Below are 56,575 nucleotides of genomic sequence, written 5' to 3'. Positions count from 1 at the left end.
GACAAAGTAATGATACTATCATAATTCATTTCATATGACTCAAGTTCTATATTTGAAATTACTTTATTAACCTTTGAAGCAGTAAAATATACAGTCATGTATGCATTTTAAAGCTAGGTATCTAACATACATTCACACATTCATACTTTTTCTCCATGAAAAAAATGTTCATCTTTCCATGTGCAGTAAAATGTTTTGCTTTGAATTTCATATGGATTTCTTACATTGCTGATTTCACTGTGGAAATTGTTTGGCTGGGGTTTGTTGTGGAATAGTAGGATTACAGAGAAAGGAGAACTGTTTTTGCTGGCTCAGAGGAGTAATTAAGTGGAGGAGGGTAATTACATGCATCTCCTGAAAGCGACAAATGAAACTGAAATGTTATAATTTCTCTTTTCAGTGGAAATGAACTGGGTCAATAAATATGCACGTTTGTGTCCTGTATACAAAGTGTTCAGAATTTCATAGAAATCATACGGCAACAGAAGTTAAAATATACACATGCTTAAATCTTTATTGTAATTAAACAAATGTGATAGCTTAAAACTGAATTTTGATATTTTGTAATCTTTACTTATAATCAATGGTAAATACTGGCAAGGTCAAATATCTACTACTTAATGAATTTTTATTTTAAAAATATTTTATTTTTGATTATTTTGATTATTTTTGCACATCCTGTTGTCCATCCTGCTACACTGTGTTTACTGTGACTTTATTAAAATACTTCCACTGAAAGACAACATGAACTGTTCATTGACAAAACTACTGTGCACTGAATTTTAAGCTTTATGTGTTCTCTGTACCAGATAGTAAAACATGTCCACCCCGTAATGTGATCATTCATTATATCTTATTGTAACTTCATAAAAGCTCTTTCTAAAACAGGGAATTCTTATTCATGTTCATAACAGTGTGGATATATTTAATGATCAAATATTCAGAGGTGTGTGCATACAGACATGTGATAAATTGAAGGAAACCTGGAAGCTCTGTTATACTGTTGTGGTATTTTATTGCCCTGGTTTTGTTCCATTTTTCCCCTTAGAGGGAAGAGTCACTAGAAATTAATACACAGGTCTTCTGACTGATCATCTTTATCCTGTGAAGAAACATTTCTATCCTGATGGGAGTGCTCTCTTCCAGGATGACTCTGCCTCCATCCACAGGCCACGAGGGCTCACCAATGACTGTTTGTATAAGTGGAAAACATTTACATGGTGCTATTTACTCCCTTTGTGCTGTTTTAAAGCCTTTTTGGTCAAATTGAAAGTCACCATCTTGTGAAAATTGGAGCCAGAGTCTGCACAGTACAGACCTTGGAGTCAGAGCAAGCGCAGTACAGACCTTGGAGTCAGAGCATGCTCAGTAGATACGGCTTGGTACAGTGGGTCAACCTTTTGCCCGCCTACATTGGTCATGAACACGCCCCTTCTTCATGCAGGTAGTGCGGACACTGAGAGCTATTAAATGAAGTGCATCTAAAAATGTTCCATAGAACGCTATCTCAAAGTGGTAAGTACAGCTTTATTAATTAATTCATATGTAAAATGCTAAATATAGTTTGTGAAAGTACAACAGCCAACCACTAGAGGGGCTCATAGACATTTTGGCTTCACTTACAAATCCCTGATACAACTTCCACCCACGTATACAATCACTGGAGCTCACTGAATGATTTGATGACAATGAAAAAGATATAAATCATATGACATGACCTTCACAGTCACCAGATCTCAACTCAATTAAAGCTCTATTGGAGAATTTGGAGCTCTGAGACAGCTACAATACCCATGTCACCACCATGCCGTCGAATAACATTAACTGTGTGTAAATTTCCTACTAGTTTACATGTGAGAATCATTAGGAATATGCAGTAGTGAGGCACAATACCAATCACTGATTATTTATCAGAGAGCAAGATAACAGACAGTGCTTTTAATATCCTCTCAAAAGTTTCACAGGGGTGTTTTTCTTACTGCTGAATCCAGTGTTTCAGTGCTGTGTCTGTATGTGCTGATTTTATTATAATTTAGTATGTTTATATATATACATACATACAATATATATATTTTTTAAAATCTTGCATGTTTCTTCAAAAGACATCCAGCAATATACAGAAGTAACTCCCATGAAGTAAACAGTAGACATATCATATGTACACTTTTTACAACATTTTAAATATTTTAAGCAAGCTGTCTCTGCACTCTTCTTCCACTTCTGTTCAGTAATGACACGCTGCATGCTTTACTCTGACCTCCTGTAAAAGAGAAACATTAAAACTTAGTTTTGTCTATCATGGGTTTTCATGAATACAAATTTTAGATAATATAACATTATTAGAATATAACAATAATCAATAAAATGTACCCACCTTTTTTCTAAGGCTGATATGATGTATTTCTTTGTAAATTCAGATTTTGGATTCAAGCATTTTTTTCCTGCACCGTTCTACAGAGTGACACTACAGAGATAAATAACAAGTTAGATAACTCAATAGAACTAAATTATCTTGTATTATACATTGTTATGGATATTAGTAGTTACTGAACCTACATGATTTCCACATTTTCACAAGATGCACTAACAGGATAAACTTCAATCTTGTCAATACGTTGTAGACGAACTGCATTAACCACAGGTCCCTGGCACAAACACCTCCTTACGCTGGTCCTGGCCTGTCCTGCAAACAGAAGAAAATTGCATATACAGATCTGTTTAATCCTGCACATCATTAAAAGAGGTGCAGATGAGGATTCAGAATCTTACCTTGTACATGAAGAATAAGTAGACAGGCAAACACAACAAAAACTGCAGCAGACTTCATTTTCCTCTTGCTCTTGAACGCACTCAATGCTCTGAAGACTCTAACAATGATTTTCCTCTTGATGCTTGTTGATGATGTGAATGAATGAGTGTTTTTACTGATCTTTTATATGCTCAGATCGGTGTTTCCCGTATCTCTGCCTTTAGTTGAATCGCTTTCACTTTCAGTCGTACTTCCTCTGGATTTAACTTTTTCATTTCTTAGAACTGGTCTCTCTGCTATTCAGCAGTTACTGAGGCTAAATTTAGTAACTTTGTTTGGGTTTTCATATAATGGAGTTGTCATGAAAGATAGGCTGAAATGGATGCAACTGCAGTTAGAATTTTTTTTTTGTTGAAACTGGCAGACAAAGCCAAAAATCAGGTGATGAGCAAACCACACAAAGAGGGCAAATCCAAAATGCAAAACCAGGTAGGGAGCTAGATCAGAAAACCTCAATAACAATACACAAAAGAATCTTCACAGCTGGCTAAATGTTCAAGGTCTGTTTATATAATTGCAGGTGTAATTGTGAACAGGTGTACATGGTTAAAAATCCAGTGACTGTGAATGTGACAAAGTGTGTGTGTTTCAGGAAGTGTAGTCTGGCCATGTTTGTAGACTATGGTGTGTTCTGGGAAACACAGTTTTTCCCACACTTGTTCCGTGATTTTGAACCACTCATCCACAGCTGGGGAGTTGGTGGGGTTTAGCATTCCAAGGAAACAAAGGGGGCTGGTAACCAAGCACACATTGGAAAGGTGTTAACTGCGTTGCTGAGTGCCTGAGAGAGTTCTGGGCATATTCAGCGCAGGGCAGGAAGTGAGGGCAAACCTCCTGGTTTTCAGCACAGAAAGTCCTGAGAAAACAGCCTTTCCTGGTTGGCCCTCTCCACATGCCCGTTGTTCTGTAGATGATACCCCAAGGTTAGGCTCCATAAAACTTGACCTCGGTCGCTGATAATGTCTTCTGAAATAAGGAAACGTGGTTAAAGAGCAGTTCTGCTGTAGCAAAGGATGTGGGTAGGCTGGGCAGAGGGATGAGGTGCAGGGATTTTGAGAAACGATCTGTGATGACAAGGATGACAGTGTTATTGCGTGATTCTGGGAGGTCCATGATGAAATCCACCACCAGCCGAGAGCAGGGCCTCTGTGGTGTGGGCACAGGCATAAGTTTACTGACTGGCAGGGTTCAAGGGACCTTGACTTGTGCAAATGGTGCATGATGAGACACGACGCTGCACATCAGCTAGCATGTTGGGCAACCAGTATTTGTTATGTAAAAGATGATATGTCTGTTGGTTACCTGGATGGCCAGTGGCTACTGCGGTATGTGCCCAAGTAATGAGTTTATGTCATAGGGCAAGGGGCACAAATCACTTGTAGGGGGACACGACCAGAGAACCTGCCAAGGTGTATTGCGCGCAATCTCTTTGTTGATGTCCCAAGTGACTGCTCTTAGGAAGCACAAAGGGGAAAGGGTGTGCTCCTCGCTGTCATTCTTTTGGGCTAGCTGCATGCAGGTAGGAAAGAGAATCTGCTTTAGCGTTTTTGGAACCGGGCCTGTATGACAGGGTGAAATGAAAACTGGCAAAGCGCAGCGTTTGGCAAGTGTTTAGATGTTTGGCTGACTTGAGGTACTTGAGGTTTTTGTGGTCAGTGATAATGTTGAAAGGATGAGTAGCCCCCTCCAGCCAGTGATGCCATTCCTCCGGTGCCAGTTTAATGGCCAGTATCTCTCTGTTTCCAGTGTCATAGTTCTGTTCAGCAGGGGATAGCATCTTGGAAAAGAAGACTACTGGGTGGAGTTTGAGCTTATCACTGAACCTCTCAGAGAGGACTGCACCTATGCACTTCTAGGTGGCATCCACCTCCACTATGAAATGCTGAGATGGGTTGGGATGCTTGAAGATCAGGGCCATGGTGAAAGCAATCTAGAGCTTGTCAAGGGCCTTCTCGGCTGCGTTGTTCTATGCCAGCCATTTAGCCCCCTTCTTGAGGAGCGACGTCAAAGGATGGGCTATCAAGCTGAAGCCTCGGATGAAATGTCTGTAAAAGTTTGCAAACCCAAGAAATCTTTGCAGATCCTTAATGGTTTTGGGTGTGGGCCATTCAGTGATGGTGGACACCTTAGCTTGGTCCATAGTTACCCCTTCCAGAATGATGACAAAGGAAATCTTGTGCCTGTGGAATTCACACTTCTCTCCTTTAATGAACAGTTGGTTTTGCAATAGGCACTCTAGAACTTGGTAAACATGAGTTTCGAGGGAGGGAGTGTAGATCAAGATGTCATCAGTGTAAGCTATGACAAATTTTGATAGCATGTCTCATAGGACATGAGACATTGGAGCACCAAGGGGGCACAAGAGAGCCCACACAACATTACTTGTGGTGGCCAGAGGTGGTGCTAAAAACCACTCATCTACCTCCCAGATCTGAACCAGATTATGTGCACTTCTGAGATCAGGTTTAGTGAATATTTGAGCTGAATGCCATTGTTTGAGATCTGCTGAGACCAGTGGCAGTGGGTACCAGTACTTGACAGTTACTTGGTAGAGACCTTGATAGTTGATGCAGGGTCTGAGACCTCCCCCTTTCTTCTCCATGGAAAAAAAGCCAGCTAAGGCGGGAGACATGGATGGATGTATCTCTGTTGCAAAGCTTCCTGAGAGAGAGTAGGTAAATCTGGTTGTCTAGTGGGTTGGCCCCCGGCAGAAGCTCAGTGGTGCAGTCATCAGGGCAGTGCGGTGGCAGACCGCTGGCTTTAGGCTTACTGAACACTTCCAGAAGATCATGGTGTTCTGAAGGGATATTGAGTGGTGAGTGATTCTCTGGACTTTCTACAGTGGTCAATGCCACTGTCAGCTGAGGCTCTAGGAGACAGTGGTTGGGGCAGCGAGAGGACCAGTGAGTGATCTCCTTATCGGTCTAGGATATCTGAGCAGACAAGTGTTGCCAAGACAGAGGCACCATTTGAGTGTTGTGTTTTCACTTAGCATGAATGACTGGTGAGACAAGGAATGAAAATGACTCACTGTTTGGGGGGGGGTGTTCCTGCTCTGCTTTGGGGTTAGCTTGGCTGAGGGCATGGAGGGGACACTGTCCCACGAAGCTGTCAGGCTGGCCACAGTAGGAACACTGTTGTTCTCTGAGGTGCTTCTCTCAGTCGCCTTCACTAAGCCTGGCACAGCCTAGTTGCATGGGTTCAGAAGGGTCGCTTAGCCCCAGTGAAATCTCCTCTTTTCGTGGAGGTGTTTAGTTGTAAAGCAGGTGGTCCAGGTGGATGGCAAGATCAATCAGGGAGTCCAGAGTCAGCTTGTCAACTCGGCATGCCATCTGCTGCAAGAGTGAGGAACTCGAGTGCATACTCGGCTACTCTTCTGGTACCTTGACATGGTGAGCAGTTGTTCTCCGATCTGGCCTCCCTCTGGTGAATGATTGAAGACGTGTTGAAACAGGTCTATGAACCAGTCATAGGAAGTCAGCTTTTCTCTTCCCTGATACCATACTGCTGTGGCCCAGTCTAGCGCCTAGCCCGTGAGAAGGCCGAAAAAAGCTGTGATCTTCTGCTGCTCAGATATTCCCTCTTTGCTAGCAAAAGACAGTGAACATTGCAGCAGAAAACCTTTACAAAGGGAGGTTTCACCTGCATACTTGTCTGGCTGAGGAATTAGCAAGCTAGCTGCCAGCGTTAGCAGATGCGGCGTAGCAGTTGTGGCGAGTGACTGTGAGATCAGGTTCACCTTATCGTTCAGGTCCACCAGTTGTCCCTGTGCTGCTACTGCAGGCCACCAGTCATGCTCTCCTGCTGCATCCATGGTAGCAGCGAAGTAATCTGTCATGAAAGGTAGGCTGAGACAGATGGAATTGCAGTTAGAGTTTATTGTAGAAACTGGCAGACAAATCCAAATTGTAAAGCAAAGGAGTAATAAAAAAAAACAGGCAATAATCAGGCGAAGAGCAAACCACACAAACAGGGCAAATCCAAAATGCAAAAACCAGGTAGAGAGCAAGCTCAAGAAACCAGAATAACAAAACACAAAAGAATTGCTTGGTGAGGTCAGGTAATCACACACTGAGCATTACTTCGTAACTGGCTGAATGTTCAAGGTCTGTCTATATAGGTGCAGGTATAATTGTGAACAGCTGTGCATAGTTAAAAGTCCCGTTACTGTGAAGTGTAGTCCAGGGCAGCCATGTTTGTAGGCCGTGGTGTGTTCTGGGAAATGTAGCTCTTGGCAGATGCAGGCGTTGACCTGATAGGAATCTGCAACTTTATTACCAAAGCTAACACATGGAAAAACTTCAAATTTGGAGTCTATGCAAAATTTGTCAGAATTTGAAAGAGCGATGGCCTTTGAAGATTTCATCAGAGGTGGTAAAAGTGCCCAAATTCACTATTTAATGTACTCATTATGTACTCATAGAAAAAATACTCTGGTAAAGGTTTCATATTTTTCTCTCACTTGAAAGTAGAAAAGTATAAACTCTGATTCTTATTTAAAGTATGGAAGTAAAACTGTAAAAAATATTCCTAAAAAAAAAAGTCTGCCTCAAGTCACACAGGGATTTTAGTTTCTGAAAGTAAATTAGTGCCTTCACCAAGGAATCAGTGTGTTAGCACATTAGCTAGGGCTAACTAACAACAGCTTTTTTTTTTTTTTTTTGCTTATCACTCAAATGTTAGTTAGCATGATAATAACTGTGATGGTCTTAAATTATCTCTCATTCATGCTGTCATATTTGTAAAAGTTTAGATTTATTAGGAATTTCAATTAACTCCTTGTAGCTGCCTGATGCTAAAACGTTATAACTTTACAAATATAACATAGTGATCTGGCGTCCCATCTCGGGTGTATTCCCACCTTGCACCCAGTGTTCCCAGGATGGGTTCTGGATCCACCGCAACCCTGATCAGGATAAAGCAGTTACTGAAGATTAAATTAATGAATGAATTAGTCATGCAAATTTTGTGACCTTAAGACCATGTCGAAATTGAAAGTGCTATATATGAAATTATTAATCTTTGAAGTAGTAAAATATACAGCCATGTATGCATTTTAAAGCTAGGTATCTAACATATATTCAGACATTCATACTTTTTCTCCATGAAAAAACTTTTCATCTTTCCATGTGCAGTAAAATGTTCTGCTTTGAATTTCATATGGATTTGTCACATTGCTGATTTCACTGTGGAAATTGTTTGGCTGGGGTTTGTTGTGGAATAGTAGGATTACAGAGAAAGGAGAACTGTTTTTGCTGGCTCAGAGGAGTAACTAAAGTGGAGGAGGGTAATTACATGCATCTCCTGAAAGCGACAAATGAAACTGAAACGTTATTATTTCTCTTTTCAGTGGAAATGAACTGGGTCAATAAATATGCACGTTTCTGTCCTGTATACAAAGTGTTAAGAATTTCATAGAAAACATATGGCAACAGAACTTCAAATATACACATGCTTAAACCTTTATTGTAATTAAACAAATGTGATACTTTTTTATCTTTAGTTATTGTCAATGTAAATATGAGTAAGGCCAAATATCTACTACATAGATAACAGTTTGCTGAATATCTCTGCTGTAGGTGTGTGTGTGGATTTGGTAAGTACCTCTCCTTCTCCTATCCTCTCATTATCTCATTAGTAATAGCATCTAACATTTCTGTGATAACATGAATGAAGAGTCTGTTTTCATCTCAGTCCACACCTACAAAAATGCTGATCAGAAATCTGATATTGGGCAAACATTATAAAAAGGTATTTGATATTCCGCTAATAAGAAACAGACTGTGTTGCTTTCTGAAGTTTTTAAGCACTGTTATGTGCTGACTTTATTATGATTTAGCATGTTAACATAAAAAAATATATTTTTAAAAACTCTTGCATGTTTCTTCAAAAACTACATACATCCAGCAATATACAGAAGTAACTCTCATAAATTAAACAGTAGACATATCATATGTACACTTTGTACAACATTTTAAATAATTTAAGCAAGCTGTCTCTGTGCACTCTTCTTCCACTTCTGTTCAGTAATGACACGGTGCACGCTTTACTCTGACCTCCTGTAAAACAGAAACACATATTAAAACTTAGTTTTGTCTATCGTGGGATTTCATTAATACAAATTTTAGATAATATAACATTATTAGGATATAATCAGTAATGAATAAAATATACCCACTTTTTTTCTAAAGCTGCCATGATGTATTTCTTTGTAAATTCAGATTTTGGATTCAAGCATTTTTTTCCTGCACCGTTCTTCAGAGTGACACTACAGAGATAAATAAAGTTAGATAACTCAATAGAACTAAATTATCTCGTATTATACATTGTTATGGATATTAGTAGTTACTGAACTTACATGATTTCCACATTTTCACAAGATGCACTAACAGGATAAACTTCAATCTTGTCAATAAGTTGTAGACGAACTGCATTAGCCGCAGATCCCTGACACAAACACCTCGTTACGCTGGTCCTGGCCTGTCCTGCAAACAGAAGAAAATTGCATATTTGGAGTTATTACAGATCTGTTTAATCCTGTACATCATTAAAAGAGGTGCAGATGAGGATTCAGAATCTTACCTTGTACATGAAGAATAAGTAGACAGGCAAACACAACAAAAACTGCAGCAGACTTCATTTTCCTCTTGCTTTTTAACACACTCGATGCTCTGAAAAGTCTGGTAATGATTTCTTGTCACTGATCAAGAAGCTTGTGTGAATGAATGAGTGTGTTTACTCCTCTTTTATATGCTCAAATCGGTGTTTCCCCATCTCCTGAATTTTACTTTCAGTCGTACTTCCTCTGGATGTAACTTTCTCATTTCTTGGAACTGGTCGCTGTGATAGTCAGCAGTGACTGAAGCTAAATTTAGTCACTTTGTTTTGGGTTTTCATTTAATGAAGTCTTCAATTTTATTACCAAAGCTGATGCAAGGCAAATCTTCAAATCTAGATTCTATGCAAAATTTGTCAGAATTTGAAGGCGCGATGGACTTTGAAGACTGTTTTGTTGGATTTCATCAGTGGTGGTAAAAGAAATGTAGAAAAGTATAAATTTACTTACAAGTACAGAAAAAAGCATCATAAAAAAGATGTCTGCCTCAAATCACACACTAATTTTGACTTGACTTGCTAATGGAAGTTCACCAGTGAACCAAGAAACATGGGAAATTATTAGCTATGGCTAACTAACACCTTTATTCCTAATCTCTCAAATGTTAGCTTGATGATAATAACTTGAATTATACAAACTTAGAAATAGCTGCCTTGATAAATGCAATGTAAACACAGCAACGGACAGATTACAGTGATAGGTATAACATGTCATTCTTATAAAGGTTTAGATTTATTAGGAATTCTGATCAAATCCCTGAAGCTGTTTGATGCCCAGAAAGTCACCTTATGACTTAAGAAATATCATGTAGTGAAGTAGTGTTTGAAAATGTAGTGAGTAGAAGGTAAGATAGATTTTCTTTAGAAATGTAAGAAAAATCCAAAATTATTAAGTGAAAGAAAACTCAAGTAAAGTACAGATACTGAAACAGAGTAACAGTAATTTAAACTAATTGTGTCATGCAGATTTGCAAGCTTGAGACCATGTTGAAATGGCTGAAGCAGTAAAACGTACAGGATTGCATTGTTGAAATTATTCAGATGTTCTGTAATAACGGGATTACAGAAAAAAGAAGAACTGTTTTTGCTGGCTCAGTGGTATGTTAAAAGAGGAGAAGGGTAATTACATGTGTCTCCTCAAAGGAACAATTGAAACTGAAACTTCCTGATTTCTCTTTTAAGTGGAAATGCACGTTTCTCTCCTCTATGGTTCAGAATTTCATTTCGGATCACATACCAACATAAATTAGAATTTACACATAGTTAAATCTTAATTAACCAAAATGTCATTGCTTAAAACAAACTAAGCATACTTTTCTAATCTTCAGTTATAATCAATAGTAAATAATAATTGAAATCATAGAATTCTAAAAAACTTTTTATGATGTCACCAGTCTGTACATAATTACTTACATTAAAAAAAAGTGCTTGACCATGGAAGTGAATGATTTCTTCTTGTATTTGCTGTCAAATATAAATGGAGGTATATTCTATGAACAAAATGTGCCATTATAAAATGTATGCTTATTAAATATGTATTCATTCAATCAGGACCAGACAAAACAGCTTAATGTAGGGACTGAACTATAGAAATGAGATGACTGACATTTCTTCTAACATTAATAATACTTTGATTAGCATAAGAATAACATACAGTACATAGCCACAACTAATCAGAAATCCACTTTCAGTTTCACGATACTGCTTCCTCCTGTGAAGGCCTTTATCTCTGAAATAATTCTGTTAATATGAAATTACTTTTAAAAAATAATAAAATAATAAATAATAAAAAAAACATCAGTTATTTATTTCAAAATATTAATAATAGCAAAATTACAAAAAAAAGAAACAGATTGATTTCATGGTAACAGTTGGGGTGAAAATAAGCAAACATTAAAGTACGTAAAAATTTATTTTTTTATTTTTTGTATTACACAAATATTTGTTTAGCAAATTTTATTAAATCTTGTTAATAAATAACAAATAAACAACTATGATTTAATGTAGAGATCACAAAAAAGTGTTTAGCACTCACACTTGCAAATTTGTACAACTCAGTTCATATTACAGATTACATTAATGTTAGGGTTGGGGTTAGCTTTTGTACCGTGTTTTTACAGCTTTATTAATTTGAAATAAAATTTTAAAAAAAATTCTGTGTCTCTCTTATTTTTCATGAAATCAGATTTATATATATATATATATATGTGTGTGTGTATATACACACACACACACACACACATATATATATATATATATATATATATATACATACACACACACACTGATCAGCCATAAAATTAAAACTACCTGCCTAGTATTGTGTAGATCCCCTTGTGCCGCCAAAACAGCTCTGAACCATCGAGGCATAGACTTCACAAGACCTCTGAAGGTGTGCTGTGGTATCTGGCACCAAGAGGTAGGCAGCAGATCCTTTAAGTCCTGTAAGTTGCAAGGGGGGCCTCCATGGATCAGACTTGATGTCCAGCACATCCCACAGATGCTTGATCGGATTCAGATCTGGAGAATTTGGAGGCCAAGACCTTGAACTCTTTGTCATGTTCCTCAAACCATTCCTGAACAATTTTTGCACTACCATTAGGAAATACTGTTGCCATGAAGGGGTGTACTTGGTCTGCAAAAATGTTTAGGTAGGTGGTATGTATCAAAGTAACATCCACATGAATGCCAGGACCCAAGGTTTCTCAGCAGAACATTGCCCAGAGCATCACACTGCCTCCACCTGCTTGCCTTCTTCCCATAGTGCATCCTGGTGCCATCTCTTCCCCAGGTAAACAATGCACACACACCCAGGTGTCCACATGATGTAAAAGAAAATATGATTCATCAGACCAGGCCACCTTTTTCTATTGCTCCATGGTCCAGTTCTGATGCTCACATGCCCATTGTAGGTGCTTTCGGCGGTGGACAGGGGTCAGCATGCGCAATCTGACTGGTCAGATGATGTGAATTGTTGCCAATTCACATCTTGTCCTTCCTTGGACCACATTTGGTAGGTACTAACCACTGCATAACAGGAACACACCACAAGACATGCTGTTTTGGAGATGCTCTGACCCAGTCATCTAGCTATCACAATTCCTTGTCAAAGTTGCTCAGATCCTTATGCCTGGCCATTTTTCCTGCGTCCAACACATCAACTTTGAGAACTGACTGTTCACTTGCTGCTAATATATCCCACCCCTTGACAGATGCCATTGCAATGAGATAATCAATGTTATTCACTTTACTGGTCAGTGGTTTTAATGTTATGGCTGATCGGTGTGTGTATATACATACATATATATATATATATATATATATATATATATATATATATATATATGTATGTATATACACACACCGATATATATATACATACATACATATTAAAAACAACATAACATAGACAAGCTAATGTAATAAAACCAGGCTAATAATACAATACTATTATATCATAAGTCTTGAATGTCATAAAGTGCTAACAGAATGCAGATAATCTTAATTAATCAGAATGGCAAGAATCTATATTAATTACAGGGAGCATGAAAAATGATATGAAGTATTTGCATGCCATCTAGTGGAGAAGTCTGCATCAGTCACCATTTACATTTTCAGTCTTGGTTTAAGCAATTAGTTCTGGACAAAACACTGCAAATTTGTTCTAAATAGTGCAAATAAACCTGATTAGCCCATATAAAAAATCCAATATAACCCATATAACCAAATCAGATTACTTGCTGTTAACAAATGTCTTAAGGTGCATTATTTTGGAGTTTTTATTTTGGAACCAAGCTCAACAGCACCTGGGGCTGATTTCTTTCTAGCCCATACTGTAGATTCATGCAGCCTATCAGTGACCGTTGTGTCAGGTGATAACAGAGTGAAATGTTCCCTAGATCTCCATTTGGGCTGATGTGTTTCATCCTGCTTTGCTGACACATCTGTAACATGTCATCAGTAGTGACTGAGAAGCCGTATGTGAAACACATTCATGGGCCTAATGCATGGATTATTTACTCTATCATCCTTTTTTCCCCAAAAAAATAGGTTTGAAGGAGAAAAAAAAAAGTTATATTAAGCATATATTCTCCAAACACATTAAAAAAAATTATAGGGCAGATGACAGAACCATAAGTTTATTTTATTTATTTTTTTTGAACGAAAGGGTTACAACTTTTCTCTGTGCTTGGCATTTGGAGGAAACATGGCAGGAACACCATAGGACAATACAGAATTTTGAAACACTTGAATATTAGAAATGACAAATGTAGCAGCCATTAGAGTTTTTTATGTTTTATTGAGTTATTGATAGACAGGTCTCTCTCTCACACACACACACACACATACTTAAAGGCAGACAGACTGCTGTCTGTCCTTTTGTGTTATTTGTACTTTGATTGTGTGCTTGATCTACTAAATCTACTTGTAAGGCATTTTTGGGGAAAAAAGATGATAGACTAAATAATCCATGTTGTTTGCCCACCACTCTATTTCACACGCTGATCATGTGTTATGGATGAGTCACTGAAGAATCTAGGGGCGTTTCATTCAGTGTAATCACTTGACATGGCTGCCACTGACAGGCTGCATGAATCTTCAGTTGCCAGGGTCAAGGATTATAACCAATATACGGGTCTAGTTTTGGAACAAGCTAGTTTAACCATAGTATGCGACCACCAAGAATTTGTTTTAAAGCAAATAATGAGAAAAAACCCTGCTGAAAAAAAAAACAATAGAAACAATCACAGAAATTCTAATGGTATCCACTACAAATACCATGATAAATCATCAGCTGTTATCCATTAAAACCATTACCAATTGGTTTCCATTATGTAGTAGGACGTATGAAAGACATAGGTCCTTAATGGTATCCTCTAGACATAATATGCCACCAATAGAAGGCAACAAATTACCAGTAGAGACCCACAGGGACCATTACAGTTTCCATTAAAACCAATATAATTCCCATTATAACCATTAAAACCATTGCAACTTCTGTGAGGGTTTTTTTTTCAGCAGGGAAATCTAATGTGTCGGAAAACAAAACGTATCTGGGCAATGTATCTTTTCTGTTGTAAGATATATTGCAAAGTTTGGAAGAGGGAAAGAGGGACGGTAGAATGGATAATTGTGGTACCAAGTGATGATAAAAAGGCGTATTGCAGATACTGCAAAAATCAAAAATGCGCGCGCACCACGGTGAATTTGTTTCCCAAGCAAAGACCAGGTTAAGGGAGAAAATGTGTCTCTGTTTTCCAATGTTTAAGTTTTTTTTTTCTTTTTGGCTATTTTAGGTCTTTTGTGCAGATGTAGGTGGGCTGGAAATTTTGCTACGACCTGGTGACCCTGCTACAGTCAGGGCGAGAAAGAAATCTGCCCCGGGGTCACTACTTCATACCATTCTGTGTATTTTTCTTACAATTTTTGGTATTGCTCTTGCACTAGGTTCAACAAAAGTCCAAAATAATCTACCTTAAGACGTTTATTTGTCCATTTACAGCAGGCAACCCTGCTTCCATCTAATATCTCAACCAGCCATCACTGTAAATAAACCCACTAGAGGTCAGGACTGTGGCTCCTCTGCTCTGCTCTGCCCTGCACCTTTAATCGCGTCACTGCGTCACGCCCACGTGACTCCATTGCTCAAAGTTTTGTCGTGTTCATGAAGGAAAGAAAACGTCAAAGAGACTAGACAGCATTCACAGAGTTACTTTTAGAATGCCATGAGAGAGTGGGAGTAATGAAATGAAATAAAATAAAAAAAAACAAGAAGCAACTTTATTTTAGCTGTAGCTGAGAAAAAGGTAGCATTTTTAAGCGGAACATGGCGGCGGAGCAGGACTCAAACACTGAGTATCAAAACACACAAGTTGCGGAAAGTTTAATATCTTCGGGGGACTTCGACCGACCGTCCTTACAGGACAATAACGGACATTTTCCCAGCAGCCCTGAGGAAGACTCGTTTACTCCCACCTCCGTCATTTACTTTAAAGAAGCCCTGAATTCTGCTAGCGTCCAGTTTGCCAAAAAAGACTTGAACCCTGCTGCAACGGTGAAGTACGAGTTTCACATCGAAACAACCAAGAAAAGCAAAAGTGAGTGTTTATTACAGTGTTTTATAAATACACTGTATGTGTGTGTGGTTGTGTGTGCGCGCGCGAGCACCGTTAAGCTAAGCCAGTTTAGCTAGCTCTCTGTTTACGTTGAGCTCACTTCCCTAAGCTTCAAATGGCAACTCTGTGAAACTGTTATTTACGTTTCTTATTTGTGGGAAAAAACGTTGCTAAAACTATTTAGACTATTTAAAACTAAAACTATTTATTTTATATAGAAAACGAATAAAATTGTTGTGAGGCAACATATAACAGGTACCACTGCCATTAAAGTTTCAGTAAAAATATAAACCTAACACCTGTTTATAGAAAAGATTTTATAAATCCCCACCTGTAAAAATCCCCCTCACCATCAACAATTACCATGTCAGCCTTCTTCATGTCACTCACCTTCCTGCTGAGAGAAAAAAACAATAGAAACCATCACCATCAGAAATTCTAATGGTTTCCAGTACAAATACTATTACAACCCATCAGCTGTTAACCATTAAAACCATTTCCAAATGGTTTCCTTTTGGTGGTCCTTAATGGTATCCACTAGACATAATATGACTCCAATAAAAGGGAACAAATTACCAGTATAGACCCACAGGTACCTTTACAGATTCCTTTAAAACCAATACAATTCCCATTATAACCATTAAAACCATTACAAACTCTGTGAGGGTTATTTGTTTGTTTGTTTGTTTGTTTGTTTTCCAGCAGGGCTGTTATACACATTTAATGTTTTCTCATATTTGGCTGTTTGGTACAGAGCAGTGTCTTTCTTTCCTCATAGAACTGCACAGCTTAACTCTCTTAGTGTTAAATAGTCAAATCATCTCCCTTAACATGGAACTGAAGAGAAGTAGTGTGTCTTCTATCTTTTTAGTTTTTAGTTTTAATGTCTTCATATAGAGGTTGAAGCAACAGTCATGACAAATCAGGTTTACAGGAATGTGTGTTTATGTAATTAGTGAGCAAGCTTTAGGCAACATGCTGAGGAAACTCCTTAAAGGATAACTCCACCCTGAAACACATGACATGCTTATATTGAAATATTTAAGATACGTTAAGTGATCTAGTGCTATGGTGTTGGTTGGTGCTGTATTATCATTATTCCTGTGAGGAGTTAGTGGTTGTCAGTAATGCTGAGGTCACAGGGTGACCGTGCTAGTGCACTTTATAGGAGAAAAACGTTGAACGATCTCAAACGTTAGTCATAATAATCAGGTTTTGCTGTTTGATCTTAGGAGCAACATCTTATCAATCCAATTAGGAGTGGTAGAAGAGAGCAAGTTGAAAGTTGAAGCTTTGGAAGCTGATATGTTTGGGCAGAATGTACAGATGAGGAGGTGAGAAAGCTGGACAGACTAAAGGACTTAAGGAAGAGCTAGAACCCACTGGTACCACTGGGATCAGCAGGTAGTCGAATGGGATTGTGGGTCATTTAGGAAACTGTTAGTGAAAATAGACCAGCATGTCAATGAAAGATGTTTAAATAAAAAAGCCTTAGTTTAATCATAAAATAAACTTTTTGCATAATTGAAGATCACATATTGAATTTAAATATTTATATGAAGGTCGTTTTATATTTATATGAAAGGGGTTTTCCTTTAAGAGCATGAGGAAGAAACCGAGAATCAAAAGGGGGAACCCGCCCACCTCTGGTCATCCCCGGGCTCTGTAATTACTGTATGAGGTATAAAGGAACCAGGTACAGTGTAACTGAATGTCAACTAGGGAATAATCTGTGACACATGACAGGGTGTGAGAAGTGTATGATAGAACTGTCAGGAGAGAATATGGCTGGCACAGTGAAGAGGAGCAGGTAGTGTTACTGCCTCACTGTGCCCACTGAAGCCTCAGATTCCTGTTCTTGGCTGACAAAAGTGGAACCGATGTTGGTTTCTGCTGCTATATTGTCTGTGTCTCTCTCAAGGTTCAGCGTGTTGTTCATTCTGAGATGCTTTTCTTCTTATCACGGTTGTAAAGAATGCTTATTTGAATTACTGTAGACTTCCTGTCAGCTTGAACCAGTCTGACCATTTGCCTCTGATGTCTCTCATCAGCAAGGCATTTCTGCCCACAGAACTGTTTCTCACTGGTTGTTTCTTTCTTTTTTTTTTTTTTAAACCACATTGTGTAAACTTTATAGACTGTTGTGCATGACAATCCCAGGATCCTGACATGTATTTGCATGATTTTATGCATTGTGCTGCTGCTGCTGTAACATGATTTTCTGGTCAGATAATTGGATGAATGAGCAGGGTTACAGAAGTTCCTGTGGCCGGGGAGTGTACGCAGAACCAAATAAACGCTCCAGAAAAAGGGTTGTGTGCAGTCAAGCTGATGTGTAGCTAATTACAAATCATAACATATCTCGAGTTTGAAAAAGGAAGTGATGATTCTGTGTGGTCTCCAGGCATTAAAAGGCTGAATGACACATGCAGTTGACTCAGAGGTCCAGAGAGCGGGCAGGATTCGACAAGAGTGCACGTACAGCTCAACAGAAGATACAACAGGTCATTAAATCTGTTTCGAGCACACAGTGGCCTACTTGACATGTGGTATTTATAATAATAATAGTGCAGGCTGAGACTCCGACACTGCAGAAAGTAACATACTCTGTCAAGAAACCTGAGTGAACACAAAACCATTTACATTTCTTTACCTTATTTCTGTGTCCGTGAACGCTGACATCTACACCTTTTATCTAAAAAACACCCTAATTATCAAATGCCTGAGTAAAGACCGGAGTCTGAAATAGATTCTCTCTCTCTTACTAAAGTTTTCACAAACGTATATGCTGATTAGGAACCCAGACCTTGTGAAGTATGTGTGCTGAGTTCTGTTACACTGGAGCAAGGCCATTCAGGAATTTAGATCACTATCAGCCGAGCGTTTTTGCAGTCGCTGTGGGATTTTTATCGGCAGCCAATGTTGTGTTGACAAATAGAGCTAATGTGATGAAACTCTGGTCATTAAACTAGAGCAATCAACTGAATTGCACCATTCCACATTCAGCATCATGGGTTACATTCGTAGTTTTACATTTCAGATTCGTTTTGCATTTTCATTTCTGTTTCACCTTTCTTTCTGAACCCCAAAAATGAGCCCTGTTTTTCTTTTCTTTTTTTTTTTTTTTTTTTGTGGCTTCATTAGCTGATGTGTTCTGGAGCTGGATTTGTAAGAGTTAAAGGGGCACAAGTCCTCTTACAATCCACTAGTACTTAACAATTATCTACTGAGTTAAGAATGACATCAAAATGTGCATTGTATCGGGTCTGGGTTTGATTACTCATTTCCAATCAGGTGTCAACATTATGGCATTAAGAATGTGTTGACATTAACATTGTACCCTTTCGATCCCTGTGCAGCATTTTTAGCTGTGTGTCACCTTTTGTAGCCTAAACGTGTAAATGATTCAGTTCTACAGGGCTGGACAAATCGGTATTCTGGGCCACAGCTAGGACAAGCAGATTTCCTGTCCAAGCTGTTTATTTAATAACCACAAACCAGATAAAAATACTTCTTATTGTCTTTTGGAGAATTATTTTTTTTGTGTCATATGTACGGTATGTAAAACACCAAATCTCATACCCAGCACATTGGCAAACGACTTGAATTAGAAATTGCATTAGAAATTTTATTAGAAGAAAACAATAATCATATACTCGTTCCTTACTTTAATTGTTATTCAAGCACTTAACTAACTAACTAACTAACTAACTAACTAGCTCGCCATATGTTATTGCATTACTAATCAGTTTCCAGACAAACCAAAACGTAAGTAAGGGGCAGCACACTGAAGCCTGGTAGGCTAGCTAATGATTTATGATTTGTCTACCCCAGTTGCGGATCGCCCCGAGTGTGTTTTTTTGCATCGCGTGGCACTTGTTTAAACTGCCTACATTCATTTGTAGATTTCTGAAACTCTTCTCACATGTCGAACATTTCTTTTATAGCCTAGTTTGTTTTTTGTCTTGTTATCAAAGCTTAAGGGTTTCTTAATGTTAGCTTCAAACTAACAGTATTGTTAGTGTACCTCTACAGAAAACTACCAAACTACCATACTGAACTCACTGCTAGAGAGGGTGAATTACAATTAGACTAATATTACAATGTGATTTATATGTTGCTCCATATTACAACAGCACAAAAAAATCCTTATCATTTGGAAAATATGGTAGGCATTTATCCTTAATTCCAGATCAGCCTCTCTCAACTCTGTTTAGTAATTAGGAGTTGTGTGGGACTGTGTTTGGTACAGTGGTGTGGGGTAATGAAGAGTAGTTCTACCTCGCCTTTTTTTTTCATGGTGAAAGAAATGAGAATTACCGTGGCTACACTATGATCAGGGTTATTTACACCAAGTACTATAAAAAGTTTTATTTAATTAACTTGCGTATAATACTTATTACTTATACACGGGCACATTGAAAAACCAAGATAGTGGGTTTTTTTTGGTTGGTTGTTTGTTTGTTTTTTTTTGTATAATATAATTTCATTTTATTAACAGAAAAATACAAGAAAGGTAATCTGAGCTTGCCGAGCTTCACTGGCAAAACTCATGACCCTTAAATGATTAATAAGATGCTTGTTCCTGCAGGATAGTGGCAGTTAAATGAGAAAACAGTAAAGATCATTTAAGTGTATTATTAATTAGTATTAAACCAGATGCAATGTGTAGTGAGCATTTTCTCAGCTTTTTTTTTAACTAGATGAAAAGGGATTACTAGCAGTGAAGTACACACAAAGCTCAATTTTTATTTGATTTTATTTGTTGGAAACAGCCAACTTTCCTACATCTGGCTACTTCAGGAGATTGCGACATATGACAGGTGCTCATGTTATAACTTATAATAATTAAAAGCACTTTTAACGGAACTGAAATTGCTGCAGTTACAGTGGGAGTACTAGCCAGTCCACACATTTCCTCTAACACACACACAGCTTTGTTTGCTAGCAGTGAAATAACCATTCTGCAAGCAATCTTCATGAATATTTGATGCTTGTAAATGGGGAGAATGAACCCAGGATTTGTGTCTGATCCCTCCTCTGACAGAAATGTAAACACATTCTTGAAATCACTAAAGAGCAGGGGTAATATTGATTAAAAAAAAAAGAGATATAAGAGCTAAGCTCTCTATATAGTAAAGTAAGCTTGTTCTTTATTGAATAATTAGTTTATCATATAGAATTTGTTGCTTACGTTTCTTACACCAGCACCAAAATACTTACTACTCTATAGCTGCGTACAGTATATTTACATTCGTTAGTGAGGGCTTATACAGTTTTCTTTTCCACATATGGCTTAACATGCTAGCTCTGTCCTTGGGAGTCACTGACTCGTCACCTTTTATTGATTGTCTAACATCTGGTGTTATTTCCTGACTAGTGTTTGAGTATTGCCGAGTTGCATAATTTTTTATTTTTTATTTTATTTTTTTTTAAAAATACAGTCTAGTGCTTTTCTCCATGATCAAAGGGTCAGGTCTAAATGTAATCACTGTTTATCAGTGCAATATATAAGTCACCAAACAGCAAATGCATTCTGTTGATGAGGCTCGATTAGTAAAGCCTGTGCCTTCCTCTGAGGCATCCACATTGAGCCAAGAGAAACGGATCATGGATGAGCGCACTCCTGCATCATCCCGATCCCCCGGGAATTCATCTCTCTCCACTTGCACCATCTGCTCACGTGACTCCCACAATGCTGCTCAGCATCACAGCAGCCATCTTGGTCAACACCCACTCAGTTGCAGCGCACACAGCCAATCCAGTTAGCTTGAGTGGGGGTTGTGCGGAGTGAGACGGAGACAGAGAGAGAGAGAGACAGTTGTGATTGTTGCTCCACCACTGAGCTGTTTGCAGCATCTCAATCCTCTAGTCCTGCTGAGCGAGACCAGAAAGCAGCCTCTATTCTATTCCACGGATTTTCTCCTGATTCACTCGGGGAGTCAAGAGGGGACTGATTTTTTTTTTTTTTTTTTTTAAAGAAGAAGCCATACAAGAAGAAAAGCATCTTGTTTAGTACTGCCGTGGCTGCTGTTTTCCTTTCATTGGTCTTATCCCATTGTTTCCTCTTCCTCCTGGCTTTCAAGGACTGTTGGCAGGAGGTTGTTTTCATTCCTCTTTAATCTGTATTCTGCTCTGTATTTGGGCCCTTGGGTGAGGGAGGCCATCGTTGTTGTTGTTGTTGTCGTAGTCACTGGGCCTCACAGCTGAGTCACCATGTCGGATCTGACGCCGCAGAGCGAGGCGCCCACCCCCACCACAGACAAGATCACGCAGGCTGCCCGCGAGACCATCTACCTGTGCAACTTCCGCGTGTCCGTGGACGGCGAGTGGCTGTGTCTGCGCGAACTCAATGACATCTCGCTCACTCCCGAGCCTGAGCCAGCGCATGAAGGTAGGCGCTTGGGCCACCATGCTGCTCAACAAGCTTGCTGGGAAATGTAGTTTGGAGTGTAGGCACTTTTTTTTCTTGCTTCTCTTCAACAAACCATCCACTGTCTTCTTGTCCTAAATGCAGTCCTGAGGAAATTGTGATCATGTAAAAATTAAGCATAGCTACTCTCTTGTAAGCACTGAAGAGGAAACCCTGGGGCTCTGCCATGTTGGCTTTTGTCTTGCTAATGCGTCTGATAATCATTATTGAGTTATATGCAGGAATATTTCCTCTTTGCAGGAAGCCTACAGTACACGCAGAGTTACAAAGTGCGTTTCAGGTTAATAAAAGAGCTATTTTCTTCTCGCTTGTAAACTGGATTTCGGGATTTTAGTTAATAATAATTTCTGGGACATTGTAATCCTGACCAGAATTGTGGGTTTAGCCAAACTGACAGGCTTCTGCAAATCCAAAAAAAAAAAAAACAAAAAAAAACAACAACAACCCACAAAGCTTTAAATATCGAATATGTAGAGAGAATTGATTAAACCACTGTAAGGAGTGTTACCTGAACATCCAGTGCTGATCTAGCTTTTAGGTAATTCCTGAAGCTTCAAAACATAGATACTGATGTTACACTGAAACATGGACCCTCACTGAGTATGTTTATTTGTACAAAATGCTTTGATTCCTGCAAAAACATGGCATTTTTTTTGGCTTAATTTATGCGCATGCTGTTAGGTAATCTGATCTCATGGACACTTTGAGTCTGCATGTATCAATAATTAGATTTCTCTCTAAATTCCTGATGCACCTCTATAGTTGCATTGCGACCTGCATATAAACGCTCTACTGAACAATACTTATATGAGTGTTCAGTGGGTGTAATGCTGTCCTTTCCTCATGCTGTTAAACTGTCATTATTATTGCTTTTGGAGCAGGTCTATCTGGTTAGAAAAGCAAACATTATCACATTAGCAGTGTACATGTGCTGAATAACCCAATTCCAGTCCAATATAAGGTAATGTTTCCTATGTGCCAGTTTTAGTGATCTGCTGGGATCTCCTACTCGTATCGTTAGCGTGCATATAAACACGCTCAGTGTGTCTATGCGTGGAGTCGTGATTAAAGGGCGGAGATGTTCTCAGTAGCTCTGGGCTAAATTACAGCATCTGTTCTAGTTAGTGCAATATGCTTAGTGTTGCAAGATGTAGAGTTTAAAAGCTTTCTGCTCTTTTTAAAATGTTATTAGTTAAAATTAAGGAACACAGTCAGGGATCACCTTTGAACCAAACATAGCACCAAGATAGAACAGTTTTTCTGTTTCTTTGAGACAAGTATTGATTTAAACCAATGTGCCCCATGTTCCTCTTACACCTAAAGTGCAGTGCTGATTTTTTTTTTTTTTTTAAAACATCCATCATCAGCAGTAATTAATCTTTCTTTCAGTGTTCTCCACAGGGACATGCAGTGCCATGACAGGAGTCAGCTCACATTTGTGTGTTGTGCCTCATGCATTAAGACTGTGTAGCAACATTTTATATGTATGGACAGCTTCTGCCACTGTGCTTATCGCCCATTTCAGTGCATTTGACTCAGCGAGAGCCTTTTATGGCTGGACATTACATATAATCTGCAGAGGAGCTGCACTAAGAGAACTGCAGGCTGTTTGCTCTTGAAAATGCAATTTCTCCCAGTCGTTTAAGGATATCAAAGTCTTCCCAGAGACATTCATTTAGACACGTATTGGGTTTTATTTAAGCAAGATGAATGTTCTCTGTGAGAACAACTTGTGAGTTGAGTGTGAAACTTGTGAGTTTTACTGTGATGGTGCCATTTTAAGGCAATATGATTTTCACTCTATTAACACTAGGAGTGAGTGTGAAGTTTTGCAATAACTTGCTGATACGTTTGATTCTGTTGTAGATTTGTAGAAAGACTTCACATCTCTAACAAGAGTAAGATACTGAATTGATTAATTGATTAACAGCAAAATAAAGCATATTGCAACAAAATAACATTTTCAATACAAATCCATTGAAATAATGACTGAGAGAATATCCTTCAGCTATATTAATCTAATTAAACTAACAACGTTAAATTATTGTCTTGCAGCCACTTCACTCTCTACGGTGCATGTAATATTCCTTTTTTTTTTATAAAAGAATTTTTTTTTTACCCTGAAGTGACATATTACCCTTGGATTTCTATTTCCCATGTAATTTAATGATAAAACCTATTTCTCTTTATATAATACTGCTCAATGCTCATATTCGCAAGGTTGTAATATTGTTGTAGAGTGTGCACAGTCAGTGTCTAAAGACTACAAATTATTCAGGAAAACTGATAAGCAAAAGGCTCTTTCTACAGAAAGAGCTCTTTCTATATTTCTAATGTCTCTGTGCTGTCTTTGAGGCTCAGTCAGTTATCAGGCATTTTTTACGGCTCTCTTCATGCTACCAAGCTCATAAACCTGCCGTGAAGAGAAGAGATTACAAAGGTGTGCGTATTTTATGGCAGGCCAATACATTTACTTTTTGTGGCTTTGGCGGTTGGGCAAAAACAATAAGCGTTTAAACAACAGCTAGAAACAGTCATTTCCTCTCTAGCCACTTTTCTCTCATGAAGTTAATGAGACCAAAAAAAAAAAATGCAGCTTGTCTTATTACAGGGAAAAAAGCAAAGCACATAAACTTAAAGGAACAGCTTTTCCTCTGTCAGTTACAAAGTGCTGACACTGGAGACTCCTTTCAAATATAAATAAACATCTAACCATGTTAGTAATTACACACTTTTTAAAATTCATTATGTGGAGTCTCTGTGTAAGTTGTTACTGTATAAATAGTAACATATTACAAGGAGCACATTAATACAATCTGTCAGTTGGAACTACTTGTCAGACCTGTTTCAACAGAAAATTAATGAACACCGATCAGTTTGACCAGTCAGGATAGATAATTCAACAGCACTGGGGATAATTATAATTACATTTAATAGAGTCACTGTACAATACAGCTCAAGTAGTTAAAATGTTTGATGCGTTTGTAGTTGATTTAGTCTACACCCATGAAATGCATGAAACACAAACAATTTCTTTTTTTGTTTCTTTATTCTTTTCCATTGTCCTTTGCAAAGACTCATGGGAAGATTTCACAGAATTGGTGGAACAAATGCAAATGCTTGATGAGTTCAAAGGTGCGTATCGTGGCATCGCTTCCTCCGTTCACTCTCACCTCCTCAGGCATCATTTGAAAGCCATAGCAGCTGTGTGAAGTAGCCATTGAGACCTGCTCTAATCAGTCATTAACCACATTTTCTCTGAACACTGCTCCGCACGGCTTCCATCAAGCCTGAGTTCTCATTGGCCATCTCTGTCATGCTTGTTTACTGTCTGTCATTCTGTCTTTTTAGTTTTCTCTTAGCTGTCTTAGATAAGCTCATTTCTCTTTGTCTATTTTCTCAGATTCTGCTACTCTTGTCTGCCACACCCATTCTCTCTGGCTGATTTTTCCTGGCACTTGCATGGTGTTCTAGGCATTTCACACTCACTCCAATTCCCTAGGGCACTGCACCTTTAATTAGTTCCTGCAGGCCTGAGATGTTGATTTTTTTTTTGTTTGTCTCAAGAATATCCTGAATATCCAAGAATATCCTGTACCCTCATCCCTCATTTAATACTGCAACACTGCCTGTCTACTGAAGATGGAGTTTGTAAGTGTGATTTAGAGTAGCATAGATTTTTCAATATTGGTGTGACCGACACTTCTTTAGATCTTACCACTTTCCTATAAATGAGAACTGAAACCATCTGTCTGACACCAGACCTTAAGGTTAGTTTATGCTTCTGGGGGATCAAATTCACTGACACTTTCAGTATTAAAGAGCAACAACAACAACCTGTATTCCTGTTACATGTGGTGGGGAGCACATGTGACTCGAGGTTAATAACTGCTAATAGCTTTCAATTTGCTTTAGGATACTGGTATTGAAAACTTTGTTATACTCCGCTAAAAGCATATTACTTTTTATCCAGACTCATGACCATGTGTTTGTTACCTTTTTCCCAATAATTTCACTGGTGTCTAACTGTAATTATAATGATGACCCTAGTTCATCTCAGACGTTGAATAAACATTTAATATATCTTGCAGAATGCTAGGTGTTTCATAAGCAAAATGCTAATTTAATTTGTGCTTTCATCTTGTCATTTGCCTTTTTGTTTCAACAAAATGCTGATGACATCCAGGTCTTTTTTTCAAGCACTGAAGTGACATCCTTAAATCGGGTTCATCATTTGAATAGCACAGGTTGCCATTATATGAGACTTGAAACATAAGTGCCCACACATGGTTTGAATAGAGATCAAACTGAGGAACTTTGTTGGTGACTAAATGGTTTCAAGTTAAAGAACTGTATTTGGAGCTTCTTCACATTTGTTCTTATTACCTACTGTATGTAACCTTTCTAGCATAGTGGTTGTGTTTCAACTGGTCACTGAGTGTGCATTAAGATGTGTTACACATGTTGCAGTTTTTTATAATTATTATGCAATTTGCAGTCTAAGAACTACGATGGCTGGTGAATAGAATGAAAAGGAAAAAAAAAAAAAAGATATGTACTGCATTGTTAGGCTTTGTTGGGACCGTTATATTGTTCAGATTGAACGACGGATCCAGATTGTTCTATTGTGAATTTTTTTTTTTTTTTTTTTTTTTTTTTCTCTTTCCCCAAGCCAACAGCTTGTGATTATTTTTATTTGACAGAAGTGCATTATAAGGTGCCATGTGGTGTTTCATGTGCCCTCAGATCCCAAGGACCCCATCGCCATCGAGAGGCTTAACCTGATGAACATGGCCAAGCTGAGCATCAAGGGCCTGATTGAGTCAGCTCTCAACCTGGGCCGCACACTGGACTCGGACTACGCCCCGCTGCAGCAGTTCTTTGTCGTGATGGAGCACTGTCTGAAACATGGACTCAAAAGTATGCCGCATAATTTGGATCACAAATCATTTCAGCTTTCTTTGTTCTTTTCCATTGTTCTTATATGGTGCTATCTGCTTTTTTTTGGTCCAAACTCTTTGCTTATTAAAGGCAAGAAGACGTTCCTCGGTCAGAACAAGTCGTTTTGGGGTCCTCTGGAGCTAGTGGAGAAGTTGACTCCAGAAGCTGGTGAAATCACAGCTAGTGTCAAAGACCTTCCTGGCCTCAAGTAAGCAATTTTTTTTTTTATAAACTTGCTTTCTCTTATAATTCCTGGTACTGATTTGGTTTCTTCTTTTAGAACTCCTTTAGGAAGAGGCAGAGCATGGCTGAGACTGGCCCTCATGCAAAAGAAGCTCTCAGACTACATGAAGACTATCATTAACAGAAAGGATCTTTTAAGGTGGATTCTGATGTGCAAGCTCACATGTGACAAGGCAAGTTTCATGTCACCCTGCTTATAAGTTGTTGTTGTTGTTTTTTTCCCTTTAGTGAGTTCTATGAGCCCAATGCTCTGATGATGGAGGAAGAGGGAGCAGTAATTGCTGGACTGTTGGTGGGACTCAATGTCATTGATGCAAATCTGTGTATGAAGGGAGAAGACTTGGACTCTCAGGTACTTTATTATTTTACAGAACACCTATGAAATGTCACTACATAACCACATAATTTTACCTGTATCACCTATTTTCACTTGCTAGTGTGAATGTAGTATCAAGCTGATGCAGTGTATTTGGACACTTCAATTTTATTTTCCACTGTAGATAAAGAATCTGATGTTCATTCAAGGTTTTTGCTCAGGTGATTTATTTTATTTCTGATCCAGTTGGGATGTGTGTTTTAGTCATGTGTTATCTCGGCAGGTTGGCGTGATAGATTTTTCCATGTATCTAAAAGATGGGGGTCACAGCAGCAAGAGCACAGAAGGGTGAGTTAATATTCATTGTGCCTTGTAATATGAATTAGATGATTTCGGATAGTTTGACCATTATTCATTACCTTTTGCATATTTTAAATCATCATATTTTAGTGATGGACAAATCACAGCAATCCTTGACCAGAAAAATTATGTTGAAGAGCTCAACAGACATTTAAGGTAGAGTCACTGCTGCAGCTATTTCCTTGATTTATGATTTGTTTGGCCTTGTTTGGCTAACATAATCTTTGTATATCCCTCCTCCTTGACAGTGCTTCTGTGAATAACCTACAAGCCAAAGTGGATGCCCTTGAAAAGTCCAACACAAAGCTTACAGAGGAGGTGTGTATTAATATTTTAAATTCAACAGTATAATCCACTATCAGGTATAAATATAAAAATGGCTACAATCCAGTTTTCAGTAGCCTGAGTCTCCATTTGTATTCTTATTACATTTTTTCTTTGCTATTTATAAAGCGGCAAGATGTTTGTGATGAGAAGAGGCTGGAACATACTGTTCTACTACCACTAAATCTCTTGTCTGATTATTACAGCTTGCAGTTGCCAACAACAGAATCATCACTTTGCAAGAGGAGGTAGAGAGGATGAAGGAGGAAAGCTCTTATCTTGTGGAGTCCAATCGCAAGGTACGCTACTGTTACTTTCTGTTCCTTCCTTTTACGTGTGTTATCACCATCACCTTTTGTGCACACACTGTATCCAGGTATATGTCAGGATACTTATTTACTTAGGGATTTCAGAGTTTCAAATATGTGCTTTAAACATAACTAAAATGCAGTTTTATGTGTTTCTTGCAGGCGTTGAGACCAGATGGAGCTGCAGATGGCCAAGTACTTGGAGAAACTCGAAAGCAGCTCAAAGAGGAAACTCAGCTCAGACTGGTCAGTTAGATCTTGAGTCTGTGGCACTCTGTCTAGAGTAGGCATGTCTTCATTTAGCTAGTTTATACCTACAAACATCTGTGATGTGCATTTAGGCAGTGATTAGCCAAACAATCAGAGCTGAAATATGAAACATTATGCTGATGACTTCTGTGTAGGATGTAGAGAAAGAGCTGGAGGTGCAGATCGGGATGAGACAGGAGATGGAATTGTCTATGAAGATGCTGGAGAAGGACATTTGTGAGAAGCATGATGCGCTGGTGGAGCTCAGACATCAGCTAGATGATCTGCGCAGAATCAACCACGAGCTCTCCCACAAAACTCAGGTACAAGAGTATAATAACCACCCATGTGTATAACTCAGTTTATACCACAGCTCTGGTGAACTGATTAATTTTGTAAAACAGCAACTCTGATAGTACTTCCGGCTACATTATCATTTCTATAGTAACAACTAATTCAAAAGGGCTCGTATGGAGGTTTGCTGTGAGATGTTTATTTACTATTTTTGGAAGGAGTCGCCAGTGTTAGCACTTTGTGACAGTAAGAGTTAAATGTGTAACTTTTATAAGGAAACTAATCAACACCAACACATCATTGATTAATTTCCTGTAATAGCATGCCCTGTCATGTTTTATTTCTCACATATGTAATTGATATTATTGAATAGATCTTTGGAGAACCTTATTAAACACAACATAAAAATAGTTTTTTTGCATGTGGTAACGAGTTTGGGTGTGTTGTAGAGCTCGGAGACCAGTGTGAAACAGAAGAGTGAGCTCATCAGTCGCATGGAAGAGAAAACAAACCAGATGGCAGCCACTATTAAACAGCTGGAGCACAGGTAAGAGTTCATATGCATGAACACCTACACAACACTGAAATTATGTTGAAATCTGTGCCTTTTTATTTTTGAAGCCACTAATGCAAGTTAGGCTGAACGTAAATAATATTGGATTGCTTATCTGCTCTGTTTCAAGTTCTGCACTCACCTTTTCTTGAAATAACTCCTCTCTGCCTTATGTCTCTTGTTGTTTTGCTTTCTTCTTTCATTTTGCATCCGTTCCATGTCATCCTTTCTTTTTGTTACTCTGGTCAGCGAGAAAGACGTGGTCAAGCAAGCACGAAACTTGAATTTGGCTGCAGGAAAACTGCTGCAAAAGCAACAATAGATCATTTGCAAACGCATAATAATAGTTTCATCAATACATATCCTAAATTTGACTTTGCATATCATAGAAACAACTAGGGTATTTATTTTCTAATGGGTTTAAGATCTGCTTTCTCTTTCCTCATATACTACCATGTTTTTGCTTCTACTGTGAATATCCCTCTCCCAACAAGCGCTCCTCTCTTAGTCTTTCCAGTCTTTTTTTGTGGTTCACCAGATACAAAATACAGCAGTTTCAGATAGTGTGAGAAAGACTCAAGATTTGCTTAATACCCAACAGCTTTTTATTGTTTGATATTTTTGGGTCCTGAGTTTATATGTAGGAAATGGTAACAAAACAATGCATCTCTCGTATCTCTACAGTGTATCTCTTTACTCTTTGAATAACCGAACTTCAGGATGTTAGAACGAAGGCTTTGGCTATCAAAAGCTTTAACATAGTAACAAGATCTGGTTAAACATGTTCCATTAGTTATTTGCAAAGTATGTCTTTTTTAAAATACTCTTCCTGGCCAATTTTTAACTTAATCTTTTGGCCAAACCTATGTTTTGACTTTTAAGCCCTGTGATATTGCAAAAGTGAAATGGACCTGTATAAGCGACCAATCACCTGTGTGAAGTTGAGCGTACTGAATTATGCTCCCGAGTGTAAAATTATGCAATTGACTAAAGTGAAAGCATATAATCAGAAGGATCTAGTTGCAGGTTTCGCTTTGGCAGAAGATCATGAGCCTGAATAGCATTCAAGCGTAATATCAGCTTGAGTCAGAACTGGCTGCAGATAAGACGCTGGTGGAGGTTAATGCCAAACGTGAAAGCTGTGGTCCTGTATTAAGCCCCAAAATAAATTCTTCAAGGTTTCCGTGGATGAGGTCATTCTCTCGATTGCAATTAAATGATGAAAGTGTATGTGGACTTTAACAATCTATGTAAAATGTAGTACAGTAGCATAATAAAGATCAAATCCAACACCTGAGCTTTCTTCACTTTCTTTGGGTTTCCATATAGCCTCTAGATTTACTACACTCATTCCCTTGTGTTAGAATTTTTTTATGCTTGATTTAGTCTCTCAGTTAATCATTTTGTTTTGACGTTATTGAGATTCTCCTCCCTGTCATGGCATTTTAGTTCTCATTTTTTACCTCATTAAGTTCATCTGGCTCAACTACAGATCTAAACAGGCAGAGAAGCAGAGGGACCTGGCCGAGGAGGCGAACAGGCTCTTCAAGCAGGAGTTTGGAGACAAAATTGCGAGTCTGCAGCAAGAAGTGGAGCATTTACAAAAGCAGAGGTATGCAGCATACCTGCACATTGATTTTACTAATTGAGTAAGTTGACTGAGTGGATGCACCCAATGCCTATATGTGTGTCTGTGTGTGTGTGTTTGTATGTGTATATGTACGGGGAAAAAAAAAATATATATATATATATATATATATATATATATATATATATATATATATATATATATATATATATATATATATATATATGACATTGCGTATATCAACTCAGTCAATCAATAAATAGTATGCCCCTGGAAAACACTGGAAAACTATGGGAAAACTGCCAAGGTAGAAATGGCAGCACTGTCTCAAACTCAGCTACATCACTCCATAATTCCACTTCATAATTGGTCTCAACAAGGGATGTGCTTGAGACTGTTTTTAATCTCGCTTGTGCAGTTGTTTTTTTGCATCTGCCTGCAGTATTTTCTAACAAATTTAGTTGGTTCTATTTCCCATAAAATAAACGAGCTAGTACTCTAATTTAAACCACTCCAACCCTGACCAAGCAGTTACTACTGAGTGCCACGTGTTCTTGTTAATTTTTTTTAATCGGCAATTGTAAATTAAAATAAAAATGTTTAGATAATAATAATATATTTGTATTTGGTAACATCTTTGGGGTATTTTGGTGTATTTCAAGGTAGGTACATGGCTGTGTGCTGAACAATGTAAAGTACACATTTTTAAGGGTAATCTCTTGGGATTTACCATGTGGAATTCTATCTAGGGATTTTCTTTTTACATTGATGACCACTAGGGAGCGACACATGTTCATTGTCAATACTTTAAACACATTAACCTAATTGTTATTAAACACTGGCTGAAGGTGTTTAATGGTTGCTTGTAATATTGTCTGGGTGATGGAGGACTCAGCTAGATTATTCCCAATTAGTCTTAGTCCCAACATTCCCAACTTTTCTGTTTTGCTGAATTTGACAGCTACCTTTAGCTTTATAATATTTTAAATGACTACAGACATAAAGCTGCTGTGTATGTTTTTTTTGGGGAGCAGGAACACTTTGGAGCAGGAGCTGAGGAAGGAGCGAGGGAGGCGGGGTAGTCAGCATTCAGATACCCTGCTGGGAAAAACCCCTCCAAACAGAGACACGCGGCAACAAGTGGAGGACATGAGAAAGGTGATGCTCCATTTGAAAATGAGTTGGCATTTTGTAACTGCAGAATTATTTCTGTTGTAATCATTTATTTATTTATTTAGGAGCTGGAAGCAGTCAAAAAAGAGAACGACACACTTCGAAATGTGTTAGAAGAGAAAACAAGTCTCAGTTCAAATTTGTAAGCCTTTGCTTATTCAAACACAGACTAGCATATGATTACTTAAACACTGTAAACTTATCAAATCATGTATGAAGTGATCCAAAAGTACAAATAAATACAATCACTACTTATTTTGTTTTGTCTAGGTCACTTTCACATGAAGATGAACAGGTACATTACAGTTTAGTCACCCTTTATTTTTTGATGCATAACAGAAACTAAGCATGCTATGTACATATTATGGGAGAATGTAAGCATAGGGAATGTCTCCTGTGTGGTAATGTATATTTTATTTCCCTTTCATGCAGAACCAGTCACTTGATGAAGAGCCAGAGCTGTCTATTTGCACAAATTGCAAACGTTCAGAGGCTCTAAGCAGTCCTAAGGTATCAGTTATCCTCTCTCAAGGAAGATCATGAAGACTAGGATAGAGATGGGTGAGATTTCATTATGATAAGTGAGGAATAAAACAAGATGGGAATGCTGTTCTAGGAAGATAGTAAACAATGGTGGTGTGATGCGAAGAGCTCTTAGGCCTGTTAACATACTCTATGCAAGCTGAAGTGCACAATGATGCAAGGGGGTCCACATGTTGCAGACAGAGGCATCAACCCAGTCATACCAAAATCAAAGAAGAATGCATTTCCAGAAATAGTAGCCATTTCAAATCTCTGATCCACTTTTGCCACTTTGCTGCCCCCTTGAGGATTAGTCGTTAACCTCTGGCACAGTGCCATAATGTGCTTAAGGTGTGTAAGTAAAACACTCACATCAACTAGTGCAGTTTTGTTTGTGTTTGCATTCTTGCGTAGAGTGTGTAACATGCCTTACATACAACAGGGATTTGGTGTAGCAGAAAAACTCCATGTTAAATAAATGTCTGCTGTTCAGAAAACTTTACCATTTTAACCACTTTTTTTTAACTAGTTATTTACTTTTTTCTTTGATAAATAATGTTTTTTGGATCGTCATCCATGTCCCTCTAGATTAGCTGTCGTTATAGACTATAATGTACAAGAACAAGTGCATTAATATAAAACTGTGATTTCCCTTGCAGCCGGAACTGAGCTGCTGTTCCAGAGCTGCTGTTCTAAAAAAATTTGTCAACACCTTCTGACCAATCAAATTCAAGAATTCAGCAGCATTGTGGTATAAAAATGGTTAATGCCATTATTCCTTTGGCATCTGAGTAGTTCAAAGGAAACTGTAAATACTTCATTAACCCCTTTTATCCAGGAAATTTAATTCCTAATATAAAATAATTTATTTAACCCATTTAATTTTTTTATTTTATTTAATTTAACTCATTTTAAAATTCTCACAATAGCAAATTTATAAGACATGAAACAACTTGAATAATTAATTTAAAGAGGGTGGATATTACCAGTCAGAGCACTGATACTTAATTTGTATGAAATCTCACGAAATTCTCGCTCATTAGTATTGTTAATCCCATCATGAATTTTCTAAAATTATTTTATACATTTCTGTTTTCAAAATTGCTGTTGCACACTTGAGCTCAGTTTACCACATACATGGTATATTCTATGCTGAGAAATGTAGTTCTTCTCTCAAAGCACTGTGTTGAAATGTGTTTTCTCTTGCTTTACCATTTTAGCAGGAGTGTAAGAACTGCAGAGGAGTGTTCTGCAATAACTGCCTGGTCAACGAAATTCCCCTGCCATCGTCCATCACGCCAGAACGTGTGTGTGACGTGTGCTACTCCCAGCTACTGCAGCAGTACGCCTCAAACCCATCCTGAGTCGCTTATGCTCTTCTTTCAGTAAAGAATATTCAAAACTGGAACACACTCGATTTAATCCATTTTTAAGCTTTAATCACCAGCAAACATGCAGTGGGGTTTTCTGTTTAGTTACGCTTTTTTGAAAAGGGAGTGTTTAAGTGTTACTTAAGTCTTACATTATTTGCATCAAATTCAGCATCATGTTGTAGATGAGTGATGTCCACCAAGTGGACTTATGCAGTACTACTTGAATTGTTTATGAAATCAACTGTATGTTTAATTCATATTGTTTTCTTTATTGATTATGCAGCACACAGCAAGATATCTAAAAAATTAGGGGTTTCAGGGGTAAGAGATAAATTGTGCAAATAATTTTAATTATTTTAGAAAGAAAATATTTTAGAGACAATTTTTGTACATTAGAAAAAATGTCTGATACACAGTAAGATTTTAACAGACTGGAGCCAAAGCTTTTTAAAAGCAAATTATGCTTTCAAACATGCAGAATCATCTCTACATATTTATCAAGGTGTGGACACTGTTGAAACTTAATCTACAATTACACTAACAGAATGTAATGAAAACGCTTTGTGTGTTTCTCAGCTCTAATGGCTCAATAAAGATTTACTATAATATATGTCAAAAATAGTTTGCTTGTAAAATTGTTCCTAAAAGTACCTCAATTCTAAACAGATGTGTTCTTTTACTAAAGATAGATTATTTAATAATCCTGTGCTGTAGGTGGTCAAATGCAATGAGGAAAAAGACTAGTTAATACTTCATTTTGTATTGGTTGTATTGATCATTGTGAATAGCTACACTTTGAAAAACCACACAATACTGATGTACTCCATAACTGAGCAGGTTTAATTACAGTTTTTTCCATGTTTATCTGAAATAAATATCGCCAAAATGCTTTGTACAGACGACAGCCATTCACCTAGAGAGAAATATAAAAAAAACTGTGTTATAAAGCAAAGTAGTGATTAATACTGATTAGATTAATAATCTTTGACAATAGCTGAAAAGTTAAACATACCTTTTCAGTCCTCTTTTTCCTTTTACGTGGAATTTAAGTAAAGCTCAATATATCTGTCCTCTGTATTGACAAGAAAAATAAATCAATTCACACTTGCAACACTTGCAACACTAAAACATTACAGAAGTGTTTTCACCACAACGCTAGTTGTCAGAAGTGGCAATTTTGAATTTGTGCACAGTTATTCCTTGAATTCATCTTAACATATAGAGTACATAGAGACAAGCTGTGATGAAGGTTGATAAGCTGCAATAGTTGATGTAGCAAGTGTGTATTTCAGTCTCTCCCTGACACTGTAGGAAATGCAAACATTGGCATTTTTATCTATTAAATTTGTAAAACACTTAGAAACAAGCAGAGAGAAACAGCATGTCTTCATGCACATTGCAACCTCCATAACCCTTACGTATGTACTGCTTGTCTCTGGTCATTGCTTCCACCGCGTCCTGTCGTGTTGTGAAATGAGCGGCTGCCTCGCCGCTAGGTCTCCCGTCGGGTCCGTACTCGATCAGAACCTTTGCTACCCTGATCGGATGAAAAAACTGAAGACAAAACATATTACATTATACACTGAAAATTGTATATTACTAGTACACAATGTTTACAAAACATTCATCAGCTGTGTCTGGTATGGATACACCTGGTACTGTACACTGAGTTGCCTGTTTACTGCATACACATACTGTATATAGTAGCATGTTGCAGTACTTGAGAAGAGTGTGTATTCACCTGGGTAGGAATGCTGTACCACAATTGTTACACAGTCTTCCTATGACTTCCCTTGCCACTTCATCTCAAAGATACTCAATTTGTGGAAGAACCAGCTACATAAAATTCTTTGCTTATGAAGGCCCAAATAAGCAAATATAATGACTGAATGGTGACGCTAGCTTTTAATGCTTAACCAATTTACTCATTTAAAGTGACTGTTTTGTTTCAGATTAGTGCTTCACTTTACCACTTTTGACTAGAGCCATGGATCCTGAACAGATGAGACATAAACTTTGAACTTGACCCAAGAAGAAACAACTCTGTCCAATCGAACTTAAATGTTACATTTTCATCCTCAACTTTTTTCTTTTAACAAGTCATGTCATCGCTTGAACCAAAGTAACTAAATCAGAAAACTTGAGTTCATGAACTTTGCCATATGCTGATTGGTTCTTCTGCAGTATTTTTAAAGTGCTTTGTTCAATCCTTGAATTCAGAAATCCTTTGCTAGGTGTGAATCCAGACTGCAGTCTGCCAATTGACGTCTCTTGTTCTATAAGGTTGAAGCAAGGTGAACTCATCGTCATGTCTGTGGAACATGAAGACATTCTCTTCATCAACCAGTATGTTCAGATGATTTTGTATCAGGTGCAGCAGTTATGTTAATTTTTTTTTTTAACCACACCAGGCCACACCTTCCTTGCTGGTGCACTCTGTAGGTGGACACTTAGAGATGAGAAGTATCTTCCATGCTGTGTGTGGTAATTGTCCACTACCCTTTATCAGTGTCAGTTTATTGCCACAGGGCTCCAGTTGGCTGGATATCTTTTGTGGTTGGACTGTTTCATCAGCAACGCTGCTGGGCCTGATACACTACTAACACACTCTCTACCATATCAGTGGCATTGATGTACATGTTCGGTCCTTTCGAGGTCAGCTGGGCTATATGTACCAGTGACCTATAAGTAATTATATCTGTTCAAATGGTCAATATTTATATACTACCTCATAAACCTGCAACTCTTTGTTTTGAATTCTACTGAACACTGTGTCAAGTTGATAAGTTGCATATAGTTTCAAATATGTCCTCACATTTATTACGTCTCCAGCCGTGGCTTGATATGGTAGACCTCTCATGTGTATATAGTGTGTTGGAAGAGAGACACTGCTGGCTGCAAAGAAGGACAAGGATTTCTGAATACTTCATAGCCTTAGATTACACATGTTCTACAGATTATTCATATCATACTCACTAAACTGAATGAGTAAGAGTATTTTGAAACTCTTTGAAATAGTAGTAAATATACAGATACACTCATCAACCACTTTATTTGGAACAACTGTAAATCGGCTCATTTATGCAAATATCCAATCAGCCAATCATGTGGTAACAGCAGTGCAATAGATAAAATTATGCAGATACAGATCAAGAGCTTCAGGTAATGTTCACATCTAATATCAGAATAGGGAAAAAAAAAAAAGTGATTTCAGTGACTTTGACCGTGGCATGTTTGTTGGTGCCAGACATGCTGGTTTGAGTATTTAAAAAAAAAACTGCTGAGCTTCTGGGATTTTAACAATTTACACAGAATGGTATGGAAAAACAAACTATATCCAGTGAGCGGCAGTTCTGCAGGTGGATACCTTGTTGTTGAGAGAGGTCAGAGGAGAATGGCTGGACAGGTTCAAGCTGCCAGGAAGGATACAGTAACTCAAATAATCACTCTTTACAACCGTGGTGAGCAGAAAAGCATCTCAGAATGCACAACACAGTGAACCTTGAGGTGGATGAGCTACAACAGCAGAAGACCACATCGGGTTCCACTCCAGTCAGCCAAGAACATGAAACTGAGGCTAAAAATTCACTGCATGACTGTGCACCTGACAAATCTGCAGCATTTATGCCATGCAATCATGTCGACATGGACCAGAATCTCAAAGAAACACCTTGTGGAATCCATGACATGAAAAACTGAGGCTGTTCTAAGAGTAAAGAGGGACCCACCTGGTATTAGTATGGTGTTCCTAATAAAGTGGCTGATGAGTGTATATGATGATACTGTTATATGAGCCAAGACCACTTGCAGTGGCATCTGTGTACCATTCAGTATCAGAATTCTTCTTAATTATGCAACTATTATTAAAACACAACTTACTCTTTTGTGTGCGGGATGCAGTGACTGTAGTGTCTCCTCTCCCTCTGCCGTACTGCGTTTGAATATCGCTCTTCTTGCTCGGGTACACCTCAATGTACCTGTTCAGGAGGTCAACATTTACAATGTCAAAGGCTATGGTGGTGCAATAACCATACGTTATCCTGTACTCAGGAAATTTACCGATGTACAATGTCTTTTCATTTAATTTTGTGCTTGGACTGTGTCTGAAGCAAGTAATAACTGAGTGACAGAGAGGTGTTTAAAAACATCAGCCACACTGCTGCACCTGACACACTTCTAACACACACACTACCGTGTCAGTGTCATTGCTGTGCTGAGAATGATCCACCAGGCAAATCATTTTTGGTCCTTTGGAGGTCATTGTCAGTTGAGCTATATGTAACAGTCATCTATATGCAAATGTATCTGTTAAAATGGTCAATGATTGTGCATGTGAAATAGGTGTGCCTCATAACCATACACTTACGTGTACCACTCAATACCAGAATCTTAATTATGCAATTATTATTAAAAGGAACTCACTCTTTTGTGTGCGGAAAACAGTGACTCACTGATATACACCGATTTTTCATTTAATCTGCTCATTTAAAATGGAAAGACAGCACCAAAGTATGATCACTGATATTGTTTGGGTGGTGGACCATTCTCAGCACAACAGTGTCACTGACATGGTACAAGTGTATCAGGTACAGCAGTGTTGCTCAAGACTGTAAACAATTCAATGTCACTGATGGGATAAGAAACAGTCCACTAACCAAAAATATCCAAAGCAGTTGTGTTCTCTCATCAGAAATTTATTATCCAGAAATTTATTTTATAAATAAAATTTATTGTCCAAAACATTGTACATTCTAAAAATGGCTGATTTTTAGTTTAAATATTTTGGTATTTAACCTGACATACATGTTTAATTTTACTTGGCCAAGACATGTTTTTAGTTCAGTTTAGTCAGTAGAATGACAATCGACTAAAACAGATAAGTCTGTTTTAACACAGTCGAATGAGGAACATTTTAATTTAAGGTAATGATCTGACCTGCTTCCAATAACCTCTCTGTCTCTCTTCAGTGCTTCATCGGCCATCTCCTGTGTACCAAACTGCACAAACGCGTCACCTGAACTTCGACCCCAGCGATCCATGACCAGCGTGACCCCGTCCTTCACAATGTTCAGTCCTGAAAGAATCGATTTTATAAAGTGAATCAGGTTACAATGAATAGGATTTGTTTGAATGGCCTGCTATGTGAGGTTCTCACCTGAAAAAAACTCAGTAATATCCTTCTCTGTGCAGGTAAAGGGCAGACCTCGGATGCGAACCACTCCGTCTTGGCTTTCACCTGTGCCCTTCAGTATGGCCTCTGCATCTCTATTGGTCACTTCATACACTGCAATAAAGACCACCATTCCATGTTATCCACTAGATGCAGATTTGATTTTGAATGCTGTGGTCAAAAAAAAAAATTCTAGACCTTGCTATTATTAATATTTCTTAAGTTTTTATGCTTTCATTAATACATTTAAAATTTGCTGCACCTGCCTTCTACATAGCGGGGTCCAAGATACTGCCTGTGCATCTCCAAGGCTTTGTTGACATCCTCCTCGTCCTCCAGTTCAATGAAGGCTTGTCCTGTCGGCTTTCCGTTTTTGTGATATGTAAGATGGATTCCATTCACTCCGTTGCGAATGCGACACTCTGAATGAACAAATATATTGTTGCAGTTACGGATCTCTTAAAGAGAGCTTTTACATGAAGGTAAATTCTACCTTAAACAACAAGCAGCTGATGTTAAATGGTCTACTCATTCATCATTACAGACTATATTTAACAGGGATTGACAGCAGCAGAAAGACAGCAGCATATACCAGAGAAGAATTTCTGCAGGTCCTCAGCACTACAAGTCCACGGCAGACCCTTAACACGGACGATGAACACTTCCTTCTGTTCACTCTCTGGAGAAGGAGAGTACTCTGGAAGAGGGGGGTATTCCTCTTCTTCGTATGGTATCTAAGAGAAACAACTCAATGTTAGTACTAGCAGATCTACAAAGTAGGAAATAAGCTGAATGGCTAAACTAAACAATGCACCAATTCTATGACTCTGAGACGTCTTCAAACATTGCGTGTATTTACAGTAGGAATGGACCATATTCCAGAAATACATCATCACGGATATGGATAGCAAAAAGTTTAGGTTTATGAACACTAGTGCCACATTCATTAATTTATTCATTCATCTAACCATTTTGTCTTAGTCAGGGTTGCACTGGATTTGGACTTGCAGCTTATCTGGGGAACACTGGGCATGAGGTGGGAATACACCCTGGATGGGATGACACTCCATCACAGTCCAGATAGTCCAGATAGTAACCCAAACTCAGGAACAAACTGCACAATGCTACCTACTGCACAATGCCGCATTTTAAGAAGAAAGTGTATTACGTTATTTTAGGGGAGCATGGTGGTTTAGTGGTTAGCATGTTTGCCTCACACCTCCGGGGGTTGGGGGTTTGATTCCTGTCTCTGCCCCGTGTGCATGGAGTCTGCATGCTCTCCCTGTGCTTTGGGGGTTTCCTCCGGGTACTCCGGTTTCCTCCCCCAGTCCAAAAGACATGCACTGTAGGCTGACTGGCATCTCTAAATTGCCCATGGTGTGTGAGTGTGTGTGTGCGATTGTGCCCTGCCATGGGCTGGCATCCCATCCAGGGTGTACCCAGAGTCCCCGCGACCCTGTGTAGGATAAGCGGTACAGAAAATAGATGAATGGATGTTATTTTATACAATTCTTACAAAGTGTATTCACATCCAGGAAAGAGCTGGACTTGGAAAAAGGATTTTATCATCCAATCAGCTACTTCAAGAGTGGACAAATATATAAGTAATTAAATTTATTAGCTAGGACACCAGGAAAGTGTTTAACTCCAGTTCTACGTTTTGGATGTCTTGGCTAAAAGCTAGTAGCTAACGTAATGTAATAACAAATGGTGAGTTAGTTATGAACATTAATACAGAGTAAAGAAAAGGAATGCGCATATGATCATTATCCTCTTCTTCGAAGTTGCTTCAGGTTCGTCGATAAAATGTCAGCAAGTCGTTGGCCAACATTTCAGCCAGCGGTTTGACTGGAAATATGCACATTCATCTTTCTACGTGAAATGTTATCTATTACTTTCTATTTTGATTAAAACAAAACACTACTCTATTTTAGGTGTCTCCAGAAATTCTTCAAGTAACTCGATTTGTATGCAAATGATCATGACGTAACAACAAATATGCAAATCTGTGACGTCACGTGTCGACTTCTGAGGCTGCATTAGCTACTTTCCCCTGAAAATAGCTGGAAACAGTGAACTTGGGGGGAAAAATTAGAGAGAAAGCTTCACTCCAGACACACTGTTAGCTTAAAATGAGGTTATTAAGATTCTTAAAGGTTTGGGAACGTTCTAGCAGCATACATGAGCTAATGAAATATAGCATTTAGCATCTAACCAACACCGACACAGGACAACTCCTAAATAACATTCAAGTTACACAGCAAGTTACTTATTCTGTGAACACTACGTAGGGCACCTATATACTGATAACTTCATGAAACATGTCTAAGGCAAGCGCTTACTTCTGTGGAGAGAGCTCTGTGTTGTGTGGCCCAGCTGAAGGTACTGACTGAGCTCACAAGTCTTTCTCTCTCTACTGCGGATTTTGCAGCAGAAACAAGTCGCAGACTTTGGCTGGTCTCGAGAAGCTTCCTCACGCACGAGCGTCTTCCACTGAAGTGGCGCACGAGCGCGGAGACAAGCGCCGTCCTTCCGGAAGCCGCCATTTTACAGCGACACACTGAAATTATATAAAAAATAACTACGAAACATACAAAACACCACAACCACCAACTCACTCACTAACTAACTAACTAACACATGCTGTTCTACAGCATTCACGTTGACCTGCACCGGCAGAGGACACGATGACGCGTGATGACGTGTGACGTTAAGCACAGGAAAATAATAACGACGCGATCAGGTGTTTCAAAATAAGAGCTCTAATAAGCGCCTGGTCTGAACGTACTTTAAGTGTTCGAGTTTATTACTATTAAATAGCTATTATTTAATAACTATTAATAAATGTTTAATAACTATTAAAACTGTCGCACAAAATAACATAGTCATAATAAAAAATAACACGACAGACCAGGCTGTTATAGTAATAATTCATGCTGGGTGGGGTGGTGTGATGTGGCGTGACGCGAAGCGGAGTGCCGTTAACACGTCACAGTGCATTATATTTGTATAACCACACAGTCTGAAGTGTGTTAATTCGCTTATACGACAGCAATTTGCCAATGTTTACAATGTTTGGTTCAATAATTAATGACACATCAGGCATTTTAACAGTTAATGGTAAAATTTAATGTTGTGGAACATCTGAGAGACAAGTTAGTTCTGTTCTCACTTACGTTATAGCCACAATAAACAGTTATATTATTATATGACATATGTAGTCATATGGCCTAATTATACATAAATTAGGGAAACATTTTTCCCCACTTCACAACCCATGAAAAAGACTTCAATCCTGTCAGGATGAAAGAGTAACCACTAACCACACAATAACATCAACACTGTAAACATGCATAAAATGCTCAGAGACATTTGGGTAATAAAATAAATTATCATGTATGTTTTTTCCTTCTTATTGCTATTATTTTATGGAACTTTTTTTTAATTGTGTGTAAATGTGTGTAAATGTCTATGGCTGTAATTTAATGTTACCAATGCTTTGGCAATATAAAGCCGTTTACTATGCCACTTGAATCTGAATCTGAATCAGTCATTTTTCACCAGCCTCTCTCTCTCTCTTTTTCCCTCTCTTTCTCTCTCAAAAACTCCCACTTGTCATTTTACCAAGGAACCAGAAAGCATAAACTCCTCTGCCAGACTTTCTGAGCTGGAAAGCTTTGCAAAAGACTATAAGAAAGTGCTGACACCTGAGACTCCTTCCCTAAATGATACATTAAAATATACTAACAAAAAGTCTTTACCATATTAATGATTATACATTTTTCTTTGTTAAACACCGTGTTTTTAACTGTTTATTATTAGTCTTAGATTATGTGGATAATGCACATCTTCTGACAAATCAGATTTGAGAATTCAGCTGCGCTGTGGTATAATAAACTTTATTTATATAATACTATGCATTCATACATTTAAAATGCTGCTGAAAGTGTTTTAAAGTATAAAGTAAAACAATAAATAATGAAACAAATGGTAGTCAAAAAATAAAGTATAATAATAATAATAATAATAATAATAATAGGAGTGACAGAAAGAAGAATACACAGTGAGAAAAAGCAGCAGTTGTGTAGACGGAAATGCCTTGTTGATGAGAGAGGTCAGAGGAGAATGGCCAGATTTGTTCGAGCTGAGGGGAATTCTGTGATAAGTCAGTAACCACTCCTTACAACCATGGTGAGCAGAAAAGTATCTCAGCAAGCACAACACACAGAACCTTGAGGGGGATGGGCTACAACAACAGGAGACCACATCACGTTCCACAACCATCAGCCAAGAACAGGAATAAGAGGCTACAGTGTGCACAGACTCACCGAAACTGGACGGTTGAAGATTGGAAAAAGACCAAGCAATTTTTTCAATGTTTCCCTATCTTCAACTGTCCAGTTTCTGTACCCAATGTAGCCTCCTATATGAACCTGATGTGGTTTTCCGCTAATGTAGCCCATGTGCCTCAAGACTGGCAAAGTATTGTGCATTCTGAGATGCTTTTCAGCTTTTCTAAAGTGCTTTTGTAGCGGCTTCCTAAGCACATGCCTAATAATCAGACATACTGTACCATCACTTTCAGGCACATTTAAACTTTTATTTTGAAAAATATTAGGACTAGATGAAAAAGGAAACAATTACATCCCGCCCTAATCTTTTTCAAAATAAAAGTTTAAATGCACCTGTGTATTAGAGTAATGATAGTACGGTATGTCTGATTATTAGGGATGTACCTGGGAAGCCGCTACAAAAGTTTCCCCACTTTGCCTTTCTGGTGAATTTAACAGTTTGTTTCATTCCTGTTATTGTATTGACTGGCATCTTTTATACGAGTAGTATCTTTAATACGAATTTCAGTAGGTGCTGGAAGCAATATTCTCACGTTGCTGCTAAACACGTTGCTGTTCTCAAGTCTCGCGAGAACACAGCGCCGACGAGACTTTGAGTAACGAGGAGAAGTTTTGGTGCACAGAAGAGCGAAGTGTCTGGCGAGTGTCCGTGTTTGTCACCGTCACTCGGAGTTTTCTCTTATATTCACCCATTTACCATTGTCTCAGCGCTTATAATAGGGATTTAATAACTGGATAACCTCGGTGATAGATATGAGCTTTCTATTGTGAGTATCAAATGTTTAATTATTGTTTTCTACCTGTTTGTTGTGATGGTGGTGGTAGCTGTGGAGCTAAGCTAGCTAGCGATGTTACTTTTAGGGAGCTTTGGATGCGTTAATGTGTTTAACTGAACTACATTACTAGTTTTTAATGGTATTAAACAGCACAGCCAACTAATATAATAATATATGAACTAACAGGTGATGTAAAAAAAATAAGAATAAAAAATACTTGGCCGGTGAAGTTTGCTAAAAGCTAGTCACCGGGCTAACAGCTAGTTTGGTTTTGCGAGTAGCTGCTGTTTTCCCTTCATGCTGAAATAGTCATGGTAATTTATAAATTAACATTATATAACGTTTAAAAAAGTATAAAACATAGCTAGATAGTGTTAAAGATTGTGGCATTTATATATATATAAACCGTAAATTTTGTTCTGTCGTGAATACTTGTAATGTAAACGAGTCAGTTTTCTTGCGTTAACAAATAGTTTCATGTTGGTTTAATCCCAAATGCCTCTCTACTCCCTATACATGCACTCCAAATACAGCCGGACATAATGACGTCTACACCCTACATAGTGCACTACATGTCAAAACATAAAGATATTTGAGATTCAGCCAGTGTCTGGATGTGTTGTCCCTTATTGCTTTGTGTCTGGTTTAGTAGTAAAGGGAAGAAGCTTTTTTTCTTGCTGTTATTGCAATTCAAATAGCAAACAATATGATTACTGGTTATTCTCAGCTTCTGCTTTTCAGTGAAGCTAAAAGACAGACTGCACTGCTGCATGAAAAAGGGCTGGGGTTAAAAATATATATAAAGAGTCCATTGAAGGAGAGCAGAATTAAATCATGTGCTTGTCTAATTGAATCTGCTTGTTAGAGGACAAAACAGGGGTCATATGCTGTTTTTCAGTGTTTCTGAAGGAGCTAATCTGTATTTAGTGTTTAAGGTAGTGCTTAAAATAAAACAACAACTAGAATGGACATGAGTGCTGTGTAAATATTGTTAGGAATTACAATTAGATTTATTATTATTTCAGCTGAAACTGGTTTTACAGTGTCGATATTTGGACCGAATTTGTTGTCGCAGGTAAAAATCTCTCATCGTAAAAGCATTTTTTGGTCGGAGGTCTTAGATTGTGTAATGTGATGCACACATCGATGGCTGATTTAGTGCCACTGCGACCAGAGACATTTGACGACAAAGTGCTGGCAGTGTCAGAAAGTTTTGGTTAAAATCCCAGGAGTTATACGACGTGCTACGTTCGTCTAAAGCTGGCTTTACAGTTGGCCCGATTTTGCTGTCGCAGGCACAATCGCACATTGTAAAGGATAACGTTTGGTTGGGAGTTGAGACTGGTGGTGTTGGAATGTATAATGTGACGTGCTTAATGGCGGCTGATTTAGTGCCACTGCGACCAAAGACAGCTGACGACAAAGTGCTGGCAGTGTCAGAAAATTTGTATTAAAATCTACGACAGTCGTCTAAAGTCAACCGATAGAAGAATAGCACAGGATTACACAACACTCATGGGACAGCTATAAATACATTAGTGGCGATGGCAAAATGTAAACAGCAACATATGGGGTTTAAAAGAAGAGCAGTATGATGAAGCAGGATAGAGGATGTCTCTATAATGTCTCATCACAATTATATCATGACAGGACAAAACGTGATGCAACATGGGCGTTTTTTTATTACACCAAGCTCACTTTTGCAAACGTTTCTGTTTGTGACTTTCTGCACAAACCAATCGCTCTGGTTGATGATGTAAGCAGAATGTGGTGCTTGTCTATGCGGTATGACGAGTAATAATCTTAAACGAGTGTAAAACCTGCTTAACAGGCAATCTGTCATCTCAGATCCGTCAGAGAACAACATGTAAACCTATCATTTTAATATTACTAACTTATAAAAGAAATATGTTTAAATTAAAACATCCAGTTAGCTTTGTAGGATTAAGGACTAAAAGGTGCACGTTTTATAACAAGCTGTGACCTTGAGTGTGAGAAAGGCGTTACTTATATTATTGTTGTTCTTGTTAAAGGTCAGTAGTTTCCGGCGTCATTCTATATTAGAGTTTTTTCCATCAGCCAGCTTCAGTTTCATGAAACCCACGGTTCCTCAAAATGCCCTCGCACACTGTGCTGCAGAATGTGTTACAACAGCTACTCGATTCAAGAAAATGTCAGCATAAGCTTTATTATTTAGGCATGTGATTTGTTCTGTAGCATTGACCTGAGGAGATGATGTTCACGAGGCTTTTAATTAAATAACAGCGGACCACTGAAAGAACCACTGTCGGTTCAGACTCCCAGGGAATGACACTGTTCTGTAGCGTGCAGCTAAACTCCATCACTCCGCCGTTACTCAAAACTCCCGATATTAAAATAAATGTAAGTAGATTTAGAAAAGAGAAACAGCAAGTCTGACAGCACATAAGCCTTACTAAGTAGCGTATAAATGTTCTTATGTGCATCATAGGACACAACCTGTGCTTTGTTGGTCAGTTGTTCTCAAATTGAAGTCCAGGGACCCCGATGGATCTGTGATTTTTTTTTCTTTTTTTTCTTTTTTTTTTATCCCCTTCATTTAGGTACAGTGGTGGAAATAACAGCCCACCTTTATCAAAGAAATTATTTTTTTTATTAGTTATGAGATTATTTCATTATTTGAATGGATTTAATCCAAACCGCAATCAATCAAAAACAACTAGGCGTATGAATAATATCAGTTTGAGCCTAGCGTGTTCTGTCAGTGGAAAGTTCAGTAAAAAATGCTCTGTGGCTCCAGTAAGTAGAATTGTTTCCAAGCTTGTTGTGTACAACAAAGTGGCACAAAGTGCAGAATGTAGCCACACAACTGATCCACAGAGAGGGAGTCTTTAATGCATTTTTAACTCTACAGTTGGTTGCATTTTAGTACTGTTTTAACTCAACCCCGCTGACTTTACCTCACCACTCTGGGGAATTCCTCTCACAGTTTATAAGTGCTGTTCCAAAGCTTTATTAACTCAAGTGAAGGTTTTTAGATGAGCCCATGCAGAGATCCAGTCAAATTTCTTCCTGTCGTCTCCCGCCTTTTCTCACATTTCTTATAGCATGCACTGGGAATCAAGGTGAATGTGCTTGATTTAGCTTGCGGTCTCTTGACATTAAATAATGAATAAACATGTTCCTGCTCAGGTTTGGAACAGAAGCTGGTTAAAAACACTGACGCTAAGAAAGATGTGTTATATTAATATGTGTCACAGTTAAGTAGGTTGAATATTTGGCACTGTTTCCTCTTGGTGTTTTGTGGCCTTCAGGTCTGCTGTATACTGAAATTTATGTAAGTCACCCAAGTAAGATGACATGAATATTAATTGATAGTGGGCAGCCTCAGACTGTGCAAAATATAGGCCATGAGTTAGAGAGGCAGAGAATGTCACATCACAGCGTTATTGACGACACGTAGGCAATGAGTAAAACAGACACTCAACGATAGAAAAATGCCGGAAAATAAGTAAAGTAAGGAAAACGCTAACAGCGACTCGTGCACCTTTGGTGCTGTGCGTTAACTAGGCTTCATGTTATCTGATTGGGTGAGATGGGGAGACGTATCTGTTTTTTCCTTCATCACATCCAGCACATTACTACTTCTTTCCATTCTCCCTACTGCAGTGAAACACAAGACTTGCTTTTGTTTTTTTTTTCCTGTATATTCCTGTTTGTTGCCTGTAACCCTGCCCCTTAGCGTACACATTCCCCATACGTGCATGCACACTAGCAGACACAGAAATGTAAATCAGGCCTAAGCTGAAGGTCCTATAAAAATAACAATGAGTCACTGGACTTCGCTCCTCGAGTGAAAGGTGTTGTGTTCAAACGCCAGGCCCAGAAGAAAGAGTCAGGAGCAGTGTCTAATAGCAGCAGTGTTTGGGGCTGGACTGAATGACAAATGGAAGTCACTACATTTACATTTACATTTACATTTACGGCATTTAACATACGGCCTTATCCAGAGTGACTTACAGAAGTGCTTTGTAGTCTCTATTAAAAACACATCCTCATGCTAGTTCAGTGGGACGTCACGTTAAAACCTTGTTAGAAGAGATTAGTACAGCATGGAAAGAAAACACGCAAGACTATTATGCTCATATGCCTAGCTTTCCCGAAGATATGATTTCTTGTTTATGCCACTTATAATGGTCTACATTCTTGCTGGTTTACACTTCCTGGTTTATTCCAGTACTGCTCCTGTCCTGTGTATAGTTAGAAGTTAGTGCACTTTGTGGTTATGTGTATCTTCTTGTTGTGGTATTGTATACACTGCAGGATTGTACAGAGTATTGCACGTTGTCATGTGGACCTATACTTGGATGGGCTCACGGTAAAAACAGACTTTGCTTGAAGTCCAGACACGGATATTTCAGGCTCAGGCTTTAAAGACGGACTTGTTTTGGCTCTCCTGTTCATTGTTGGTTCTTCTTGATATTTATGTTTAACGAGTCGTTGCTCAAGCACGTCCTTCCTCAGCTTCCTTCCTGTTGTTTGGTTCTGCATATTTAGGTTTAGACATGTGTATACTGGTAGGGTTTTTTGATAGTAAGAATAGAGAAGGATAGTGATATGTCTCTCTCTCTTGCAGCTTTAGATGCTCTGCTGATGCAGAAGACGAGTGCAGCTACAGAATACTTCACATGAAAGCCTAAACACATTTACATATTCCCCCCCGCCCATTTTTTTTCTTCTTCGGGATCAACATCATGCAATATTTGGGTCCGCTTATGTCCTCAGCCTGTAACAGTTGAAATTATTTGCCATTTTTTTAGCATTTGTGAGGTTTTGTGTTCTCCAAAACCTGATGAAAGAGTGCTGTTAATTACTGTTCCAGTCATTTTAAAGCTGCGCTTGGGGCAATAAGATTTTGTGTCCTCATATGAACACAGCGCTTTTGAAGAACACATAAAAGGTTCTCTCTATCCAGAATCTCCCCCACAATCAGATTGGTTATTGGCCAGGATTTGATTATAGGTGAAGTATAACTTATGTGTGGGATGCAGTGTCACAAATAGTTTTTTTAAATATTTATTTATTCTTGCTTTTTCCACAGCAGTAGTCGTTCATCGAAGACTTTCAAGCCGAAGAAGAACATTCCAGAGGGCTCGCACCAGTATGAGTTGCTGAAGCATGCCGAGGCGACGCTGGGCAGCGGCAACCTGCGCATGGCTGTCATGCTCCCAGATGGAGAAGACCTCAATGAATGGGTGGCAGTAAACAGTAAGCACCATGTGATCTCTGCGTGTGTGTGCGTGCATGCGTGTGTGTGTGTGTGTGTGTGTGTGTGTGTGTATATGAAGTAGTAATATTCATATAGATTTTCTACTGCAGAGAAAAAAATGAACACTTTGATATTTATGATGTATCTGTATAGACAACACTGTTGAGTTCTCCATTCTGATTGGTCAGAAGGTGTTGATTCATTTTCTATAACAGCAGCTCTGAGTGGTTCCAGCTGCAAATCAAATCACAGGGTTATATTAATGCACTCTTTCTAATACATTGTCGTTTCTGTAGTAACAGCTCATTCACAGGGACTAGCATGATGGACTCTCCACATAATCTAATAATAAACAGATTAAAAATGTACTGTTATTTTAAGTTTTCAGTATGGAGACATTTATTTAAGATTTTGTTTAAGACTTTGTAACAGTCAGTCTTCAGGACAGAGGATTTTGCTCATTGTGGTTTCACGGTAACACGATAAGCTCCTTTTTTGTGTCTTAAGAGAGGCTGGTGAGGGAACGACTATTTATAAACGTTAAACCATAAGCGATAACGGGAACTAAGTTGTCTCTTGGCCGTTCCACAACATTTAGCATGACTATAAACTGTTGAAGCATTAAAATGGTAATAGTTGGCAAATTGCTGTTGTGTAAGAGGAATAAAACACTCCTGGACATGCTGTTATGGGAATATAATCAATTTTAGGGTGGTTATATCTGCTTCATGTGTAACACCACCCCACTGTTGGTTATTTTCCTATAACGGCATGTTCCAAAATGTTTTATTTCTTACATTAACACTATCTGCACACCATGCATCTTCTTGCTCTGATTTATTCTTGGCTCGAAGGTCTGTGCATAAAAAAAGATCTCAGCTGACTAGTCACGTCTATAAGTGGAGTAATTCATGGTCTTCTTTATAGTGATGATTTGAAGACAGCTAGCAAAGTTATACAATACAGTTGCAGTAAACATTTGCCTTTTTGAACTAAACACCTTAAGAGAAGCGCTTAAGAGAAGTAAAGTTTTGAAATTGGACATCAGAGCTGCTGAAGCGATGAATGTAAAGATGCAGCCAAGCTTGAAACATGAGAGAGCAGCGTGTGGCTGTAGGACAGATCACTAATCTCCAGCTCTTGATGTGTGGCATCATGAATGCACACATCAAGATTCCCTTTTCCATGTTTTTTTCTTTAATAGTTTTTGGTAATATGCTTGAAACTCATTAGCCATTTCCCTCTGCTGTCTTGTGTATAAAGCGTAGGGATTGTTAGTGGATCAGTGAGTATGCATGGTGAGTGTGTGTGCACGTGGGTCATTGTGTCTTTAGATGCTGAAAGCCATTACAGAACTCGATGTTCCTCATGGTTCAGTGGTCCATTTCCCCATTCAGCTTTGACAGACACAGACCTTGACAGATTATAGATTTTGATGTACACTATATGGCTAAAAGTTTGTATGTGTGCCATACGTGCTTTTTGAACATAGCTTTCCAGATTTAGTCTCTTAATATTAGTACAGTATTCAGCACATATAATATTAATATGCTGGATCCACTATAGTCTCTACTCTTACACTCGTCTATGTCACTGAAAGGATTTCCTAATATGTGGCCCAACCAGATGAGTACAGCTAAGGAATATATTACTTTTTAAAAGAAACAGTATTTGTATAATACTCTGATTTGTTTAGGAAATTGCCGTTCCAATTGCAGTTTTTTACAATGTATAATTGTAGGTGCCTATACTATGCCACTTTCTTTCTATTCAGATCTACACCATTGACCTGTTTCTGGTGCACTGCACATTTTGTATACCAGTAAGGCCCAAGGCATGCGCTCAGTGCTGTTGCCTCTTAATGCAGTCTTTTAATAACAACAAAGACACGACAGTGTAATGTGAATGGCTGTAAGTGATAGCCTAGGGGAAGGGTGGATTTGTGACAGCAGGCGCTTGCTTGAGATGACTGAAGCGTTTGATTTCATCTAATTACAGAGGAACAAGACAGGATGGGTGTGGCCTCTTACTCTCCAGCCTAGCTAGAGTAAATGAGACATGCAGGTAGTCAGGTACTGTCCATCTCGTTGCTGTAAGGGATACCTTCGCTGCAACTCGGTGTTGAAATGCAGACTAATTTGTTTCCATAGGTAATGTGTCCTCACAGCTACTGTGGGGTTTGAAATTGAACTCGGGTTGCATTTTATTTTGCCTTTATACCTGATTGGTTAGAGGATGTTGATTAATTTTCTATAATAGCAGCTTTGACATTAGGGCCGGATGTAATTCTAATGACAGGTTTGTATTTATGCACTTATTCTAATGTTATCATTTCTATAGTAACAGCTTGTATGGCGTACACGCCACAAAATCCAAGACTAATAATGAATGAAAAAACATGGTATTTAACAAATAAAAACGTAATCACACTACCATTATTTTCAATGATCATTATTTTCCTCTAACAGCCCATCATGTTTTATTCCTTACATATTTCCTTACATGAACTCGTCATATCAGCTCAAGGAATTTCAGACAGAAAGTCAACAGAGTGAAGTCTGAATGTTCTGGACATTTTGAAAGTCGTCTTTTTTTTTAATTCAATAATTAGCAAAAGTGGCCTTTTTCCAGATTATATTAATTGTAAATGATCATCTAGTTTGTGTTGTTTGTGTTGAGGTTCTTAATGCCTGACATTTTTTTTTCTAGCTGTGGACTTCTTTAATCAGATCAACATGCTGTATGGGACCATCACTGATTTCTGCACCGAAGAAAGCTGCCCTCTAATGTCTGCTGGGCCGAAGTAAGACCTACTTTTTGCTTTGCATGCTTCAAAAATAAATGTGCTGATCATCTGCTTCCAACTATACTTCTATTTATGAGCCTCAGAAGTTTCTGTGAGGGTGATTGCATGATAAGAGGTTGCGTTTATTTAAAAAAAAAAAAACAGCATCTTTAAAGTGTGACATTTTACCTTCAGGTATGAATACCATTGGGCTGATGGGACCAACATTAAAAAGCCAATCAAATGCTCTGCTCCAAAGTACATTGATTACCTGATGACCTGGGTTCAGGATCAGCTTGATGATGAAACACTTTTCCCTTCAAAAATAGGTGAGATTTTTTTTTTTCCCCCTATAAAATGATTTGCTGCACATGACAGGTGAGCCTGTAATGTTTCACTGAAAGTGTTGTGATCTTGAAATAAGAGCCCATGAAATAAGAAGACTTTTTTTTTTTTTTTGCATTTTATCGTAAAATAGTAATGAAAGCTTTCTTCTACTTCAGCATACTGAAATATGAAGATATACACCGAACATATTGAGTCACTCACTTGCATTGCAAAAAAGCAATGCCTCAAATACATTTCAGTAAGCTCTCTAGAGAAATGGGACACAATGAGGGGTTGGGATTATTTCCCTACAAGCCTATAACATTTAAGATACACTACACAGAAGAGTAAATTTGCACAAATACTACCCTTGTCAAAGTGAAGGAACTCTCCCTGTCTCCCTTTCTCAAAAGGAAGAGATAGTGAGGAAAAGGAAATAATGTGTGGCAGGAAGAGCAACCCAAAACACATCCCATTCCATGTTAATGTCTAGCTGTTAATGTAGGTTGATAAACAGCAGGATTTAGGTTTGTTGGGTAGAGACCTAAGCAATGTGTAGGGTGTTTAATTAGATATTAATTAGATATCCTAGTGCATGATGAAACATTGGTATTATTTCATAACCACCATTATCCACTGTTTGATTTCAGACGCTTTAAAAAGGCTTGTTTAAGTATAGTAAAGCACGTAGTTATTTCATCAGTTTTAGTCTTGTATACCACAGCCCTGTAGAATGCTCCACTGACACGAGTAACCTAACTTTTACATTTTCTGACAGGACATTGAGCGCTTAATGGTTTTGGTAAAATAAAAAACTGTGTTGTTTTTCCTCTTGTTAACTTCAAGAGAGAGACAAAAAGAGAGGCTGGTGAGGGAACGACTGTTTATAGCTGTTATAAGTGATGACAGGAACTAACTGGTTGCTTTTAAGCTTGAAATATGAGAGAGCAAAGTGTGGCTGTAGGACAGATCACTAATTTCCAGGTCGTGGACACGTGGCATCATGAATGGAAGTTCAGGTTTCAAGTGTAAAAAAAATTGAATGGGGTTTCACGCATGGTCCACAACATTATAAATGAAACAAAAGGGTGATGTTTCGTTCTTTAATGAACAAAGATATTGTTAGTGTTGGCAAATCGCTGTGGTATTAGAGGAATAAAATACACCAACCTGTCATTGATTATTTGGCACATTTGTTGTGTTTTATTTCTGATGTAGCCATTTCTGAGACCATTACGGAATATTAATGTAAGACTGTCTGGTTTTTGCGTGTGTGTCCCAGGCGTCCCTTTCCCAAAGAACTTCATGTCGGTGGCGAAGACGATCCTGAAGCGGCTGTTCCGCGTCTACGCCCACATTTACCACCAGCATTTTGACTCAGTCATCCAACTGCAGGAGGAGGCCCATCTCAACACCTCCTTCAAACACTTCATCTTCTTCGTTCAGGTCCGTATGTCTGTTTTCTGTACACCCGTGAAAGCAAATGAAAGTGAAAGCATGCCGCACATTTTTGTGAGGTTTCTCTTTCCACGTGCTAGACTCTCACTGTTTATTTGTTTTATTTACTATGTTGTTCTACAAGTGAACTACTGTGACTAAAATCATCACTCATCATTGATTTAATAAAATTGTTTCCTTTCTCCGGTCTCTCATCTCTTTCGTTTTTTTTTTTTTTTTTTTTTTTTTTTTTAATAGGAGTTCAACTTGATTGACAGGAAAGAGCTGGCACCTCTTCAGGAGCTGATTGAGAAGCTGACCTCTAAAGACAGATAGACTAAGTGAATTGTTATTTTACCCCCTCCCCTAATTACTGTGCACAGCAGCCTGGTTTTGTTTTCTCTGTCGTTTTACAGGTTTGTGGGACTGGCTCCTGGAATAGTCTTTTATTCTCCACAGTTTTAACTTAGGCAGTGAATACTCCTTGTGTTTCTAATGTCTGTGTGACCTTTATTCTAAAAAGTTGATCGCATCTACGTAAGTGCCTGGCGTATGTCCACCTGCAAATGGTAACTGTTCTGTGAAAAAGCACCACTTGTCTCCATAGTGCTAAGTTTCCCCAAAATCAGGTTTTGGGGTTTTCTTTGTAACTTACTGAATGAAGCATGTAGACACTTTGCTAAGAGATAAAGCCAGTAAATACACCTCATTTCTGTTAATATTATCACAGCTGGAGAGTTGTCTTTTTTTTTTAAAAATATATATATTTCTCTTTTTTTTCTTGAGTAACATACATTATTTCTCCTGGTCAAAACTAGCTCTCAATCTTTTGCACTGAGTCCGCAGTCACCTGACATGACTTTTGTACCAATAGAGTAATTCAATAGGTAAATGAATAGTAACATAGATAGCTTTAATTTGATTTTATCTATAGGCTCTTATAAAGGTGGGTTTTTCAGTTCATGGTGGGAAGGGAATAGGGTAATGATTACTATGCAATGTCCATGTTTCTTTCTTTCTTTCAAGTTTTGTTGCGCTTCTTTCCATAGGCAAGGCTTGTAAACCCCAGAGCTAGTGCCAATATCTAACCCACCATAGTCTCCTTGTGTAAGTAAAACTGAAGCAGCAGAAAACCAGAGAAAAATGTCAAATCTTTTTATTCGTGTGTTCATTTTCCCCTGTGTTTTTCCCTCATTTTATTCCTGCAAGTTTGTCCGGTTCTTTGTCTGTGTATCTACATAAATATAAAACGGAGAAAAACATGGATAAAGCTTCTAAATGAAGTCTAAAAAAGTATAATAATTTTACACATAAATGACAGAGTTGTGGTATCTAATGTGTAATCATAGAGATACATTTGATCTAATATTGGTTGCTGTTTTGTTGTTTGCACTTTGGGTTATCAGCATACTGAGAGGTTTTATTCCACTACAGGTTCCTCTTCTGAAATTGGTGATTATTGAGACATGCTGCAGACATGTTGTAAAATTATTGAATATCATTTCCCTACTGCTAGATAATAAAACATTGTTTGGTTTTAAGTCGGATTCACCTCATGAATGTTAACAGGATGTTGTAACAGATATAATTGCTTGGCCTTTTCTCAAGACCTTATTTCCAAATAACATTAGCATTTCCCTTCAGCCATGATCGAATACACTGTATCGTTTTTGCTGAGATACTTGTAAATAATGTACACACACAAGGTATGCAGTAGAGAAATGAGATGTTTAACTCGCAAGACTTTTGTGGTACAATATTGAATGCTGTTTATAGTGTAATAAAAATGTTTGTCCAAGAGTTTCCTGTCTTGTTTCATGTGTAACAGTCGATTAATAAGGTAACACTAGCAAACATATTCTGTAGTTCATAAAATATAAACAATTAGTGTTAGTGTGGTGTTTCACATGTTCTTCCTGTGGGTCCTTGTGGGTTTCCTCCAGGTTCTCTGGTCACCCCCCACCCAAAAGTGTGCCTGTAGGGGGGATTGAAGATATTTTACACCTAAGTGTGAATGAGTGTGTGAGTGCATGTGTGTGCACCAATGACTGTATATGGTGTGTGCATGGTGACCTGTGATAGACTGGCTCCCCATCCAGGGTGTATTCCCACCTCGCAGGATGGGCTCCAGATCCACAACCCTGACCAGGATAAAGCTGTTGATGAAGATGAAAGAATGAAAATAACTTTGTCTATTTCTAACCTAAATAGCATGTTTCCTCGATTGACAGTTGAGATGTCACTAGTAAAGTGCTATATAGGG

General features: G+C 38.2%; 4 protein-coding genes across 16 annotated transcripts; 2 read left to right on the top strand and 2 right to left on the bottom strand.

The window, feature by feature from the left end:
• Positions 1 to 8,644: 8,644 nt before the first annotated feature.
• On the bottom strand, positions 8,645 to 9,508 carry LOC113537157 (C-X-C motif chemokine 11-6-like). Its single transcript, XM_026931503.3, has 4 exons — positions 9,392 to 9,508; positions 9,168 to 9,294; positions 8,988 to 9,077; positions 8,645 to 8,868 (listed from the first exon to the last, which is right to left on the bottom strand). Exons 1-4 carry the CDS (start codon positions 9,447 to 9,449, stop codon positions 8,856 to 8,858), a joined length of 288 nt encoding a protein of 95 aa, XP_026787304.2. The 5' UTR covers positions 9,450 to 9,508; the 3' UTR covers positions 8,645 to 8,855.
• A 5,523-nt stretch (positions 9,509 to 15,031) lies between these two features.
• On the top strand, positions 15,032 to 35,332 carry rufy3 (RUN and FYVE domain containing 3). Of its 12 annotated transcripts, none has more exons than XM_053228943.1 (20): positions 15,032 to 15,522; positions 25,049 to 25,108; positions 26,720 to 26,893; positions 27,005 to 27,122; positions 27,195 to 27,296; positions 27,386 to 27,509; positions 27,757 to 27,821; positions 27,924 to 27,989; positions 28,082 to 28,151; positions 28,364 to 28,456; positions 28,628 to 28,711; positions 28,870 to 29,037; positions 29,458 to 29,555; positions 31,054 to 31,173; positions 32,184 to 32,307; positions 32,388 to 32,464; positions 32,593 to 32,617; positions 32,755 to 32,832; positions 33,504 to 33,595; positions 34,065 to 34,203. In XM_053228943.1, exons 1-19 carry the CDS (start codon positions 15,252 to 15,254, stop codon positions 33,561 to 33,563), a joined length of 1,977 nt encoding a protein of 658 aa, XP_053084918.1. In that variant the 5' UTR covers positions 15,032 to 15,251; the 3' UTR covers positions 33,564 to 33,595; positions 34,065 to 34,203. The 12 variants fall into 12 exon arrangements, 11 of the variants coding, with proteins under 11 accessions (XP_053084918.1, XP_053084917.1, XP_053084916.1 ...); XM_053228942.1 differs by having other exon boundaries at positions 33,504 to 33,606; XM_053228941.1 differs by having other exon boundaries at positions 33,504 to 34,208.
• On the bottom strand, positions 35,037 to 42,099 carry grsf1 (G-rich RNA sequence binding factor 1). The gene is made up of 10 exons (XM_026931541.3): positions 41,730 to 42,099; positions 39,980 to 40,121; positions 39,654 to 39,809; positions 39,373 to 39,501; positions 39,153 to 39,291; positions 38,097 to 38,194; positions 37,033 to 37,112; positions 35,636 to 35,771; positions 35,230 to 35,289; positions 35,037 to 35,130 (listed from the first exon to the last, which is right to left on the bottom strand). Exons 1-9 carry the CDS (start codon positions 41,931 to 41,933, stop codon positions 35,252 to 35,254), a joined length of 1,122 nt encoding a protein of 373 aa, XP_026787342.1. The 5' UTR covers positions 41,934 to 42,099; the 3' UTR covers positions 35,037 to 35,130; positions 35,230 to 35,251.
• Positions 42,100 to 44,116: 2,017 nt separating this feature from the next.
• On the top strand, positions 44,117 to 56,112 carry mob1ba (MOB kinase activator 1Ba). Of its 2 annotated transcripts, none has more exons than XM_034299208.2 (6): positions 44,117 to 44,506; positions 49,599 to 49,762; positions 52,473 to 52,566; positions 52,744 to 52,877; positions 54,158 to 54,321; positions 54,571 to 56,112. In XM_034299208.2, exons 1-6 carry the CDS (start codon positions 44,493 to 44,495, stop codon positions 54,646 to 54,648), a joined length of 648 nt encoding a protein of 215 aa, XP_034155099.1. In that variant the 5' UTR covers positions 44,117 to 44,492; the 3' UTR covers positions 54,649 to 56,112. The 2 variants fall into 2 exon arrangements, with proteins under 2 accessions (XP_034155099.1, XP_034155098.1); XM_034299207.2 differs by having other exon boundaries at positions 44,120 to 44,506; positions 49,596 to 49,762.
• The last annotated feature ends 463 nt before the right edge of the window (positions 56,113 to 56,575 follow it).

This window comes from Pangasianodon hypophthalmus, chromosome 24, assembly GCF_027358585.1.
Source record: "Pangasianodon hypophthalmus isolate fPanHyp1 chromosome 24, fPanHyp1.pri, whole genome shotgun sequence".
Classification (NCBI taxonomy): domain Eukaryota; kingdom Metazoa; phylum Chordata; class Actinopteri; order Siluriformes; family Pangasiidae; genus Pangasianodon; species Pangasianodon hypophthalmus.
The sequence above is the reverse complement of the archived record's forward strand: the minus strand, read 5'-3'. Positions and strand labels throughout refer to the sequence as shown.

Excerpts from the sequence above, each read along its gene's own strand:
- LOC113537157 (XM_026931503.3), bottom strand. The coding sequence starts at position 9,449 with ATGAAGTCTGCTGCAGTTTTTGTTGTGTTTGCCTGTCTACTTATTCTT. Across the intron at positions 9,295-9,391 it reads ACTTATTCTTCATGTACAAG|GACAGGCCAGGACCAGCGTA; the intron begins GTAAGATTCTGA and ends TTCTGTTTGCAG. Across the intron at positions 9,078-9,167 it reads TGTGAAAATGTGGAAATCAT|TGTCACTCTGAAGAACGGTG; the intron begins GTAAGTTCAGTA and ends TTATCTCTGTAG.
- grsf1 (XM_026931541.3), bottom strand. The coding sequence starts at position 41,933 with ATGGCGGCTTCCGGAAGGACGGCGCTTGTCTCCGCGCTCGTGCGCCAC. Across the intron at positions 39,502-39,653 it reads TGGACCCCGCTATGTAGAAG|TGTATGAAGTGACCAATAGA; the intron begins GCAGGTGCAGCA and ends TCTTTATTGCAG. Across the intron at positions 38,195-39,152 it reads AGAGAGGTTATTGGAAGCAG|GTACATTGAGGTGTACCCGA; the intron begins GTCAGATCATTA and ends CCTCCTGAACAG.
- mob1ba (XM_034299207.2), top strand. Across the intron at positions 49,763-52,472 it reads TGAATGGGTGGCAGTAAACA|CTGTGGACTTCTTTAATCAG; the intron begins GTAAGCACCATG and ends TTTTTTTTCTAG. Across the intron at positions 54,322-54,570 it reads ACTTCATCTTCTTCGTTCAG|GAGTTCAACTTGATTGACAG; the intron begins GTCCGTATGTCT and ends TTTTTTTAATAG.
- rufy3 (XM_026931531.3), top strand. The coding sequence starts at position 15,252 with ATGGCGGCGGAGCAGGACTCAAACACTGAGTATCAAAACACACAAGTT. Across the intron at positions 27,123-27,194 it reads AAAGACCTTCCTGGCCTCAA|AACTCCTTTAGGAAGAGGCA; the intron begins GTAAGCAATTTT and ends TTCTTCTTTTAG. Across the intron at positions 29,556-31,053 it reads ATTAAACAGCTGGAGCACAG|ATCTAAACAGGCAGAGAAGC; the intron begins GTAAGAGTTCAT and ends GCTCAACTACAG.